The 69,664-nt window shown below is 66.7% G+C and overlaps 1 protein-coding gene across 1 annotated transcript; it reads right to left on the bottom strand.

Annotated features, from left to right (window-relative positions):
• Positions 1–15,154: 15,154 nt before the first annotated feature.
• Positions 15,155–66,376, bottom strand: LOC119095706 (patronin). Its single transcript, XM_037218561.1, has 34 exons — positions 66,085–66,376; positions 43,753–43,851; positions 40,475–40,690; positions 35,625–35,840; positions 34,440–34,684; positions 34,000–34,114; positions 33,498–33,585; positions 33,043–33,141; positions 30,844–30,981; positions 29,782–29,881; positions 28,224–29,221; positions 27,703–27,869; positions 26,073–26,188; positions 25,704–25,812; positions 25,212–25,414; positions 24,708–24,844; positions 23,795–23,934; positions 23,180–23,735; positions 22,674–22,801; positions 21,719–21,832; positions 21,326–21,565; positions 20,985–21,138; positions 20,590–20,739; positions 19,874–19,966; positions 19,680–19,733; positions 19,161–19,283; positions 18,422–18,614; positions 18,124–18,188; positions 17,871–17,999; positions 16,903–16,989; positions 16,506–16,634; positions 15,976–16,171; positions 15,632–15,718; positions 15,155–15,438 (listed from the first exon to the last, which is right to left on the bottom strand). The coding sequence occupies exons 1-34, from the start codon at positions 66,250–66,252 to the stop codon at positions 15,294–15,296; spliced, it is 5,997 nt and encodes a 1,998-aa protein (XP_037074456.1). The 5' UTR covers positions 66,253–66,376; the 3' UTR covers positions 15,155–15,293.
• Positions 66,377–69,664: the final 3,288 nt, after the last annotated feature.

Genomic DNA, 69,664 nt, shown 5'->3' with positions numbered 1-69,664 from the left:
GCGTGTCGGCCAGTCTTCCCTCAGCCGTGCGACGACCTCTGTCCTGCTGCACCTGCCGGTCTTCACCTCTCCGTGGGGAGGGGCAGGGGGGGGGGGCGTCCGCCTCGTCACGCTGCAGTCATCAGCGGTGGAAGGGGCGGATGGCGGGGGGGCGGGGGGAGCGGTCCACAAGTCCCTGCTGCCGACCGCGGTGCCCTCTGGTGGTGACGGGCCGACATCCGACCCTCGTGTCTGTACGCCGCTACTGTACACCGGCCGTGCTGCCGTGCCACCACCGGCAGCCGACCACTGGCAGACGGGCGAAAGATCTGTGGACCTGACGGTCAGATCCACCAACCAAGAGCATTATGTATGTCTTCCTGAGCAGGTTATCCCATTGGGAACACTGACGCAAATCCGAAAGGAACACACTTTTCGACTTCCCTGGAGAATCTAGCGAGCCTGAGAGTGATAAACTCAACAAAAATGTAAATTATCAATGTGTCACAGGGATAGCACATGTCACTGAGATAAATGATTCTGTGATGGCTTCTTTAGAACTGTCAGACATGTGCTCCGCATGCCAAGTAATTTGTGAGCGCTAAAACTGGAACCTATTCTAGCAAAGGCTGTGCTGACAGTCCAGACGCCGTCCGCGGCCTCTGTGGTCTCTGGGGTCAGCTCGCTTCCAGTGGCCTGTACCGCCGTGTTCAGCTCAGTGATCTCCCGCTCCTCTGAGCTGTTGCCCTCCCTGGCATGCGTTCCGCCCGGTAACCCAGCCCCTGGATCCGCCCCTGCTTCCCTGATCTGCTCCTCTCCCTGACACGCGTCCCGTCCGATGACCCAGTCCCCCTGGATCCGCCCCTGCTCTTCTGAGCTGCTGCCCCCCCCCCTTGGCACGTGTCCAGCTGGTGACCCAGTCCCCCTGGATCCGCCCCTGCTCCTCCGGGCTGCTGCCCTCCCTGGCACGCGTCCGATGACCCAGTTCCCCTGGATCCGCCCCTGCCCCCCTGAGCTGCTGCTCTCCCTCGCACGCGTCCCGTCCGGTGGCTCAGCCGCACGGGCGACTCTGAGCTCGGACGGAAGCATGTCCCGAGATACGGCCGTCGATGAGGATCGATAGCAGCCGATGGCGTGCTGACAGTAACGATCACTAACGTACCGAACCACGACGTAGTCGTATCGACGAAGCGCCCAGTTCTTGTCTTGACTGACCTATGTCATATGTCACTGACCTGACATAACTCCTAACGCGGTGAGAACTCCGCATTGGGTGTCAGAAAAGACAACCTGTGAGCCTATTGAATTGATTGGCCACTTGTGGACTTATTAAGTAGAGTCGACGTTGTTGTTCCGTGGTGGACGGCTATAAAAGTCCGCTCCGTCCGCTGCAGCCAAACAGGCTGGTCCGCCCGTTAACAGTCCGATTCGCCCGTTAACATTACGGCCCGGCCGTTAGCAATTTATTCTACCTGTTAACAGTAGGTTTCGCCAGTTAACACCCCGTTCCGCCGTTAGCAGTATCTTCGCGCGTTAATAGCCGTCCTCCCGTTAACAGTAGGTTCCGCCTGTTACCAGTCCGGTCTGCCCGTTAACAGTCTGTTCCACTTGTTAACAGTTATTTCCGCCCTTTAGCAGCTTGCTCCATCCGTTAGCGGTATGGCTTTTAATGTCTGTGCATTTGTACGCTAGCCAACCGAACGTCCAGTGCTTCCTGGCATCAGTCGCAGCTCGCCGGCTGCTCCCGCCCAGCCGCTGTCCCGCTGGGAGCTCTCCTCTCCGTCGCCCGCCGAAAGCCCGGCGGTACGGCCAGCCGCCGCGGGGAAAGCCCCTGCCGCTCGCCGGCTGCTCTTGCCCAGCCGCTGTCCCGCTGGGAGCTCTCTTCTACGTCGCCTGCCGGAAGCCCGGCAGCACGGCCGGCCGCCGCGGGGGAAGCCCCTGCCGCTCGCCGGCTGCTCCTGCCCAGCCGCTGTCCCGCTGGGAGCTCTCCTCTCCGTCGCCTGCCGGAAGCCCGGCAGCACGGCCGGCCGCCGCGGGCAGGGCCACTGCCGCTCGCCGGCTGCTCCTGCCCAGCTGCTGTCCCGCTGGGAGCCCTCCTCTCCGTCGCCTGCCGGAAGCCCGGCAGCACGGCCGGCCGCCGCGGGGGAAGCCCCTGCCGCTCGCCGGCTGCTCCTGCCCAGCCGCTGTCCCGCTGGGAGCTCTCCTCTCCGTCGCCTGCCGGAATCCCGGCAGCACGGCCGGCCGCCGCGGGCAGGGCCCCTGCCGACAGTCGCCACACGCCGCTGACCGCTGATTGCCGCGAATCTGGCGCCATTAGTCGTCGGCGACGACGCTGCGTCGGCTGGCCACGTCGCCGGCGGCGCTCCCGGAGTCCGGACGGATAGCTGCGCGTGACGGGACGTGGTCAGGCTGTGGCGCTGAGGCGTGACGAGACGCGGTCAGGCTGTGACGCTGAGGCGTGCCGGGACGTGGTCAGGCTGTGACGCTGAGGCGTGCCGGGACGTGGTCAGGCTGTGACGCTGAGGCGTGCCGAGACGTGGTCAGGCTGTGATGTGACTGAGGCGTGCCGAGACGTGGTCAGGCTGTGACGCTGAGGCGTGCCGAGACGTGGTCAGGCTGTGACGCTGAGGCGTGCCGGGACGTGGTCAGGCTGTGACGCTGAGGCGTGCCGGGACGTGGTCAGGCTGTGACGCTGAGGCGTGACGGGACGTGGTCAGGCTGTGACGCTGAGGCGTGACGGGACGTGGTCAGGCTGTGACGCTGAGGCGTGACGGGACGTGGTCAGGCTGTGACGCTGAGGCGTGACGGACAGTTGTGGCGGTAATGTTTGGGGGCAAAGACTGATGGTGGAGTCGCTACGGTGACGTGTGACGATTAATTTGTGACGGTGGGGCATGCTATGAAGATGTGACAGGTAAGTTGTAAGAGTGGGGTGTGACGGTGGCAATGGGACAGCGGAGTTTTGGTAGTCAAGAGTGATTGCTCTGACAGCGGAGATCTGTCGATACACGTGAGGCGGCGAAGATGTGATTCACTTTGGTGTCACAACGCAGTTTAAAAGCGCAAGATCGCCTTTGGAGAAAAACGTTGGTACCGTCCCCATACCAATAAAAAGACAGCATGAGCACCATTGCAGCGCCGGCAAGATTTGATCGATGCCTGTCCTGATCCCAGCTTTCTGTGTTTCTAAAACACAAACAAACTTGTCCTGGTGGTGGCGAAGCGTCGGCGACATCGGCCCGGCACCGTCCCAGTGCAGCCGGGGCCCACTGATGTGGCGCCGGCCGCCTCTACCGAGCTACCGAGACATTGCATACTGGCCTCTACCGATTTGCCGAAATATGTATCCTTGTGGGCTGTGGCAATTTGGAGTAGCAGCAGAATTATGTCCGTGTGTTGTGAAACGAACGCTAGCAGGTGGTGACGCGTGATAGTGAGCAGTAGCGGTGAGATGTGACGATTAAATGTGACGGTGAGATGTGGCTGTGAGATGTGACTGTGAGATATGACGATTAGATATGATGGTGAGACGTGATGGTAAGGCGCGACGGTGAGATGTCACTGTGAGATGTGACATTAAGACGTGACTGTGAGATGTGACGATTAAATGTGACGGTGAGATGTGACGGCGAGATGTGATAGCAAGACGTGCCGATCAAATGTGACGGTGATATGTTACGGTGAGATGTGACTGTGAGATGTGACTGTGAGATGTGACGGTGTGGTGAATGTGGCTGTGAGATGTGACGTTAAGATGTGACTGTTAGATGTGACGGCGAGATATGACGGCAAGACGTGCCGGTTAAATGACGGTGATATGTGACGGTGAGATGTGACGACGGATGCAAGACGATGGGACTGACAATGAGGCGAGCTGTGATAATGGAGAGGTGGCGGCAGGTCTCTCAGTAGGTCGCATTGTATAACTGTAACCGTGTGACAGCGCCTGCAGTGCGGGAGCTGGGATGGACAGGTCAGGGAGCAATGGCTGACAGATGACAGTGAAGCGTGACAGTACATACCACGGAGCTGATGACAGACCGTCGGGCATGTGCGACATACACGTGGTATGATGATCGTGTTCGGGATCATGGTAACGGACGCTGAATTATTTGGCGTCTGTCCGTAACTGGCCAGTCACGAAAACGAGCAGGCATGGCGCGGCTCAGGTTGTTTTTTTTTTGCGCATTCCAACCCATCGCCTTAATTTTTGCGCACGGACCGTGAGAGAATGCAGCATTGCTGTCGAGCAATAGGAAAACCGCTACCAAGGCATTAATTCTGCCGCTGTTATCGCATGTGCCGGATGAAGCCGTGGCACAATAAATGAGGGTTGTGAGGCTGAGTCCAAGTGCTGAGAAAGAGTGCTGCCCCACGTGCCTTGACTGGAAACGTAATTGCAAATATTATCAGCCCCCCCCCCCGCCAAATCGGGAGAACTTCCGTTGCACTTGCCATGGGCTGAAATCTCAGCAAGGCGAGACAAATAACTAAGGCAGACAGGACAGGCACGGCTATCAAAAAACTAAGGTAGACAGGATAGGCACGGCTATCATATAACTAAGACGGACAGGACAGGCACGGCTATCATATAACTAAGACGGACAGGACATGCACGGCTGTCATATAACTAAGGCAGACAGGACAGGCACGGGTATCATATAACTAAGACAGGTGGGACAGGCACGGCTATCATATAACTAAGGCAGGCGGGACAGACACGGCTATCATCTATCCAAACCTGGAGCGCAACGAGAATTGTAATAGCTGTGGCTTTGGGCTGTACCACACCAGTGGTAATCCGGCACCTCAGTATGCCTGGTCTTAAAATACCAAATCTTCCGTAATGTAGGCAGAAGTCTAGTTTAATTCTGTGCTTTTTCTCTCTGGTTCGCGCCTCCTCCTCTCTGTCATACCCTGTCACTCTCTTTCTCAGTGCCTCTCCCTCCTCATTGCTGTCTCTCTCCCGTTCCCCTTCGTCTCGCCCTTCCTGCCGGGCCGCCTGCCCGCCCGCCTGCATGCTTCCCTCCCTCCATCCCTTGCCTTCTCATCTTACTCTACTCCATCTCCATCCCTTTCCGCTGTCATCAGCTTATTCTTTATCAAACGCAGCCATTGTGCATTCATCCATACGCTTCTCCATATTGTGTGCTATCTTTCCACTAAGCCACATCCAGCCCATCGCGTGGTCTCTGTATCAGACGCCACACAATTTGACGCCAGGAATGGGGGGGGGGGGGGAGGGGGCAAGTCATCAGTGCGGCAGATGCTGTGCAGAACTAGCACATCCGTTGCTCATTTACATCGAGCCCGACTCGTAAGAGCAGGGCGTCACATAACGGTGACATGTGAGCTGTGAGCAGTGCAAATGCAGACTGCGAACAGCGCAGATGTCAGTGGGATGAAGGCTGGTTGCGTTCGCTATCTGCGTGTCATAGACTTCGTACAAATTCAAACAGCTCGTCGAGAAACACACCGCAAAGTTAAGCTTTATAATGTGCGGAAAGTATGGGATATTTGCCTTTGCTGAGAGATAAAAAAATTGTGGGATATACTCCTTGCAGCTCTAAACCCACGCAGATGCGCAAAGCCGTAGATCCGCGCGGAGCCGCGGGCCTGTGCTGAAGCACGGGCCTGCCTGCTGAAGCGTGTTGAAGCACGGGCCCGCCTGCTGAAGCGTGCTGAAGTACGGACCTACCTGCTGAAACGCTGAAGCACGGTCGATGGGTGTCTGCTGCTGGACAGTCGATTTAATGGAGTTTTGTAGTCCTTCCTCTCCGCGTCGTGCACGAAATATGAGGTTGAGTTTGCGGTTGAGGAATAAACTGACCGCGTCCGCACAGCGCCACACGTGCCTATCGACCGTCGTAAATCCCCACCACCCCTCCCACTTCGCCACGTCTCGGGCGATGAATGCCACTCCCGGGAAAGCCGAGTGAAAGCGCGCCATTGCCGGGCGCGCCGGCGGGACCTCCGAGGACGGACATCACCTTCCCGGCGGGACCTCCGAGGACGGACATCACCTTCCCGGCGGGCCTCCCGCTCGCCGAAGAACGCTCTGGCGCCACCCCGGGGTCCATCCATCAGAAGGGGAGCGGCAAGGGTAGCCGACCTCTCAGCACCGCAGCATGGAGCGGAACAGTGCCGGACGCTGCGCCGCCGTGCGAGGGCAGGCAGCGTCACCGGCGCACGAGATGGACGCCTGTGCCTGACATGGTTTCCGAATCACACCATTCATTGCTGGCTGACATCCGGCTGCGTACAACGCTGTATTGTCTGGCCACCGTAGAAACAGCTCCGACCGCTGGGTCACAGGGGACGTCTGCAATCACGGATGGGCGCTGAGCTGCGCGTGGCGGACCTTAACGCGACGGCTGGCCGGTTGGCGACGCCTGGCTCCGGCGCCGTCTGGCCAGGGCTGCTGGCGGCGGCCGTCCGTGGCAGGGATGGTCCGGCGGCGGCGGCGCCGTCTGGCCGGCCAGCGGGCGGCCAGCACCGCCGACGTCCCGACGGCCCGCCGCCGGCGCCGCCGGCTCGTAATGAGGCCGGCTCGGGTGACCCACGGGCACACACCAGCCGGACTCTCACGTGTTGACATTGACCAGGCTCGTCCCCGCCGTCGGGAGTGGCCCGGCCTCAGTTTCCGGGAGCTCGGGCCGCGAAAGGAAGCACCAGCTTCTGTTACAGATCAGATCCCACTTCTGTCCTCTGGCCGCCGGTGGGTTGGTACGCATTTTCACGGTGCTGGCGCCACAGGCCCATAGCCTGGAGCCGGAGTTTTGGGTTGAAAGTGCGTCACAAAAAATCGCCATTTCACTCCAGGCTAGCTAGCATGAAGGGATTCGAAAGCGCGGCGGAAACGGTGACGCCGCAAGCGTCGGCGACCGTCGCGACCCTTGCGAAGTTGTCACGTCCCAGGGTCCGGTCACACCGTGCGGATCCGTGCCACGCGGCAGTGATCAGAGCGGCAGTTGGCTTGAGCCCGCGTTACTCCGCGTGGCGGTGTTATCAGGCGGCGTGACATGACACCCGTACTTGGAGGCCGCTTCACGCCGCGTGGAGCGCGGCTGGTGGCGGTGGGCGGTCGGCTGGCGCCTCCGCGGCGGCTGGGGCGCTGCGGTTGGCCTGTCAGATCCCCTCCCGTCGGCGGTCAGCTCCGGTGACACGGGTCAGAGGTCGCTGCCGCCGGCAGAGCTCTGCTGGCCGGACGGCCGCCTCACTGGCCAGCACCGAGCTGCGAGCTGCCAGCCACGTGACGGGATTCACCGGACGTGTCTGACGTCTACGCCGCCCGCCGACGCCTGGGGGCGGACTGTGCACATGCCTGACTGTCAAACGCGATAAGCCAACGCTGTCAGAACATCGCAGAGCTTGCCAATGCTTCGACGGTGTCCAAGCACTATCTACAAAATGAATCACAGGAATGCACCGCGGCAAAGTGTCGCGGTGACCAAACGCGCAGCGATGAACGTGCATTTGTACATGTATGCATGCTCGTATTTGTATGTATGTGCGCCAAAGCGAGCGGAAAGTTAATGCAGACAAAGTTCACTCCAAAAACGCTCTGTGTACGCGTCGCTTCCCAAGCTTACGTGAGACCTGTGTTTGTCCGCAGAGCGAGCGCGACCTACAGCCGCCTCTGAGGGCGCCGCCTCCCTCACTGAGCCCAGCCCGGTCATGAGTGGCGCCAACATGAGCCCCAAGTTTACGACCCGCATCAAGAACTGGGTGGAGAGTCGGTTCGGCCGCGGCCGGCGACGGCTTGGCCGGGCCGAACTGTGTCGCTGCGGCGGCGCGGCGGCGGCGGCCCGGCCGGCTGCCGGTGCGGGATGCCGGCGCCGGTGCGCGGCCCGCTCCTGGTGGCGAGCGGGCGCGCGGCACTCACGCCCGACTCGCTGCTCTCCTTCTCCAGCCCCGAGTCGGCCTACTTCACCGGCCAGTCGGAGGACTCGGCCACGCCTCTCACGCCAGCCACGCCCCTCACCCCTGCCACGCCCTCCTCCGGCAAGTACTTCCTGCTGCAGAACCGCGACTTCCGGCCGCCGCGCCACCTGGCGGCGGAGGCGCCGGACGCCTCGGACGGTCCCGCTTCTCGCCTGTCCGCCGGCAGTCCGCAGGGCGTCCGCAGCGGAGGCAGTCCGCAGGGACCTCGGCCGAACTCTGGCGGCCTGCCGGCGCGGGCAGCCAGCGGCAGTCCGCACGGGCTGCCCCCTGGCGGCAGTCTGCTCGTCCCTCCGGCCGCCGGCAGTCCACACGGGTCGCTGCTGGCCGGCGGTGGTAGTCCACGCATTACGAGCGCCCGCACCGAGTACGCCGTGGTCGGCGAGTTCGGCGAGATGTGCTACTCGCCGCGAGAACGGCCCAAGATCAAGACGAACCCGTGGGTGGCGGCCAGCGGGCGCGGCCCGGCGTCGGTCTCCGACACCTCTGGACTAGACTGCTCTTTGTCTGGCGAGACCGTGCCGTCGCGCCGTGTCGACTTCCAGCGTTCGTACTCGTCCGGACGCAGCTCGTACGTCAGCGAGGTGTCGAGCGGCAGCTCGCTGGCCAAGCCAGCCGGCCCGCCAGCCGACCGGCGGCCCGACAGCACCTACGACTCGCTGGGCTCGCGGCATCGCTCTTCGGAGGAGGAGGAAGAGGAGGAAGAGGAGCCGCCGCCCCACAGCTCGGCCGGCAGTCTGCGCGCCGACCTGCCGCCGCCGCCGCCGACGCCGCCCACCACCGACGACCGCTACAGCGACGACGTCACCGACGACGAGGACGACTCGTCGGACGATGCGGGCGGCGAGCGGCGCTCTCCAGCCAAGCGGTCCCGCGGCCAGCGCCACCACCAGGAGCGGCGGCGCAGCCTGCGGGACCGGCGCCGGGGCGCGCGCCGCCGCTCCGAGCCCGACTTCAGCCCGCCGCCGGCGCTGCCCGACCCGAGTCCGCTGTTCGCCACCGCCGAGCGCGCGCCTTGGGAGGCGGACGGCGCGCCGACGCCGCTGCTGCGGCGAATGGCGCGCGCTGCGCCGCTCCTGCCGCGCTCCTTCTGTCCGTCCAGCGAGCCGCTGCGCCGCAAGGTGTTCCGCGGCGCCTCGGCGGCGGCGGCGCTGGCGGCCAGCCCTGCGTTCGCCGCAGCCGCGGTTCTCGGCTGCCGCCGACGTGGTGCGGCCGCGCTCATCGCTGGGGGTTCTCGGCTCGCCGAGCGTCCGGCCGCCGCCTGCAGCCTGTCCGCCTGCGCCTGCAGCCCGGCGCACGCCGCCTCGCGCGCCTGCCCGCGAGAGCCTGGAGCAGAAGATCGAGCGGCTGCGCCGGCAGCGGCAGATCGTGGAGGCCAAGATCGAGGAGGCGCAGGCCGAGGAGCAGCAGCGGCGTCAGGAGCGCGTGCGCTACCTGGCCGACACGCTGAAGCAGCGTCACGTGCTGCTACGCTCGCTCAGCCGGTACCCGGCCAGCCCCGAGGCCAGCCCGTTTCGCGAGCCGGCCCGGCCCGTCTCCAAGAGCAGGACCTATTTCGTGTGAGAGGGAAGGGAGAGTGAGCACTGTGGTGTCGCCAGTCATTCCACGCGTCGCCTGGCGCGAGTGAGCCTGCTTTGTGTCGCGCCGTGTGCGACCGCCCAGAGGCAAGGAAGTGGTTTCGAAATGCGCTCACTGCCTCGTCACTGTTCGTTTTGTTTTGCTTTCCGTCGCCGTTTAATTACGGGCGGCGGGCGGGGCAAACAATGCCCGAACCGTGCTGACGACGGCGTGAAATAGACTGTCTGCTCGCGTTATACGCTTCGGTATAGCGTCGACGCTAGACGGCTCCGCGGCCTCCCAGCGCATCTCCTCTCCGTCCCTGCTTCGGCTCGGCGCCGTGAAAGCCGGCCCTCGCCTCAGCGCGGGATTTCTCGGTCTTGGGTGGAGCACTGTTCCCGTCTTGCGGCTTCGTGCGGTGTTGTGTGTATTGCGTGTCGATGATGTGCTGCCGCGTGCAGCGAATACACGGGGCCTGTGGGCGGCCTGTCATGCCCGCATCTGCCGAACGGAGGAGCCCCGCGCCAAGCCAGCACTCACACAACGTCATTCCTGTCCGAAGTTGGTGCACTCACGGCAGGGAAGGCTATGGCGCTCCCGCACCACAGCCCTGCGCGTGGCGGCGGTGATGGTGTGAAACGCCGCTTTTGAGAGCGGGACTGCGACATCTGATGGAATTGGACGACGTGGCGCGGTGTGAGCCGGCCAGGAACGGAGGGGAAGGGCACCTCACCACGTGGCGCGACTGGCCGGACCGGCGACCGGGCTCGTCCGTCACCCGTGATGTACGGGGTCAGGTCGGGCCGCTGCCCGGTCCGGCCAGTGGCTGGGCAGAAGACAGCGCTGAGAAGAAGCGTCAGGAAGATTTTTTTGGTGTGATGCATTGAATGTTTCCGCAATACCCCTTTGGTATTAAGACGCGATTAAAGTGGACTGGGTACATGTATCATTAAGCACATTGCATAGCCAAAATCGGACCATCGCAACAGTTCAAGTAAGACAACAAACAAAACGTACGTAAACCATCTCATCAGCTACATTACTTCGCATGACTTGTGATGTTAAAACCAGTTTACGGTTGAAGCTACAGAGTCCCTGTTACAATAGGTGTCCATCTATCTTTGACCTGCTCTATCGTATCACCCCAAAATGTATCACGCTTCTCAACATCAAACGCCCCTCGAAGACCTTCTCTCGAACCATCGATGTCGATACTCTTGTCGGGTAGTTTGTGACTGATATTTAAACTTTCTAGCGCAATTACCGTATAGAATCACTAAGCAAACAGCATTTCGCCCATGAGTGAACTGAACAAAAAAAAATGATAGCATTGGAATGAGAGTAAACATTGACAAACACATTGAGATCGTTAACAAAAATTGCACTATCAGAAAAGAAGGAACGGAAAAACGACTAATAATGAACAACTGCGAGCGCTTATGGGTAGAGGATGCCAAGCTCGGCTCTGTTGCCTGAGAGACACACGGTGAAGATTGGTCCCGGCTCAGTGGCGACAGCATGACCGACGATAAAGAGGGCCGGCAGATCAGCTCTGCCACCTCCCCGCTCTCTGCCAGCCCGTCACCGTGCCGTCTGAGAGGTCCGGCGGACCAGCTTCTCTACCTCCCCGCTCTCTGCCAGCCCGTCACCGTGCCGTCTGAGAGGGCAGACAGACCAGCTCCTCTACCTCCCCGCTCTCTGCCAGCCTGTCACCGTGCCGTCTGAGAGGGCAGACAGACCAGCTCCTCACCTCCCCGCTCTCTGCCAGCCCGTCACCGTGCCGTCTGAGAGGTCCAGGCGGACCAGCTCTGCCACCTCCCCGCTCTCTGCCAGCCCGTCACCGTGCCGTCTGAGAGGTCCGGCGGACCAGCTCTGCCACCTCCCCGCTCTCTGCCAGCCCGTCACCGTGCCGTCTGAGAGGTCCGGCGGACCAGCTCTGCCACCTCCCCGCTCTCTGCCAGCCTGTCACCGTGCCGTCTGAGAGGGCAGACAGACCAGCTCTGCCACCTCCCCGCTCTCTGCCAGCCTGTCACCGTGCCGTCTGAGAGGGCAGACAGACCAGCTCCTCTACCTCCCCGCTCTCTGCCAGCCTGTCACCGTGCCGCCTGAGAGGGCAGACAGATCAGCTCTGCCACCTCCCCGCCCTCTGCCAGCCCGTCACCGTGCCGTCTGAGAGGTCCGGCAGACCAGCTCTGCCACCTCCCCGCTCTCTGCGAGCCTGTCACCGTGCCGTCTGAGGGGCAGACAGACCAGCTCCTTACCTCCCCGCTCTCTGCCAGCCCGTCACCGTGCCGTCTGAGAGGGCAGACAGACCAGCTCCTCTACCTCCCCGCTCTCTGCCAGCCCGTCACCGTGCCGTCTGAGAGGGCAGACAGACCAGCTCCTCTACCTCCCCGCTCTCTGCCAGCCCGTCACCGTGCCGTCTGAGAGGGCAGACAGACCAGCTCTGCCACCTCCCCGCTCTCTGCCAGCCCGTCACCGTGCCGTCTGAGAGGGCAGACAGACCAGCTCTGCCACCTCCCCGCTCTCTGCCAGCCCGTCACCGTGCCGTCCGGGGGAGGGGGGGGGGGGCAGCGGGGCGCTAGAGGCAGCTGATTCCACCAGGCTTACCGGACCGGACGTGCGCCGGACCCTAACCACGGACCTCACACTGCCGAACGCGGCACTGAAATCCCGTCCATGTTTCTGGGAAGGGGCTCTGATGGGCCTTCAAGGTGACCTTCAAGACAGCTATTGCACTGCATGCCGCTCGTGTTTCCCCTGCACTGATAATGCCGCTCTGTGTTCCCCCTGCACTGATCATGCCGCTCTGTGTTCCCCCTGCACTGATCATGCCGCTCTGTGTTCCCCCTGCACTGATAGGCTGATCCGATCTGAGCCTGTCGGCTCAAAGACTGCTGGCAGACGCGATCAGCCGGTGAGCCTCTGAATGAACGCCAGCCAACACGCCCCGAGTGCTGTGTAACTGCGCGGGCGATGATGCCGCTGCAATTGGGCGGCGGAGAGCCCGTGTGTGTCAACTGTTGGCAAGCTACCGCTTTTTGAGACCTCGCGATGCTGAGAATCCGGTAAAAAAACAAACAGGTCCTGGAAACGGGGCCGAAGTGACTGCGCTTGACTTTGCGTTGTCATCCAGATGTCGCCCCCTGATGGGCGACACGGACGACATCTACAGATGGCGCTGCGCAACAGGTCGTTTGCTGGTCCCCCGTCGGTATTGCTGTGTGGATGCTCGTGTTGCTAGGCATGAAACAATCTATGGGAGTTCGTTCAGCTACGGAAATGTCTTGCTTGAATGACCCAACGACATGGATAGGCTTTTAAAAGGTCTTATTTGCGAGGAGGTGAACTTGAGGCCGGACAGCCGACTGAAATAATCCAACATGCGGATCGTAACGAAAGACTAGCACCAGCGGGGTTTGCAGGGGATCCGCTATACCAATATCGACTCAAGGCCACAAGCTCGTCGGATGACCGTGCTTGTTATACCGCGTATGTTGGAGCAAACGTAGTCCTTGCTAGCTTTCTCATGTTGCGGCTTCGGTCAGGAGGCGTTTTTTTATTTAGGTTGTTTCGTTTAGGGGCTTCTCGTTTCGTTTGCCGCAGCTAGCTTTCAGTGGCCCGGGCTGCTCAGTTCTCGTTTGCCACAATCGACGGCAAGAGTAAGGAAGAGAATGCAGTTGGGCTTCGACACTGACTGGGACTCCCCCAGGCCCGTCCAAATCGGACGATACTGGACGACGACCTAGACAACATACCTAGTCCCCAAGGCGTCTACATTAATGTGCCTTGGGCAGATGCGTCTCAATTATAAAAAACTTTCACTGATTGCCTGAAAGTTACGGTGGCAACCGCCATACAAAGCAGGCGAAAGGAGACACTGAGACAGCCTCAAGCGCACCAAATCAAAATCTCCCCTCAGCCTATCTACATACCCTTTGTTCTGTCTGCCCGCTCAAGTCCACCCGACCCTGAACGGGTTGGCAGAGCAAACTCCCCGCGAGCCTTCTCGCAACCCCTCCGACAGATGGATTCGTCAACTGTAAGATGACCGTCGGGAACTGCTTTGAGAAAAACACCTGTACCTTCGTGCGTGTGAAGTTAGCAACACTTCGGTGTTCATTTCTAGCAGAAACCGGAAAACCCCTCGATGCTGTTGAGACTTGTATCAACGGAGGCTCGCAGCGGTCTGACTCGTCGCCCAAAGCAGATCAGGGAGCAGCAAGCGGTCACGCCCCCAGGGTTAAACGAGGCCGACCGACACATGTCAACATTGACACGTGCTGTTACTTACCTGATCAGAAATGCTATGTGAATTCCAGAAATGTCCTTAATGTGGTCTTAGAACGAATAAACAAAAGAATCTGATCGGCTTTCTGCTCAGTTTCACTCATGCGCCGCTATACCCATATGCTTTACGCATTGGCCTGAAACACATTATGGCATGGAAGATCCGGAATTCTATACAGAAACCAAGAAACGCTGAAAATCACAAACCATTCAATTCACATCAATCGCTACAGGTGTAAACCACACCAAGATTACGTCGAAAACTCCGGCGTTGTGCCGCCACCGAAAGCTGTGACCTGAGGTCACCAAATCAAAATCCATATTGCACATCGCCTTGAAGATAGGACGATACCATATTATCCCAGGCCAGCAAGATAAATTGGTGCATTGGAACCAGTCTCAACCTATCTTAACTGGCGAATGACTGACCCAGGGACTTGTCAGGGACTTGTCTCGTCAGGTCAAGCGATGACCTTGAACGAGTAAGTACAAGGGACATGTTTCTGGACAGTGGGAAAACGCGAGCCAAGCGGCGTCAACGACGTCATCGGATGGAGACTAGTTCTGGAGCTTTAATCAAATGGGCACTGAGCTAATCAGTCCTTGACCAAACGTCGCTGCCCATTGGCTGCAAGCAAACGTCTTATGGCTTTGGAAATGCCGAACCCCCAGAGGTCCTATAACATCGTTACACGTTAAGGGTATGCGAGATTGCGTCGACAAAGCATGAGTTTTATTAGGTCATCGAAAGCCTGATGGGTTTTCCCTAGTTGACTATTCTTTTTGTTGTCGACAACAAAATGAAGCATAATGACTCTGAAGAATGGCAAAAATACATACGAAAGCTGCTCTTTGGTTATATCTTCCGCTCGGGCCCGCTGCTGGTAACATCAGCTCATTGGAGGAACTCGTATCACGGTACGCCCCACACCCAATCACCACCCGGGCTTAAACACCGGCCGGTCCAGGTTCTTTCGGCTCATTTATTAGGTGTTGGGAAAAGCAACATTTAGTCGACACCAGTACTTCCACGTTAATATTTTACAGTCAGCGTTTGGAATAGATGACGATAAAACAGCTAATGTACAAAACAAAACGCAATAAAAAAGAATGCATCAGACATTAGTAAAGCTAGTTATATACAACACGACCCGACAGTCGCAAATTAGTTCTTATGCGTTTCATAATTGTCTCTGGCTAACACGCCACGGGACGGCCGGGCGGGCCACATCACACGCGCACAAGCAGCATTTTATCACGATTAGTCCGCGCCGGGAACGGCCGCGCGACGGCCGACGGCGCCACATCCAATAGGAACGCCGCCACAGCTTGGCCGCCGTGCCCACAGATGGCAGCACGAGTATTAGTCCTAGCTGCCGGCCCTCGCGGCCGTCCGAGCGCCAGCTGACCAAGCCACTTGCTATATCACATCCACGGGTCTAGAGCTAGCTGAGACGTTGGCGGACGCGAGAGCGGAATGTGTGCGGGGGGAAGGGGGGTGGGGGGACGCGCCGGTCGGTCGGCCGTTACGTCACGAGGGTCATGTCCTTCTTGCTGGGCAGACTGGGCCGTTTGCCCTGCCACAGCGCGTCGTGGATGGTGAAGGCGTCGATCGTCACCGACAGGTGCTTGGTGTGGATCTGGCTGAAGCATTTGCCGCCGGAGTTGTATCTGCGGCACACGCAGGCCAAACAGTGTTGTCAGCCTGGATGGACAGAGTGCACACATTCACTTCACGACAACGCTCACCGAGGCACAGCTCTCTGTCAGGCTGTCTATATCTTCTACACACCACGTACGGTTCACATGCGGGTCAGGCTCTCTCCAGTATGGTATGTGAGCATGCCAGGCCAGCGATACTCACTTGAAGAACTTGTCGAACATTTTGTCGGTGGCCATCTTGGGTCCGGTGCCGTATAGCTTGACCACCTCGTCCGTCTCGGGCTCGTACCTGCGGCACCAGTCAGCGGCCACTCAGCACGGCGACCCCCCGCTCATCCGGGGCCGTCGAGCCGGCCGTGCGCCCGTCGCACCCGTCAGCGGCGCACGCACACGAGCGACAGTCAGCGGCGCAGCACACGAGCGACAGCCAGAGGCGCACGCACACGAGCGACTGTCAGCGGCGCAGCACACGCAGAGGACTGCGCGGCGCCGCGTCCCCGTCGGGACGGCGGCGCCGCGCGCCGGCCACAGACCCCAGACACTGACCAGTAGAGGGCGCGGAACTGGCAGCGGGCGTCCCGGAACAGGATGAGGAAGTGGCGCGCCTCGACGCGCGCTATCTCCTCCAGCACGCGCTGCTTGGCCTCCCGGTTGACGGCGCCCGGGAACACGCAGTACTCGACGGCGTTCAGCAGGATCGACCGGTTCGACTTGGTGGTCGGCTGCTTGAAGAGGCGTGGCCCTGAAGGAGTGCGAAGATCTGGCGTCAGAGCGGGTCACCAGAGGGCGCGGCAGTCTCATCTCACACACGTCACTTCATAACACGGCTGACCCACGCTCAGGGGATTACACCCAGGCCGTTGCAAGCACGTGATACAAGTTCACGCTTGCGTCCACCGCTGTACTTGTTCAGACCTGGGTGTCTCCTGGGGTATGATAATTGCTGGATAAACAGCTTCAGCGCGCTGCTATCGCTGCCGCGCCTGGAGCTGACCAGCAGCAGAGCAGCCGCAGATCGCCGGGAGACCAGCCGTGCGTCAGCGGCAGCCTCGCGCCCGCGCGCCGCCAGACCTCACCGTTGTAGTCGTAGCTGGCCATGGACGAGGTGTCGCTGGCGGCGTCGTCTCCGTAGTTGCGTCGCCGCGACACCAGGCCGGGCGGCAGGGAGCCGGGACCGGACGGCGACGTCACGCCGCGCGAGTACGCTGTCCGACACACAGAGGCGCGCGTCACTCCACGGACCCGTCGCCCGGCAGGCCCCTCACTCGGCCCCGGCGCATCCCGGCGCGGCCGTTCGACAGTCGGCGGCGCCACGACAGAGGCGGCTCGGCCGACCCCGAGAGATCGCCCGCTACAGACACCGCGCTCTGGTGACACGCTGAGTCGGCCACAACATCTGGCGTCATGCAGAGCCGTCACATGGCCCGCTCCTGGCGCGGCGCCGAGCTGACGCCGGCGTCGGCCGTGGCTCACCTCCGGGCGAGACGCCGCGGCGCGTGGGCGTGTCCCGGCCCAGGCCCGAGTCCGTCTCCGAGTAGCGCGGCGTGCCGCCGCCGGTGCCTGTCGACACAGGCCCGCCTGAGGTCAGGTCAGTTCGGTTTTGGTGATGGCACCTCCGCGGCGGCACGGCCGGCCTCCGCAGTCGCCTCGGCCGGATCAGAGCTCGGCCACACACCCTTCCAACTCTCGACTCTCGACCGCCCACGCCACCGCTGGCACGCGGCGGGAGGAGCAGCATGCCTGCCCGCCCAGCGGCGGCAGGCGGCTGCCCGCCAAGACTGCAGCAGACACGGCAAGCAACCAACACAACATGTCAACACGGCGGCGTCACGTCCGCGCCGCGCATCGCCGCCAGGCGGCTGACGCGCTCACGCTTCACACGCGCCGCTGCAGGGCTTCTGCCTGCGCGCTACGTCTAAGGTTAGCGGAAACTCGCAGTGTTATTGGGTAAACACAAGCTCCCAGCCGTACTGGCCGCCGCTGAGCCACCAGCGGGTTTACGCGCGAGATGACGGAACCAGCGCACACAATCTGAACGCTGCTAGCGACGCAGAGTGCCACACATTTACCACGCACCAGCAGCGTTAACGGCTTCACGCGCAGCCACCGACATCACACGCGCTCACAAGCGACTCGTGGCACTCGGTGGCCACCACACAAGGCGAAGCGCTGACGGTGAACAGGCACGCACTCCACCCGGTTAACTGGCGACGAACGCTAGTAGGTTAACAGGCGACTAAACAGACACCACTACAGGGTCACCAAGCAGCCTCCCAACGCGCGCGAGTCCAGCGACTACAGAGCCGCCACACACGGCCGTCCCTGCGACTACAGACCGAAACCTCTGTTAGACAGTCGAGCGGGGGTTACCACAGAGCGGGGCGGCCGGCGCGCCGCGTCCTTGGCGCGCGCGCGGTTAGAGAGGGCGCCGGACGGCTCACCAAACAGGTTGGTCAGGGACTGGTGATGGCGGCGGCCGCCGACGCCGGCCGCCTTCGAGTAGGTACGGTTGACATCGCCGCTGAGGCTGGGCCGCTGGCCGCCGGCGGCGCCGGCGCGCTCCGCGGCCGCTACACGCACGCGCCCCAGTCAGACACGCGGCGCGCGCCCGCAGCGCCAGCCCGGCCACACGGACAGACGACAGCTGACCGGGCAGGGACGCGCCACCCCGCAGCACAGCACAGGGACGCCGACACAGCGGCGGCGACTCATCACAGCGGCGGTGGGACGGACACGGCCTCGGCCGCACCAGCGCCCAGCTGGCCGCCCACCGCAGCTCGCTGACGCCAGGACTCAGGACCGCCCTGCCTGTGTCAGCAGCCTCTCCTCTCGCCGAGCGGCCGGCCACCGGGCCGACGCTCAGATCAGGTCGCCACAGGTGTCAGCTGTTCACCGCTAAGACACGTAGCTGAATCATGTCGCCAACAAAATTCGCACCTCTTCCTACCAGCCCCGCTCCACAACACCCCGCTGTTCAGCAGAGATTGATTACCAAATGGGCCCACCGCCGAGCGGCCACACCGTCGCTGACAGGTCTCGGGGAGGAGCGTGGCCGGGGCGGTCCGCTCCAGTGACCGGGGGGCAGGAGCGTGGCCCAGGGCGGCCCGCTCCAGTGGCCGGGCTCCACTCACCTGACGGTCGTCGGCCCGAGTGGGCGAACTGGGTTCTCCGGTAGCCGCCCGAATCTGGGCCAGACACGAGCAGGTCAGAGACAGCAGGCGGCGCGACAGAGAGCGGCGGCGGCGGCGGCGCAGGCGGAGCAGCGTGCGCAGACACAACGAGACACGGGCCGGGCCCGGCGGCAGCGCACAGCTACACAGACAGAGACAGAACGGCGCCAGCACGGCCGACTACACAGACCAGGCGCGCACGTCACGCCCGACCCAGGCGGCCCGCTCAGGCTGCCGCCGCTGCCGACATGGCGCGCCGATTCAGGGGCGGCACGGGCGGTCGGTCGCACCGGTGAGCACAGCCTACGGGGAGGGGGGGGGGGGGGAGGCGCGCGTGCTGCCGGCGGACCGGAGCGGGCGTCGCCGCCACCTGTGTCGGCGGCGGGCGCCGAGCGCCGGCACCCCGTCAGCCGCCTCTTGGCGCGGTGGGGAAAGTGCACGTCAACTAGCGCCATCCTGACCGATCCGACGTCAGGTGCCGTGCCAGACACGGCCGAGGCCAGCAGCCGAGCACAGCGTACGGGCGCTGGCCGCGCCGGCCCGGGCCGGCGCGCCACTCACCGTCATCGTACAGCGAGCTGGAGCTGCCAGTGCGGGGCCCCATGCGCGAGCGGGGCCGGCCGGCCGTGCCGCTCAAGCTGCCCGTCGACGTGCGGTGGCCGTCCTTGCGCATGCCGCCGCCGTCTGCGCGTGCCGAGGCGGTGCAAGTGAAGCGACGCGGTGCGGCCGTGCCGACAACTACAGCTACGGCCGGCCGCCGCCGCCGCCGCAGACGGGCGACGGCCGACCACAACCAACGCGACGGCTACGCTCTCTGCGCTACTGGGGCGGCAGCGGATCGCGCACAGCGCGGGCCGCGGCCGACGCCCGGCTGGCGGCTCTAACAGCAGGCAGGCGCGGCCGCGCGCCACCCACGGCCAATGAGATACGCGCCCGAGGGCCCAAGCAGACATGGCGTCCAGAAGCGCGTGCGAGCTCGACAGACATTCCAGGACAGCGGCGAGCACAGGGACACGGAGCGCGGGCGCGGGAGAGAGAGTGAGAGAGTGAGAGGCGGCCGGAGCCGGCAGACAGACGTACCGTTGGAGACCTTGCGTCCCGAGTGGCCCGCCACCGGTCTCGAGTACCTCGGCTCTGCAACCGCAGATGAGAGAGAGCGGCGTCAGGCCACGGGCCGCGCGCTGGTGGCGGACGAGCGGGCAGTGCACAGTGCGATCGTGGCCGGCGGGCGGGCGGGTGGCGGCAGTGCGCGGGGCGCGTGCGACAGTACTCACCGTACAGACTGGCGTTGGAGCCCCGCCGCGAGCCGGCCGCCGCCGCCAGGCTGGAGGACGAGCCCCACTGCTCGCTGCCCTCCCGGCCCTTGTCTAGAAACAGAGAGGCCGGGCGACATGCGTTCAGGCGTCTGCCATGCGAGCGTTCAGGGCACACGCAGCACGGCACAGCACGGCGCAGCACGACCAGGCAGCCAGGGCACGCCAAACAAAACGAAACAGGACGGACGGCGGCGGCGGCGGTGGCGGTGGTTGCGGCGCAGAGCAACTGAAAGAGCGAACATGCGTCCGGCAGGAGCGCTGGCATGCGATGGCGGCGGAGCGAGCCGCCAGATGGTGTCCGCGACCCGAGCAGCACTACCTGAAAACGCTACAGCCCCGAGACGACTGACCAGACAGGCGGAGACCGGTGCAGGCGGAGGCGAGACGAGAGCGGCGTGGTGGCGCGCAGTGGTGAAGTGGTGAAGGCGGGGGGATGGGAGGCGTTCAGATTGGGGGACGGAGCACCGGCCACCATGGTGCGTGCCGTGATCACTGCAGGCCGTGTGGTGTCGGCCGGCCCACCCCCGGCCCCGTGCCAGCGGTGCGAGGCAGCGGCAGCGGCAGCAGCAGCAGCAGCAGCGGGGGCGGCGGCGGTCGTCACCGCCCGCCCGCCCGGCTGGCTGGCTGGCTGGCTGCTGGCTGGCTGGCTGGCGGACTGAGAGGCCGACACTGACCGGGGTACATGAGCTGCTCGGGAGTCTGCAGGCGGCGGCTCAGCGACTTGGAGCGCGTCGACACGGCTATGTTAGAGCGCCGCCGCCGGCTCAGGCTGCGGTGCCGCACCAGCGAGCTGCCCAGCGCCGCCTCAGCCGCCGGCTCCACCTCTTCGCATGCGCCGCAGGCCGAGGGTTAGACGGCGCAAGGACACAAGCACAGGCGGCAGGCGGCTCCGGCCGAGGCGAGGCAGTTAGAGCCGGGTCACATCAGGACGCAGGCGACAGGGAAGACCAAGGACGGCGCCGGCGGCCATCCGGCTCCATGCTCGGCCACCGAACGGAAAGCGCCGACCACGCCTGAGGGCACAGACGGCTGACCCGGCTCATCTCCGGCGGCTCACACGTCCACTGACCTGACATGGCCTGCAGGTTGGAGCTGCTGCCGCGGCCGCCTCGGCTCGGCGTCATCGGACCGCCGTCCATCATCGACTTGGGCCGTGGCTTGCTGGGCGTCGACTTGGGCCGGGGCCGCACGGCCGGCTTGCTGGGCATCGGAGGCGGCGCCGTCTGCCGGACCACGGCCGGTGTTCAGCGACCCCACCCGAACCCGGCGGCAGACGGCGCCGACCGCACCACACCCGTCCGACAGCGGCCGACAGCAGCACCGGCGCCACGCTGCCCGCCGCGCAGCACCGGCACGCGGCCGGTGCTTCCCCCGCCGAGCGCGTGCCGTGTCGGGCCACGCCCTACTCACCCCGTTCTTCTCCGCCTCCTCTCGGGCCTTCTTCAGCTTGTACTGCTCGAAGATGCGCTCCTTCTTAGCCTTCTCCTCCTCCTTCTTGCGTTGCTTCTCCTCCTCCTTGCGCGCCTCGTCCTCCTTCCTCGCCAGAGCTTCCTCCTCCTTGCGGCGCCGCGCCGCCTCCGCATCCTGTTTCCTCTTCAGCGACATCATGAGAATGCGCTCTTTCTTCCGCTCCATCTCGTCCATGGCCTCCTGCACAGGGAACAGACAATCAGTGGTGGACACAGACGGCCAGAAGGGACGCAGGCCGACGGATGGGCAGCAGTGGTCACGGGCCGCAGTGCGCCCAGCGCCGGCGCTCGGGCAGCAGCGCGGCGCGTCTCTGGCGGCGGCGGCACCACTCACCGACTGCGGGCTGACCAGCTGGTCGCCGATCACGAGGCCGACGCCGGCCGAGCTCTGGCTGGGCGGCCGCAGCGGGCGCATCGTCTCCGGCGGCAGGTTCGGGTCCACCTCCAGCTGCCGAGCGACACACACGGCCCGGCTCAGCCCGAATCTCGCGCGCACACACACACACACACACACGCACACACACACACACACATGCGCACAATCACGTCTTCGCACCGGTCTGACGCATGCGGCGCAGCCTCGTAAGCGTGGACGGCACCAACAGTGATATCAGCAGCAGTGCGCGTGCAAACTGCCAGCAGACCTGGCGACATCCATGCCCTCTATCCAGACGGCGCACTCAGAGCTCGCTGAGCGCGGCCGGGCGAAGCGCGGAGCGGACCGCTGCGTCAGGCGCACTCCGGCCCCGGCGCACCTTCTCCAGGAGGGGCCGGCTGGCTGGCGAGCCGGCGCCGTCCGGCTGGTCGGGCTCGGCGGGCGCCGTGCGGCGGCGCGGGTCCGACAGCCGGCCCAGCGACAGGCCGCCGCCCGCCGGTGACTCCTCCCGCTCCGGACTCGACTCCGGCTCCGGACTCGGCTCCGGCTCCGGCTCTGGGCTCGGCGCGGGCGGCTCGGCGCGGGCCGCCCGCGGCCACTTGGTGTACGTGGAGAAGGCCGATGGGGCGCCCGACGCCGCACCGCCGCCGCCGTCGCCGCCCAGCGAGAAGGCCGACGGCTTCGGTTTGGGCTGCAGGCGGGTGGGCGCGTCAAAGCGGTGCGGACGGTGACACGGACGCGTGCGGCACACGAGCAGGCAAACGTGCGAGCGTGACAACATGGCGCAAGGCACGTGCTCCGCAACTGACAACCAAAGCAGGCGACCGGTCAGAGCCGGCGGGCGCCGCGACGCGGCGCGGCCGGCGCAGAGCGCACCGAGGGCGGCGGCGGCGGGCGCCGCTCGGCCACGTACCGGGATGGCAGGCCGCGGCTTGTCCACCAGGCCGCCGGAGCTGGCCGTCTTCGCCGGCGTCCGGCGGGCGCCCAGGCGCGGCTTCGGCTTCCGCGGACCGGCGTCGTCGTCAAACGATATCACAAATCCTGCCGCCCAGACCGGCCCGTCACGCGCTGGCCGCGGCGCGTCCCCACGCACAGCACAGCCGCGCGTGCCACGCTGAGGGTCGCTGTTCCGCTTAACACGAACAATGCGGCTTACCAGAACAACTTTAAAACACGACTCAGCTTCTTTCCCATCGCCTTTCCCGTATCTCGCCATCACACATACCGGCATCAAACAGAGATGGTCATGAGCGGAGCTACCAGACGTCCACACCATGACTACGGACGTCTGGTAGCTCCGCTCATCAGCTGATCGGCCCGGCCTGCATCCGACAGCGTGGGAGCGGCGAGGCGGGGCGGGGTGGTAGCAGTGGGCAGGGCAGGGCAGGGCAGGGCGGGATAGGGCGCGCCGCCACTCACCAAGCTCTGGGTCGGCGCTGTCGCGGATCTTGTCGACCTTCATGGCAGCCAGCACCTCTGGCGACGGCTCGTCCTGTTCCTTCTCCGGCGGAGGCGGCGGCTGCTGCTGCTGGCCGCGCGCCGCCGCCAGCGGCGACTGACTGCCGGCGCGGCGCGCCGCCCACGACGGGCTCTGCGGGCTGGGCGAGCGGTGCACCTTGAACGTCTTGCCGGCAGAGGGCGCGCGCGACACCACCCGCGGCGGCGACGGCTCGTGCCGCTCGGCCGGCTCGGCCGGGGAGCGCCGCGGCAGGCGGTAGGTGCGGCCGCCGGCGGTCGGCTCCGGCTCCGGCCGCCGGCGCCGTTCCTCCTCCTCCTCCTGCTGCTGCTGGTCGCCGATGAAGGAGACGTTCTGTGGCGCCATGTCGTCGATGGGCGGCGCCGGCAGCGGCGCGTGCAGGACGGCGGCGCGCGGCGAGGGCGAGCGGCGCCGCGGCGTGCTGCGGCGCACCGTCGGCACGCGCGGCGAGCCCTGCTCCTCGCGGCCGTACTGAAAGTCGCCGTACATGCGCGGACTCTGGCCGGCGCGCAGCTCGCGCGGCTCCTGGCCGCCGCCGCCGCACCGCCGCCGCCCGCGCCGTGCAGACGGAAGCCACCGCCAGGCGCGGCCGCGGCCGGTGGCGGCGGCGCCGGCGGGTACGCCGCGTAGTCCGGGTGGTAGCCGCCGGGCGGCGCCATCGGGCCGGGCATGCCTTGCGGCGCCATCATGCCGCCGTCTGTCGCCGGGAGACGGGGCGGTCAGCGGCCATGGGGTCAGAGGCCCGAGGTCAGGGGCCAGGGGTCAGGCGGACACACAGTGCGCGGGCGCAGCGGCGACATCACGACAGCGGCAGCACCTGGTGCGGAGCCCCAACCGGACCGCAGGTCCGGCACAGCCACCGACTCACCGCGTCATCGCACCATCTACAGAATCCAGAGCCGCAGCAACCTGCACTGAAGCGAAGCACTATCCACCGCACACGGCATCAGCCTGGGCAGAACATACGCAGAGCTACGCCGTTGTATCGTACAGCTCGTACAACGCGCGCCGAACACCCGTGATGCGCATTGTGGCTCTGTCGAGCTCCGTCCGTCGCGAAACAGCTCTTTTTCCGTTAACAGGTCAACAGAGCAGTCCCTTCCGGGCGCGTCCTTTCAAACGCGAGTACCCTCCCTTGCGAGAGAGGGAGACAGACAGCTAGTGGGAGGGAGGGAGGACAACCGTGGGGCGACTGACCGAGTCGGTGGTGCTGCGGTGAGTGGTAGGTGGTGGGAGAGAGGGAGGACAACCGTGGGGGCGACTGACCGAGTCGGTGGTGCTGCGGTGAGTGGTAGGTGGTGGGAGGGAGGGAGGACAGCCGCGGGGCGACTGACCGGGTCGGTGGTGCCGCGGCGAGTGGTAGGTGGTGGGAGGGAGGGAGGACAGCCGCGGGGCGACTGACCGAGTCGGTGGTGCTGCGGTGAGTGGTAGGCGGTGAGAGAGAGGGAGGACAGCCGCGGGGCGACTGACCGAGTCGGTGGTGCTGCGGTGAGTGGTAGGCGCCCGGGTAGCCCGGCTGCTCGTGGTGCAGCAGGAACGGCCGCTGCGGCTGGTAGTAAGGGTCGGCCGGCGGCGCGCCGTACTGCTGCTGCATCGGCATCATGGGCCTGCCGAGCGGCGGCGAACGCCAGGGTTCAGACGGCGGCCGACGACACGAGCGGGGCCGGCTGATCACAACCGCACACAGCTCCAACCCTCGCACACAGCTCCCACCTTCCCACACCCACACCCCCCGGTGGCGGCCCGGCGTTGAGCGCGCCTCCGAGCGAGCCCTGCGGCAGTGTGTGCTGACACCAGACGCGTCACCGCCGTGCGATGCTGCCGCCGTGCGGAGGCCGACTCGATCGCGGCGCAGCACAACCGCCTGCCAGACACCATCGGACCGCCCGGCCGGTCCACAGCGCTGCAGCAGCAGCCTTCTGTCGGCGGGTCGGGCGCCTCGCCATGGACCACGCGTACCCGCGGTGTGCTCACCTGACGGGCTGGCCCCAGCGGGCTCGGCTGGGGGACATGTGCTGGTACACGTCGTCGGGCGCCATGGGCTGTCCCCACTGGCGGCGCTGACCGGCCTGGTCGTGCAGGTAGAACTGGCCGGGCGGCGGCGGCGGCGGCCCGGCCTGGTACTGCGGCGGCCCCGGCTGGTACTGCGGCTGCTGGTACGCCTGCTGGTACGGCGGCTGAAACACGCACAGCCGGCCTTCAGACAGCCCGCATCGGCGATCTTGGAGTGCGTCCAACACGAGCACATTCGCAGCAGCGCTGGTGTGTCCTGGGATGCCCCTGGGGCGCCAATGGGATATCCTGACTCTGGGATGCCCCGCTCCAAGACTACACGGGTTCGGACTTGCCATGCATCTAGCCGCCCACCTGGCTTGTTATTTCGATCTCCCAGTTTTAGGCGTGCGTGATCCGCGAACAGTTCAGACCAGCATGCCTTCTTATGGCCGGGTATCCGTGCCGGTGTACCTGAGTCTGGCCGCCGTTCTGCATGATGTTCTGCATCTGCTGCATCTGCGACTGCTGCTGCGACAGCCGTTGTATGTCGTCCTGCAGCTCCGTCAGCGACTCGTTCATGCTGCCGGCGGCGATGGCACATCATCAGACCGGGGCGCGCGGAGCGGCACCGGGCGAACCCCCCTCCCCTCTCTCAAACACGGGAGACAAGCTCCAACGCCGCCGACCAGCGGCCCCCGACACACAGAAGACACGGCCAGATCGGGCGGCCAGACGAGCTCTGCCGCCGCCGACCAGCGGCCCCCGAACACAGGAGACACGGCCAGACCCGGCAGCCAGACGGGCTCCGCCGCCGCCGGCCAGACGAGCTCTTGCTCTCACCTGTGCAGCGAGCTGGTATATTGGTCGTAGTCCATGTTGTCGAGGTCCGGACTGCCGGCGGCGTCGGGCACCCGAGACCACTTGTCCTTCATGTGGCTCAGATTCTGACTCATCTCCTGCCGGACAGCGCGTGCACGTCGTCATGGTGCGGCCGCCTGACGCCGGCGCCAGAGCCCGCCTCCGTGCCCGCACCGGCAGCCTCTCGCCGCTGTCCATGGCCGGACTGTACGCCGGTCCGCGACGTCCAAACGTCGCTCCCATCTGAGACAGCCAGCCAGCGATGCGGCACAACCAAACAGCTGACTTCAACAGTGCCGTCGACGCTCCGGTGCCGGAGCGACCCCGGCCCGGCAGTCGCGTCCGACCCGCACACCTGCTGCCGCCCGAGCGGCGGCCTCTCGCGCGCAGCTCAGCACTGAACGGACGGGCGGCGGAGCGGACGCCGCGGCTGCCGCGCTTCTGACGCGGCGCTGGACCGCGCGCGGCGGCTGCAGCCCACGCGGCTGCCACGGCGGCATGCTGGCACACGTCAGGCACGACCACACCGAGGGGGAAGGGTGGGAACGCCGCGTGTGGAGACACCACTGAGCCGGCCGGCCAGGCCGACCCGGCTCCGGTGCGGCCTAAACACGCCAGCCTGTTACGGTGGTCCTCCGTCCAGCGACACAGGTGCCCCGGACGCAGTCAGCCGCCGCTGGCGGATGCCTATCTAACCACAGGGTGCTACTGGTGCAGCCTACTGGGCGTCAAACTCAGAGGGGCCGTGCTGCCATGCGGGACAAGATCACGCACACGAGGCGACACAGAGCGGCGACTACACAGCTGCAGCGCAGCGGCTGCCAGCAGCGGCCAGCCGCCGCAGCTGCCGCGCCGGAGGGCAACAGGCACACCATGCAGTCGGGCCTGGCTACGGGACGCGCAGACGGCGGGCCGCGCAGGGGCGTCACCTGCAGGCTGGCCGGCCGGCACTCCACACTGTCCAGCAGCGGCTCGGCGGCGGCGGCCGGCGCCGCGTCGCCGCCCTCACTGCCCGACGCCGAGGTGGCGCTGCTGCTGGCGCCCCCACCGCCGCCGCCGCCGCGGAATTTGCTCTGCACGCGCGCCGACACCGTCACCCAACGACACAGTGACAAGGGGCCCACGCACCCCCAATGCCGTCACCAGGCCATCCCCAATACCGTCACCAGGCCACCCCTAATACCGTCCCCAATACCGTCCCAGGCCACCCCTAATACCGTCACCAGGCCACCCCTCATACCGTCCCAATACCGTCACCAGGCCGCCCCTAATACCGTCCCCAATACCGTCACCAGGCCACCCCCAATACCGTCACCAGGCGACCCCTAATACCGTCACCAGGCCACCCCCAATACCGTCACCAGGCCACCCCTAATACCGGCACCAGGCCACACCCAATACCGTCACCAGGTCACCCCCAATACCGCCACCAGGCCTCCATGCGCCCACAAACCCCGCCACACCTTCACCAGGTCTCTCCCAATACCGCCACCAGATCACCTCTCGACAACATCAAGACACAAACGGTGGCTATGGCGGTGGCCGGCACCGGCCGCCGCCGCCAAACCGGCCGCGCGCCGCGTGTCCCCGACTATCGCCGTGCGTCGCTCACCTGTCCCATGGCCTGCAGGAACGCCTGCTTGCCCACCGTCTGCTTCTGGCGGCTCATGGCCGACTCCATGCGCCGCTTCTCCTTCTCGATGTTGCGCCGCTTCTCCTCGAGGCGCAGTTTGATGCTGTGCAGCTCTGAGGCCATCACGTCCGGCTCGGGGGCGCCCTCTGCCGGGCCGAGCAGCGGGCGTCACAGAGCGCGCCGGCAGCCGCGGGCGGAGCCGGCGGTGGCAGACAGACGGCGCCGGCGGTAGCCTACACCGGGCACCGCGGTCACCACAGCCTTGCACCAGCCTACGCTGCCCACTGCGTTCACCTCCACAACCTTACTCCACCACTGACTGGCTTTCCCAATTTCAAGAGTGTACGACTACAACACGACGTCGCCGGCACGACACCCACGCCTACCGGTCGGCAGCCGGCTGGGGACGCGCGGCCAGAGTCCCCCCTTCCCACCCCTCCCCCGGCAGTCTGCGGTGAGCGTGCCCGGCTGCCCTCCCCTCCCCTCGCGCCGCCACTCACCCGAGGCCGGGAGGCCGGGCCGCTGGCTCTGCTGCTGCTGCACCCAGCTGGTGGTGGCGGCGCCGGCCGCCGAGCCGTTGCTGCGCGCCGGCGCCGCCTTGCCGCGGTCCTCCTTCTCGTGCTGCATGTACACGATGTTGATGCCGCCGGCGTTGTCGCGCGGCTGCACCTTGGACAGCTCGGCGAAGCTGGTCGGCTTCTGCTCGTCGTTGTTGTCGAACATGATGACCAGGTTGCCCTTGGAGGGTGAGTCGCCGCGCGCCTCGCGCTCCAGGGCGTCCAGCACGCGGTTGTCGATGTCGACGCCGCCGTCGTCGGCGTCGCGTCCGATGGGCCGGAAGCCGTCGGCGGGCTCGTCGCCGCCGCGCCGGCCGGTCGGCTTGAAGTGCTCCTTGATAGTGCTCTCCTGGAAGAGATTGCGACTGGGCGGACGCGTCAGCTCCTGCCGGCTGTCGCTGCGCGTCTCGTACAGGCTCTGGCGGCTGGCGCTGCGCGACAGCGCCCGCTCCTGCTCCACGTCCTGGAAGGGGTCGCGGTCGCCGAAGCTGATGGTGCTCTCCTTGAGCAGGTCGCGGTGCGTGCTGCTCTCGCGCCGGCCGCGGTGCACCACCGGCTGCTTGTCCGGGTTGCGGCCCAGCATGTGCAGGTTGTCCTGGCTGCCGCCGAAGTTCTCCACGGTCAGCTGAGACTCCTCCGAGAACGAGTTACGCCGCGAAAGTCGGCCGCCGCCGCCGCCGCGCCCGCTCGGCGACGGCTTGCCGGCCGGCTGGTGGCGCTCGAGGTCGCCGCACTCGGAGACGGCGCCGCGCCGCTCCTCGCCGCGCTCCTCCCACTTGGTGTCGCGGTTGAGCCGCTCCTTGAGGCGGCGCGGCGCCGCCGGCTCGTCCGAGTGCACCGACGACGGCGGGCTCTGCGAGCGGCGCTGGTGCGCCAGCCGCGACAGCGTCAGCGGGCCGGCCGCGCGCTGCACCACGAACTCGCTCTCCTCCGAGTTGGACCTGCAACCAGCCGGCGGCCGCCCCGTCAGCCGACCGACCGACCGAGCGACGCGGCGGGCGGCGCCGGCGCCATCCGCCAGCGCGCTGCACCTGCCGCCACTCCGGGACACCCTCAGGCCAGGCGGCAGACAGGCCGACTCGATGTAACCGCACAGGCTGCTAAGTACGACTGATGCATAAAGGCACATTTGCGCAGTGCTTGTTTCAGTTATGCATCAACATCACCCCCTTTGCTAATCCTGGACGCTTCTCAGTTCTTCCTGTGACAAGATATACCACGTACTTCGTTTGCAGCCTATAACATGCTAACTCTACAATGTGTCATTACACAAAACTCGTTGTCGCTTCACCTGCCTAAGAGTCCACGTCCCCACATGTTTGAAATCCCTTGTCTGGGCCGTTTGCCTATAAGGAAACGTAGCACACCGGCACAGAGCCTGGCACGAGCTGTTGACGAGATCGAGCGAAACGGCTTGTGACAGGCGTGCCGGGGGCAGAGGCCGGCCGGCCAGCCGGGACAGCCGGAGCGGCGGCGGCTCCGGCCGGCTCCGGACGCTTACCTGTCGTCGTCGCGGTAGACGGAGCGGTCGTCGCCGGGGTAGACGGAGCGGGGCCGCCGCGAGCCGCCGCTCGGTGCCGACGGACTCTCCCGTCCCGCTGCTGTCGACACGCGGCCGGCGCCCGTCACACACACACGCACACCCAGACAGAGGGCGAGAGCGCGGCTCGGACGGGAGGGAGGCCGAGATGAGGCGGCGGAGCCGCAGTCTCTCGAAATGGGCCGGGGAGCTCGGAGCGCTGCCCGCCCGCGGAGCAACGGGGCGCCCGGACCCAAACGACCTCCAGCCACGGGACAGTTCCAGTTATGTGCACCGGTGTCAGAATGCAAACATACATACATAACACACATGCATACGCATCACACATACTACATTTTAGCCCTATTAGCCCGTGACTATTAATTCATGGCTTCACAATTAATAACGAATGCATTCAATATGGCGTGTGCATCACGGAAGCTATGAGATGCACATAAAGGAAGAACTTGCGTGCATTGGAGTTCTGTACAGGTCGTCATGCAAGTTTTATGAGCAAGAATGCAATTACATTGTCACATAATACGGAAGGGGGGAGGGGGGTCATCATAGCTGCTATTCGGGTGTCAAAATCAATCAACTCGTTCAACCCGCTTTCTGCTAACAGCATTTGCTGTAACCTAGAATCAAATCAAATGATGCTGAAACAAACGCATACAAACGCCACAACGGTGAAATTAACTGTAACACCAGCAAATGCAAACAAAGCACGCAGCCACACAAACGGACACGAAACTGCAAATTGACATACAACGGTACTCGTAGTTGATGCATGTCTACGAAATCCATGTCAAGAAATCTTCAGACGCCATACAATCCCACCAGTAACAGAGTTCTACCCAAAACACAGCCCGCAAACAAACAAAACTGCATGCCACAGGCGAAAACCGCCCAAATGCCACAGTAAAAAACCAGGCCACAACAAGCGTCGGCCCGGTGATGCCATCTGTCGGCGGCTCCAGGAGTCAGCGTCTCAGGCCGTGCCGGGTTGCGGAGCCACAGAGCTAGGCGGCCGCGCCCTCCTACCGTCGGCCAGATGGTGGAAGCACTGCTGCTCGAACGGCAGGTGGCCGGGCCGCGAGCAGTAGTGGCACCGCTCGGTGGCCGGGTGCGAACAGCGCCACCACCAGTCCGGGTACAGCGACGCCCAGGCGCAGCACCCACCTTCGGTCGGCCCAGCGGCGTCCGTTTACCAACGCCCACTGACACACACGCGCGCCTCACACCGCATCCGCCTCAGCACGCTCCGCGCAGCGCCGCGGCACACCGGGTTGTCATCAAAACACCGGTCACGTGGTGACGTCACTGGACACGCACGGCCCAACCGAGGTCGGGGAGGAGAGGGCGGTGACGTCAGCAGTCTGGATGGGCGTGCCCTGTCGCCGTCGTCGTGTCCGGTTTGCCACGCATGTGTCACCCGAGTCCAGGCCGGCGTGTCTGCCCCGTGCGGAGGCGTCGCCCAGGCCGGCCCCACCCCGCCGTGGCGTCACATGTGTCCCGCCTCGGCGCCACCCACCACCTGGGACCAGCTTCGCTGGTACGAGCGCAGCCGCCCATCGGCACCACCGAAACCCAACCGGTGCGCTGCGCCTCGTCTTATCGACAATGCGTGGAGTGTGCAAAGATGCAGACGGGGTGACAATGCTGTGCAAAGGGGAGCCAATGTTTAGTGCATAAATGATCCGCAAGCAGTTGCCAGAACCGAGACCGCGCCAGTGCGCAGACGTAGGCCGACTGTTTCATAAACATCTCCCGGCATGTCTCCGAGGCCGCCTGCCAAAAGCTCCCGTCCGTCGTGGAGCACTGCACCGGCAACTGTCTCCTGTAAAGCGACGTCTGCCTCCCTGGCCGGAGCTCTACCACTCTTAGCCCTGGACGCCGAGGTCTACGAGAAGACAGGATCGACACTGCTTGGAAAACGAGCAGCGGCCGATAGCGCTCCGCCGTGCGGCGACAGCAGTGGAGCTGATCTGCCAGCGTCACAGACCGGCCACGGCCGACACGAGCGCCAGCGGACGTCAGGACAACGGCCTGGGACCGACCGGCCGGACGTCGGCGGGCCGGTGGGGGCGGTGTCGGCATACGTACGGGCGTGCGTCGGCGGGGGGCGCGGCCGGCCTCCGTCTCCGTCTCCGTCTCCGTCTCGATGTCGGTGTCGGTCGGAAGGCGTCACACACAGTCTCGCGCGTCGGTGGTCGGGGTAGGCGGATACAAGTGCTGGTGCTGGTGTGTCAGGTCGGGGGTCGAGGTCGGGGTCGGGGTCGGGGTCGGGGTCAGGGTCGGGGTCGGGGGTCGGGGTCGGGGTCAGGATCAGGATCAGGATCAGGATCAGGATCAGGATCAGGATCAGGATCAGGATCAGGATCAGGATCAGGATCAGGATCAGGATCAGGGTCAGGGTCAGGATCAGGATCAGGATCAGGGTGGTCAGGTCAGGGACGGGTCCTGGTCTGGGTGAGGACGTGGATCAGGGTCGGGTCTTGGTCTGGGTCTGGGTCGGGGTCAGTCCAGGAGTTGGTTAGTCAAGGTTAGTGACAAGCCCTCTGCGCCAACAGACCTGCAGACACAGACACAGGACCGGCTGCCAGAGACTGGACCGCCCGCGATCAGAGACTGGACCGCCCGCGCCCGGCCACAAACCAAGCCCGCGATGGCAGCCCAGACTGGGACCGATGCATTTATTCACACGCGCTGTGCATTTATTTAACCACCCGTGAATACCATCGCCAAATTGATGCAGTGTTATGATGGCCCAAAATAGCATGGAACTTTTCTATAGATATGATTCATGGGTCTATTATAGCCTCTATGTTACCCAGACACCCCTGCCATTCCACAAAGAACATAACTTCAGGAGATATAAAGCATCCTCCGACACCCTACGCCGTTTGAGTTAGCACGATGAAAATCCTGACAAATCACCTACCCAGAGTCACGTAGTGCTCACAATAACGCTTATGAACGCACCCGGGTTCCGCTGTAGAGGTGGTGAAACTATCCGTCAACTCCTCAGAATGGGACCAGCAACAGTGTAAAAGAGAAGAAAATTAGGCTTTACCCGAGGCCAACCTCCAAACCGGGCGCCAAAATACACTCCCCAGAAGAAAACTATAAAGGACAGCAAGACGGAGCACTTTATGATACGGCAGCCTCGCCGTTGACTTTTCATCCATTGTATGCACTAATGACAATGCTTTGCAAGGAGTCCGGGCGTGTCTAGCATACCTTCAAACATGCTGAAGCGCTGCCTCCCTCTCTCGGCCGAGCGCGAGCCTCTACTTCTCCGCATGACAACAGATGGCTCTGAGTGCGGGTATTTCCCTCCTGCATGCCACCGGTCAGGGGCGTTAGTAGGGGTGCAGTGACAGCGGCAGGGCAGGGCGGGGCGGGGAGCGGCGCCGCACCTCCACCACCGGTTAGTCAAGCGTGCGCCTCGGGCCGCCGCGGGGCCACCGAGTGCGGCGGGGAGGGGGCGCCACCAGCGTCACGACCGGCGCGGCGCCTCCGCCCACACGGACGCGTCCAGCCGCGCAGACAGACAGACAGACAGACAGACAGACAGACAGCCAGAGAGGGAGACAGAGAAGGAGGTCAAGAGGCGGCGGGCCTGAGGCCGGCCGCGGGAGGTCGGCGCAGCGGACAGAAGACGGCCGCGCACCGGCGGCGGCGCGGCGACTGACCTGAGAAGCTGCTCGCCTGGCTGGCTGAGCCGCGCAGGTCAGGCTGAGAGCGCCGCGGACTGCCGCCCAGGCCGCCCTGGCGGCGCATCTGGCCGGCCCGGGGTCAAGTCAGGTCAGCACCGGCGCTCGGCGCGCTCCACACAGCGCAGCTCGGCCGGGAGACGGCCGCTGGCCCGGCAGCACGCACAGCACTTAAACCATTCAAAGCTACACAGCTATGTTTCACGGAGACATCTCTCCCTTTCGTTCGCGCCAAAGAGACACCTTAAAGGTGGTGGAAAAACACCTAAATAAAGGTGGAAAGACCACCTTAAAGACCATTAGGTGGTGGACAGGTCACATAAAAAGTGTCAGTGTAATGCAAACAGTATCAGAGCGAACAGAGCATGGTCACTTCTAGAAGGCACTTTGAGACAATTTACAAGCATATTACTGGCTGAAGTAAGCTTTGGGAGCAGCATTGACTGCACCGAACGTGGCCGGCGCGCGATGGTGAACGCACCTCCTCTATCACCCTCTCCTTGCCCATGACGGGCTGTCTGACACATTTGGCCGGGTTGATCTCGAACAGGTAGAAGAGGTCGGCTAGCAGCACCAGCAGGTTCTGTTTCACCGAGCTGACGACCAGAAGAGCGCCGGTCACGGTACGGCCCGGGTGGCCTCCAGATCGCGTCACTCGAACGCCTCGGCGGCCTCGTCACCACCACGGCCACAGCGTCTGGCGCTCGCCTCTGGCCGGCGCCGGGCAGCGGTACAACAGCATCAACAACGGGCGCAGTCGCAAGCGCCGACGGCCGCCATCACAAGCGAGGCCGCTGATCAGACGCCTCTCCATGTCTGAGCCAATGCGTGCATTTCGCGTGCAACGTCTGCCCGCTTCGAGCAGGCCCCACACCGCTGTCCGGCGCCGCGCACGCCGGCGGCCAGCGGCGGCCGACCCACCTGTGCATGTACAGGATGTCCTCGAGCGTGAGGAAGTGCGGGTTATAGGGCAGCGCGTCGTGGCAGAACTTCTCGAGCAGCTGCAGGTTGTAGAGGCTGTCGGCGATGCGCGGCGGGTCGGAGAAGGCCACCTCCGGCCAGGAGAGCTCGTCCGGGCAGTAGAGCGCCACCAGGCCGGCCAGGCACGTGCCGTCCGACAGGTCCGACATGTCCTGCTGCAGCGGGAAGCTCGGCACGCCGCCCTCCTGTCGGCCGACACCGGCCGCGTCAGGCGGCTCACCCGGCCAGCCGGACCGCACGAGCCGGCCAACACAATAGCAGGAGTGGGGCAGACAAGCGCTAACACTCAACGGCGCCAGCCCAGCCGCCGCTCCCCTCATGGCGCGCTCCACCAGCGGCGGTCTCCGTGCCGCCGGCGGCGCCGAGCCGCGGTGCGTGCCTGCGTGGCGCCGGCGAGGCCTCTCCCGAACAGGCGGCCCCGCCACCGGTCTGACCAGGCGCCGGCGGCGCCGGCGGCCGCAGCAGGCGCTGACCGGAGCCGTCCCCAGCTGACGGTCGCCAGGGGTCGCCAGGGGTCGCCAGGGGTCGCCACGGCCCGACCGGAGCCGCTCCAGTTTCGGCTGGGGTCGCGGCGGCGAGCGGCCGACCTCCGGGTCAGCCCGCCGTGACCCCGCCCCGACCCCGCGCACCACTAACGGCGCCGGCAGTACGGACCGCCGTCCGCAGAGATGGCCGGCGGGCCGCCGCCGAACAACGGGACGGAAACAGGCCCCGGCGTCGGCGGCGTGGTGGGAGTGTGGCGGAACATTCAGCTGCTGCCCCGGGGCTGGCCCAGTACGGTGCTGCTGCCCCTTTGCGGACGTTTCAGCACGCGCCGTTCAAAATCTCAAAGCTGCAGTGCCACACAATATACGCGTATATTGTGTGGCACGATACACGCTCATCTTTTATACTTTGGGACACCCGCAAGGTGTCCATCAAGCTTCGCAAAACACGTTTCATACGACATCAGGTCCCTACGACCCTGGGGTTTCATGGTTACGTTCACGGCTACCCTGGTGCTGGCACAAGATCGGGCCCCAATAACAACGTCGTCCGATTGGTCAGACCGGTCGCCAGCAAGCGCCGCCCCGTCCCAGCACTGAGCCGCGGCCGGCCTAACCGCCGGCCTGACCCGCCACTGACCTCCGGCTGGGCGCGACACTCGGCGGCGATCTGCAGCCGCAGCCGAGCGCACGCCTTGTTGATCCAGAGCAGGAGCGCCTCCTCCTGGTCGGCGGGCAGCTCGGTGGAGGCCTGCAGCTGGGTGAAGCGGCGCACCACGCCCACCACCCGCTCGGCTGTGATCACCTCGCGGATGTAGAGCGCCATGATCGCCTCCATCACGGCCATGTGCGCGCTCTGTCGACACACGGGCCGCAGGTCAGGTCAGGTCAGCACAGCTGTAGGGCAGGGCAGGGCAGGGCAGGGCAGGGCAGGGCAGGGCAGGGCAGGGAAGGGGCAAGGCAAGGCAAGGCAAGGCAAGGCAAGGCAAGGCAAGGCAAGGCAAGGCAAGGCAAGGCAAGGCAAGGCAACCCAAGGCAAGGCAAGGCAACCCAAGGCAGGGCCGGGCAGGGCGGCACGGCTTCAGGTCTGTACACTGCAGGCCGTTTGGAGATCACACCCGGCGATCGCCGTGGAGCGGAAGTCCATATAGGTAGGGAGATGCGACGAGGCTCGGTCAACAGGCGGCTAGGTGCACAGGGGTCAGACGTAGGTCACGCGTGGGTCAGACGAATGTCAATGTCATTCAGCGCCGCCGACAGCACGTGTTCCTAGACACCAGCGATAGGCTCGCACCTGGGGAATCCAACGTCAAACAACCGCAGCAGCCTCTCCCCCCCCCCCCCCAATGACACACCTCTCACCCGGGCCGGACCAGGCGGGCACCGGTGGCGCCCCGACGGCCCGGCCAGCCTCGGAGGAGGGTCCGCCCTGCCCTGGCGAGCTCGGCGCCGCGGGTGCAGGCGCGAGCCCCAGTCGGCGTCCGGTGCCCCCGCACCAGGACACCCGGCGGAGCCGAGCACGCCTGCCGTTCGGGCCGAGCGCACCATCAGCCCATCTCCATTCTCCTCCTTCCCTCTACCTTCAGTATCAGCTGGCGGACACGGACGCGGAAAACACGCCTCAATGGAATAGGCTTTCCCGTAGAGGCCGTACACGTCAGGCATGAAAGCATAGAACAAAGACCCCGCGCCGCACCTGATTCACCAATAATCGCGAGCGCATCGATGGAGAGGAGAGATGGCCCGGCTCCTGCGGCCGCCGCCGCCACCACCAGAGTGCAGCGCCTTTCCGGTCACAGAGAGATCCGCGGCCGCCCACCGCCTGAGTATCCGATGGTCTGGGCCGCTGGCCACCACACCATCCATCCATGGGCGGCTCGGACCGCGGCGCCGCCGGGCAGCGCCAGCCAGCATGGCCGTCATCCGAGCAAAGCAAGGCCGTCATCCGAGCAGCCAAGCCGTCACCCCAGCAGTCAGGCCGTCATCCGAGCAGCCAAGCCGTCGTCCGAGCAATGCCAGCCAGCCAGGTCGTCATCCGAGTAGCCAGGTCGCCATCCGAGCAGCCAGGCTGTCACCCCAGCAGCCAGGCCGTCACCCCAGCAGTCAGGCCGTCATCCGAGCAACGTCAGCCAGTCAGGCCGTCACCCCTGCGGTCAGGCCGTCATCCGAGCAACCAGGCCGTCATCCCAGCAGTCAGGCCGTCATCCGAGCAACGCCAGCCAGCCAGGTCGCCATCCGAGCAGCCAGATATCATCACACCGAATGACCCGTCCGGCCGACCGTCAACCGGTCCAGGCGCCGACGGGCCACTCGACAGCGGACAGCCAGAGGCCGACCGTCAACCGGTCCAGGCGCCGACGGGCCACTCGACAGCGGACAGCCAGAGGGCGACCGCGGCGGTCTGCCGCTCCTGGGCCAGCAGCGCGTCACTTCCGGGCGCTGGCGCCAGGTGAGGCGAGGCGAGGGGAGGGGAGGGGAGGGGGGCTGAGGTCACCTCAGATGACAGTCAGGACGACGACAGGGGGCGGGGAGGGGACAGGGCAGACGACACGGCAGCTGAGCCTGCAACCGACGGCAGGCATCCGAAACGCACCATCTCAAACGGGCCAAGGAACGACCTTGTCGGTACGATCATATTGTTCTTTGGTGATCCTGTGCTGACAGGCTGCGAGCCAAGAACGATGAAAAGACGGACTCGTCCCTATCTAGACTCCCACGCCCACACGCCATGTTTGCTGTTCCATTGAGCATATGAAGAAGGCAGGGGCAGAAACGCAGGGTCTCTCGTGGATTTTTCGACAACAGTGATAACAAAGCGATGTGAAACCCAAGCGGCGCTCGCTGTCGCCGCCCAAACACAGCGCTTCAACCTCTACCGATTCGAGAGTGAGACGCCACTCAGGACCGCCGACGCTCCGCAGGCGCCGAGACCGGCCGGCGAGGGGGTGGCCGAGGCGGCCGGGGCCCGGCGGCGAACGGCCCGGCGCTTCGGTAGCGGCACCATCGTGCCGCGGGCCGGTCGGGGGGCCGAGACCGCCGGCCGGGCCCCGACACCCCGCGCCGCACCACGCCGGCCGCTGATGACACAGCTGCCGCCGGCGCGCACCACTCACCCGCGGCTAACTTTAGAGCGCCGAGTCAACAGAGCCGGCCGACACGCGATGGAGCCCGAGCGGACGCGCGGTGACTGGCCTCACCCGCTGCCGCGCCTCCCTCCTCCCACCTCCGCCACCACGTGTGGCCGCTCTCCCGCGCTCGCCGGCGGTGCTGGCCGCACGTGGCGGACAGCGGCCCCGGTCGCTCGTGCTCCGCGGCCGTCAGCCGGAGCAGGGCTTCTCCAGACCGGCCGGCCATCATCAGCCGCACCACCGTCTCACCAGCCGCGCAGAGCTTCTCACATCTACCCACGGGCCGGCCTCCGACTGTGCGGACTGTACGTGCCACGCATGCAAATCGCACCCGAGAGCCCACTAGAGCCAGCTGCGACCTGGAATGTCCACGCGCCGACGCATCACAAGTCCACGCTGAGCGTGGAAAGCCATTCTGCCGCCGGTCTGAACCAGAAGACAACAAAGCACCCAGATCGCACATTCGGCACCAATGAAGTGTCATTTGAACGGTACAAGCACATTTCGTCCTGCCTCTAAGGTAAGCTACGCCGCTAAATGTACTTGTTCGGGCTTGCTGGTCATTACAATTAGCCGTCACCGAAGCCTGCGTCCGCCCTGCCGCGAAGGGCCGTCCAGTGACGGCTGGGCGGTGCCCCCGCCCGACCGTGGCCATATGGGGGCGGGCGCCTGGGCGGGAGTGTCGCCGAGGCGCCGCCCTGAACAGGTGGCCCGGCTGGCGGCGGCGTCAGGGTGACACGCCGCAGCCGGAACTCCCCCCCCCCCTACCCCCAGCGGCCGTGCACAGCGTGCTCACAGTGTACACACCGCGAGGAGCGAACAGCTGCTGACATGGCCGGCCGCTCAGAGGTGTCGGGGATGTCATGAGCTTCGATCGGACGGCACCAGAGGCGCCCCACACCGACTGCTACTCACACAGGACAGACGGTGTAACGATCTGCAGGTCGAGGTCGGGTCGGACAGCCCTGCATCGCCCCTGACCGGGTCGGATAGCCCTGCATCGCCCCTGACCGGGTCGGACAGCCCTGCACCGCCCTTGACCGGGCCAGACAGCTCTGCATCACCACTGACCGAGTCGGACAGCCCTGCACCGCCCCGACCGGGCCGGACAGTCCTGAGCGCCGTATCTCTCTCCGGCGTGCATTTGCAAGCTGTGTCCGCGGCCTCGAATGTGGGCGGCGCACGGAGCCCGGCACCGCACACACGTCACGGCGGGAGACAGCGCGGCGGGCGCCGCCCTGCCCGCAGCGGCCGCGGCAGAGGCCGGCACCGGGCGCCGGGCGACAGCGGCCCGGGGGCACCGGGTGGTGCGGGGGTCGCCTGCCGCGGCCCGGAGCCGGCCGTGACGCGGGTGGACCGCAGCACGGCCAGGGGCGCCGGGCCGCGCGGCGGCGCCTGCCGCGGCCCGGAGCCAGCCGTGACGCGCGTGGGCCGCAGCACGGCCCGGGGCGCCGGGTGGTGCGGCGGCGCCTGCCGCGGCCCGGAGCCGGCCGTGACGCGGGTGGGCCACAGCCGGGGCCGGAAGCGAGCTCCGGACGCGCCGCCGGCTGACCGCGCCGCCCACCAGCTGACGAGACCGCCGCTGGCCCGCTAACGGCCTGAGTCACACACACCGCCGTGATGACAGGCCGGCTGGCAACAGCCGCCTAAACGCAGGGCACCGGCCACGCCCGGTGACGTCACAGGTGACGTCACCAGCGCACGCCCGGGAGCCGGTACGGATACCGAGTGCACGACTAGCGCGGCGCGGTGACGAGTCCGGGGCCCGACGGAGCGCGCCGGTCCGACACGGTGCTTGCCCACACAGGCGGCGCGTGGGGTGACGCACCGTCTACGAGAAAGCGGCGGCGCGTGCGCGGCTGCCCGCGCCAACCGGAGAAGGCATGTACTCCACTTTCGCTGGCCGCCATACGTTGTGGCCACGTCGCCAGCAGCGCCGCTAGTCCGCCGGGCCGGGCCGGGCCGGGCCGGGCCGGCGGAGGAGGCCGGCCGAGCCTCTCGCACAGCCGCTCGCCCAAACAGCGTACCGCGCGCGACAGGGCGAGGCTGGCGTCTCGACGGCCCGGCGGCGGCAGCGGCGGCGGCGGCGGTCTGCTCTGGCCGGCCGCGATCCGCCGTCGCCGGGTGGACTCACCGCCTCCCCGGCAACACGTGACGGCACAGCGCAAACAGCGACGACAGATGAGCGCCATTTATGGACGCTGCAACAAGCTCGTACCCATCCTCCTGGGGATCGCCAGCATTCGAGCGACACATACACTCCACATCAGCATTCCGTCCTGCATTAGCACATCACATTCCCGTGCTGCGGCGGAGGCGCCGCCGTCGGCGGTGTTACGCGCGCCCGGCGGCCAGCACTGACCATTTTGATGGGTCCCGTCTGGATGAGCACCGTCTCGGTGAGCGCCACGTCGCTCGGCTCGGCCACGTACACGCCCTTCCTGGCCAGCGCCTGGATGATGCCCCAGTGCGACAGGTTGTGGTAGTTGGGGTCGGCGTAGATGTTGGCCAGGCAGGAGCAGTAGAGCTCGGCGCTGGCCAGTGCGTGCACGATCTGTGGCTTGAGTCGCTCGCCGCCCTGCAACACACGTCACAGCAGCCGACCGTCACGGCCCCTGCCAACCCTGCAACACACGCCAGAGCGGCCGACCGTCACGGCCCCTGCCAACCCTGCAACACACGCCACAGCAGCCGACCGTCACGGCCCCTGCCAACCCTGCAACACACGCCAGAGCAGCCGACCGTCACGGCCCCTGCCAACCCTGCAACACACGGCACCCATACCACCACACACGGACCGGGCACAGCGGCGGCCAGAGGGTCGGCTCAGTCGGTTCAGTCGGCACGGCCCCCATCAGCCGTCGGCTCAGCCGAGCACAGGGTCAGGTCAGGCCTCACGGGAGGGCCGGCACAGCACGAGACTGGGAGAGCCGGAGCCCGAGCCCGGCGGCGCGGCGGGGCCGCACCAGGCCAGCGTCCCGCCGCTGCCGGCATGCTGCCCGGCAGCGGCGGGGAGGCAGCCGGGGCGCAAGCTCCGGCACCTCACCACCTCGTCGTAGTCGAGGCCATTGCGGCCGTGTATTTACCACGGTGAACCTGTAATCATATCATCCTCTACAGTTTACCATACTAAATTGCGTAATTACCTGCTTGCATTACCGGGCCTCAGGGTGTCTGGAGGCAACATTTAAAGCAAACCTAGCCTCACTCTACGGCCCCAGCCACTATGAGGTGGCGGTCGCCAACTCCGCACACCTCGTGCGCTCCCCTCCCCCCCTCCCGTTGCTCCCGTGCCGCCCACGCGCGAGACGAGGCGCCCGCCGGCCGCCGGCTGGGAGGCCGACAGGCCGGCCATTACACGTTTTAGCGCCGCTCCGTCGCCTCTGGCACCGCCTATGCTAAACTGCCAGCTGATTTATTCGCTGATTGGCGCTCCGACTGCGGCTGTCGTCTGACGTCACGGCTACACCACACGCGGGCGGGCCGGCCCGGTGAAAGGCGTGCTGACGGCGCAGCGCGGCGCCGAGAGCGTGAGCCGGTCTGCCCTGCCCGGATCAGCCGCAGCGTCCAGGCACGAGACGCGGCACGACGCGATGGCGCACGCGCGCGAGAGACGTACGGCTCCAGCAGGCTCCAGAGTGCAGCCGGCGGACAGACCGAGCCGCACTGGCGCTTTGTGGACACTAATGCACCTGCACGAATATGGCACACCATTCGGGGCCCAGCAAAAAGCGCAAAAAGTCCGTCGCACGTATCAGTTCCACAGACGGCTCCACAGGAGGAGCTGAACTAGGCCAGCCGCTGGCGCCATACACTATCGTAAGTGCGATCGCCGGCGAAATCGAAACCCCACCGTCAGCCGCGTGAGAGGAAACGCAGAGCGCGCTCTGTGTCGGGACCGGGCGGCCGGCGCGGCGGGCCAGCTCTCGGTGCTGGTGCGGCTGCCGACGCCCGCCGAGCCGGAGCAGAGCCCGACAGGCGCCCGCTGGGGACGCCGGCCGCTTTCCCGACCGGCATGGCCGGCGGGCCCGCTCTCACTCTCCCCGGCCGGTCAGCCGGCACAGGGGGGAGCGCGAGACGGCCGCCACAGCGCTGGTGTCAGCCCCGCACAGCAGGCCAGACGGCCGGCGGACTGACACAGCACGGGCGGACCGACACAGCACCAGCACCAGCCCTGCACAGCAGACCAGACGGCCGGGGAACTGAAACAGCGCCGGCGTCAGCCCCGCACAGCAGGCCAGACGGCCGGAGGACTGACACAGCACGGGCGGACCCACACAGCACCAGCACCAGCCCTGCACGGCAGACCAGACGGCCGGGGAACTGACACAGCGCTGGCGTCAGCCCCGCACAGCCAGACGGCCCACTGACACAGCGCCGGCTGTTGTTTCCACATGCCACTCAAAGCTGGTGGGTTGATACGGGTTACAACAGCCTCGTTCAGAGCGTGATTTACACGAGCGCGCGGTTAGCTAGTACGCCAGAGGTGATTGTTTCTGACACGTCACAGTCGACGTAACTGACGACGGCGGCCCTTGTTTACCAGCGCTTTCAAAATGCTAACATGGAGTGGCGACCGAGGCCGGTGTCGGCCCCGAGTCCCTGATGACCTTCACGCTGACCTGACACCCATCTAACCCTACGTGACACATGTGACCCTGCTTCTAGACCCACTGCGATTTGACCGTCTCTGGTCCCCAGCCTACGCGTCCCGTTTGCAGCACTGTGCGCCCAGCGCCGCGGCACGCTCTCTCTCCCACCCGACCCTGCGCCGCCCTCGCGCCGCCCACGGACGCCTCGGAGTGTCAGACGCCCCGCTGCCTGTGGCGCCGCTCCACCGACGGTCCCGCCCGGTCCCGTTTGGGCGGCCCCGCTGTCTGTGGCGCCGCTCCACCGACGGTCCCGCCCGGTCCCGTCTGGGCGGCCCCGCTGTCTGTGGCGCCCCTCCACCGACGGTCCCGCCCGGTCCCGTCTAGGCGGCCCCGCTGTCTGTGGCGCCCCTCCACCGGCGGTCCCGCCCGGTCCCGTCTGGGCGGCCCCGCTGTCTGTGGCGCCGCTCCACCGGCGGTCCCGCCCGGTCCCGTCTGGGCACTGCAGCCGACACCGCTTCACGCCCGCCCGGTACACGCACGCACTTACCACCCTCGAGGATATCAGATAAGGATATCAAGATACCTAGGACATGAAATCCATCACGTCCTATCCTCGGCACAAACTTGCCTGTCACCATGCTCAACTTCCTTTCATCGCCTGCTCCCTCGCCTTAAACACCGCGTTGTTACATATGCTATTACTACGTAAGTTTGAGCGCGCGGGCTGCTTCACTAATGTCAAGGCGTTTAGGTGAGCTGATGCCGCTTCCACTGATCACCAACACAGCCCGTGGATGCGCTGCGATCGCGTCAGTACCGCAGGGACACCACGCATGCGGTGTCGAGTCCGCCACCCACACGCCGCACGCGGCACAGAACGGGCTGCAACCCTGCGGCGGGACGCCCCGACGGCTCTGGCCGCCGCAACTCCTGTGGACCGGGCCGGTACTCACACCGCTCTGGTGACGGTGATCGTGACAGAGTGAGGGGGCGGGGGGAGGCACTCCACACAGCTCCTGGCTCGACGCCAGGCCGGGTCGGTACTCACATCGCTCTGGTCGCGGTAGTACGGGTCGCGCAGGTTACTCGGCACCTGGTAGTTGTAGGCCTTGGCCACCAGCCAGCGGACGGAGGCGCGCTGCTTGGCCTGCAACACACAACACGGCACGTCAGCTGACCGGCCCCGAGCGAAGCCGCTCCGGACGACAGCCGGCCTCGGAGACGGCGGCTCGACGGCGGGCCACGGCGGGCGTCGCCGCGGGCCCACGTGGCGTGTTCACAGAGCGGACTATGCCAGGTCACTCCCTCGAGGCCCACTATTCTTGGGTCAGTTCCACGAGGTCCACTTCTCTTGGACACCGGGGAGACAGCTGGGTAAGCGCAGGGGAGGGGCGGGGGCGGGAAGTGGGCGTTACACGCGGGCCTCACCAGCTGTCCGCGCCTGACGGCTGCCGCTCGCAGCGCCGCTCAGCTCAGGTGGACGGCCAACGGAATGCACGCCTGATAACCACGTCAGCGCGCGCTCAGCCGTCGTACAATCACGCTGATGGATCGATTGGCGCGCTGATGCCGCGGCGCCAGGCTTTTTCACGGCTCTTCGAGCTCGGAGCGCGCGGCACACACGGCTCTACGCGAGGCCACACAATGGCCAACCACGAAAAACCGAATTACGGCGACGAGCAAAAAGAGGCGGCCGCGCCAATCCAACAATGGCCCGCGCCGACGAGTCGGACCCCGGAGAGCCGGCCGGCCCGTGCGACAGACGCCGACCGTCGGACGTCCGACGCGATGATGGGACTCATCTGGCGTCACACGATGTCCGACGCCGAACCACATAAGTGTCCTACTTCTGCTTTAATCGTCTTACAAGTCTGTTGTGACAACTGCAGCTATGCAAATGAGGTAGCAAACACTAGGAGTTCCTTTCATCCACGCATCCGCTTCCATAATTGCAGCGGCGGCGGCTCCACGGCCGCTGACTCCATGGCGCACGGGGAGCCAAGCCGCACCCCGGCACAGGCAGATAATTGAAGCAGGTGTGCCGAAAGTGGGCACGGATTTATGGCGCTTGATCCCAGCACAGACAGCTTGTAATCGAGCCCGGTATTTGTGAGCACCGAGCCCCCGTGTTTCGCTGCACTGGGAGCACCCCTCGACCGGCCTGATCGCCCGCCAGGCCTGATCTTGCGCCGACGACGGCTGGCCCCGGGCGGTGCCGGCCCGGGCCGCGCGGCGTCCGTGGGCGGCGACGGCGGCGGCGGCGCCGGCCTGCGGAGGCGACACGTCGCTGCCGCCCGGCTCGGCCGGTTTCACTCCGATGGCGGGGCGCGGTGCTCCGCCCGGCGCCGCTGGCCGAGCGCGCTGTATAAGGGGCGCGGCTGGCCGGCCGGCCAGGCCGCCGCCGCCAGCACACCCCGCCGGTCGTGTTTCTCCGCTCCATCTCGGCCGACCGCCGCGCCGTCCCGCCACACGCCCGAACCGGACGCCAGCTGGCCGACGGCCGTCCAAGTGTCGATCGCCCACCGTCTGTACGGCGTGAAAACGACGGTCGCCGCCGTAGCGCACCGTCGAACCGAGCCCAGCCGCGCCGATCACACACACATGCACGCACGCACGCACGCACGCACGCACGCACGCACGCACGCACGCACGCACGCACGCACGCACGCACGCACGCACGCACGCACGCACGCACGCACGCACGCACACACACACACACACACACACACACACACACACACACACACACACACACACACACACACACACACACACACACACACACACACACACACACAGCTGCTACCGGCGCCGGCTGCGGCAGCTCCAGGAGGCGGCGCGATTTCCCACCGCCCGCGGGCGCGGCACGCGCGCGGACCGAGCGACCGGCGGCACTTTCACTGGAGATGGCCGGCCCGCATACCGGCGGCGGCGGGAGCGGCGGGAGCGGCGGGAGCTGACCGGCCGGCCGCCGGGCCCGCTGACCGGCCGGCCGCCCGCCAGCGGCCGCTCGCACCGATTGCCGCTGCCGTGGCATGGAGTGTCACCACGGTACAGGCGTGAACAGTACAGTACACGGTACAGGCAACTGTTGCCGGCCGAGTCCCTTGGGAAGCGCCCCAGGTCCCTCCCGCTAGCTGAATTGGTGGCCGGCATTCCTGTCCTGCGATTCACCCACGCGTGGCGGGTTAGGTTCGAGTCGCATTAGGCCCACCTGACCGGGGTGGCTTGCGGCATGCGGCCGCGCTAAAGGTCGGCTGACGTCAGGCAGTGGGATGGGCCGCGCCCAACATAACGACACGTAAGGCTCTCGCCGCAAATATTTTTGCCGTTGACGCGGAACTTGGTGATCGGATTGTGGGGTCAGGGCCCACGCAACAAGCGCTGCTTCACATGGGCACTGATCCTGTAAACTCAGGCAGACACTGCAAACAAGGGCCGTTTTCGTTTACACCGGCGAGTGATGCTACGTCCAGAACTCTGAGCCACAGGCACTGAGTGACCCTGACCAGTGACCCGACGGCTCGCCTCGGCGCAATGCGTGTGTGTCGACCGGAGTGCTCAGGACAGACAAGCGGGCCGCGACTGACCACAGATGTCCACCGCACAGTCATGTCTCCCCACTGTTGCAAGCGCCAGTGTGCGGAGCCAGACCGCTGGTCGGGCGCCACGTGACCTGGAGCGGAGGACACCCTGCCTCCCCGCCTCCAGCCCCCTGGCGGCAGCGCGATGGCTGACCTCTGACCTCGCCGGCCGGCACCCGCCGCGGGCGGCACGGCCCGGTCCCGGGTCGGGTCCGGCGGTACACCTCTCACGTGCCGGGCCGACCCCACGCGGCGGCCGGTGGCGGCCGGAGGACGCGCACTGGCTGGCCGGCGGCCAGACGCTGACACAGGCGGCGCGTCACACAGAATCCCCCGCACGGCCACGGCCAGACGGTCGGTGGCAGCGCCGCCGGAGCCATTAGCAGGGCGGCCAGCGGGTCAACAAACAGGGCGGGGTCGCGTCCGGCAGGACCGGACCGCGCTCTCTCCCGGGCGTCAGCTGGCGGCCGAGCCGAGCCGCCCGCGCGGCTCCCGCGTCGCCGGTGCCGGCAGCGCGGGAGGTCCGTCCGGGCGGGCCGCGCTAATGAAGGGCGCCGGCTGGTGTCGGCAGAGGCGGCGTGCGCTGACCCGCCCCCCACCCGTCCGACTTTCACCGCGTGTGTGCCGGCCACGCGGGATGGCCGACCACGGCTCGGCTGCCGCCCGGCGTCTCCGCAGGAACTCCGCCGACCGGCCGGCCGGCTGCCGGCGCCGGTCCGGAACGGTGACCCCTCGGGCCGCGGCTCGTGGCACCGAGCCGTGAGCAGGGGAGGGGCGGCGCCCGGCCGTGACGCCCCGGCGGCCAAGGTCGGCCGCGGCCGCCGCCGGCCCGCTCTCCCGGCGCCGTTTCTTTCCGGTGCCGACCACGGCTGCGACGTCCGTCGGAAATAGCGGCACACTAATTCTGGTCACGCTCTCGACGCCTGAGGTGAAGCCGGGCCAGGGCTCGGGCTCGGGCTCGGGCTCGGGCTCAGGTCCGTCTCGCCGGCGACACCAGATGGCTGCGCGGGCAGGAAACGCCAGAGCTGGAGCGCGCGCGGCTGCGGGGACCGGATCAGCAGGTGGAGGGAGCGGAGCGTCGCCGGCCGCCGCCGCCGCCGCCGCAGTCCCGTCCGGCGACCAGGGCCGGCCGTCCGGACGCGGCCGACGCCACCTCTCCGGCGCGCAGCTGGGCGGCAGGTGTCAGCCCCGGGGCCGGCTCCGCCCACAGCAGCGTCTCGGCCGCCGCCTGAGTCACGGACAATGACGGGACGCCGCCGCCGTCGCCGCCGCCGCCAATGTCAGCCCGCCATCGGCGGCGGCGCAGGGCCCAGCGATGACGCGGCCAGAGCCGCCCGTCAGCCAGGCCGCCAGCCAGACGGACGGCGACGGCCCGACGCCCGACCGGGCGGACCGTGGCGTCGGGACGGCCAGCTGCTGCGTAGGCCGGCCACTTGATTCCTAAAAAGGCCGACAAGGTCGAGCGGCCGTGCGCCGGATCGCGGCCCGGTCTGATCCGGTCTGTCCCGGTCGACCGGGGCGGGGCCCGCCACTGGCGCTGCCGAATCGCGCCGGCCGCGCGCGCACCGACAAATATGGTGTGGCCCACCAGCATCTGGCGTCACGCGAGATCTGGGCGAGCAGCGTGGCGGCGACGCAGAGGCCTAGCCTGCCGCTTGGCTCGACCGTGCCTCCGATGCCTGGCTGGTGTGGCGGTCCGGGAACGGCCAGCCGGCCGGGTCGGCGCCGGAGCGCGGCCGGGCCGCCGCCGGCCGGCGCTGGGCGGCGGGGTGCGGCGCCGCCGGCCGCCGGCCGTCACAGGTGCGTGGCTCGGCCCCGGCCCCGCTCCAGACCCACGCGGCCCGGACGCCGACGCGGCCAGTGACGTCACACGGCTCCGGCCGGCGGCAGCGGCACGAGCCTGACCGCCCGGACGGCCGCGCGGTGAGGAGAGCACTGACCGCATCATGCAGCTCGTGTTCGTGTGGCGACAGCATATCATGTCCGCACACCATAGAAGAAACGTCAGCACATCACAGCTGAACCCACAGCGGGCGGGACGCCGCTCGTTGCACATGGCCTGCACAGTCGACACGAAGGTCAAGCGGCGATTATCGGCGCGCACCTAGCGCGGCGGCGCCAACAGCAGCCAATGGCCGGGCGCCGGCCGACGCCATTCTGTCGGCGTGTTCAGGGCAGCCAGACGACTTCCGGGCGAAGCCGCCGCGCTCTGGCTCCGCACAAAGCGGGTGTACCGAGCGTGCCGTGTGAAGGGCGTGCGGAGCGCGCCGCGTATCTGGAGCGCGGCGGGCCGACCACAGCCGGCCGACAGAGCCCGGGGCGGGCCCCGCCCTCTGCGGCAGGAGGATGCCCGCCTGAGCTGGCAGGGTCGCGCACGCCATGACAGCATCGCGTGCCGCCGGTGCTCTGGGCGCCCGACACCCAGCCAGGTGGCGGCGCTGTCCGGTCGGAGCGGCGTCCGGCGCGCTGTGGCACCGGCCCCAGCCCCGGCCCGGCCGACATGAGAGCGGCAAGGTCGGCCGACCGCGCATTCCTCGCCCCCGTCCGGCCCCGCGCGCCAACCCACACGCCGCCGCGGCCCCGCATGACGTCATCCATACATAATCAGCTGGTGTGTGTGACGTCAGCGCACGCCCGGTCACGTGACGTCCATGCGTCGATGGAAGGGAGTGGGGTGGGTTGGGCTGGGCGGCGGGCGCTCCTATTGCGGCCCCGTAGAGCCGACTCCGGCAGTGTCGCGCGCCGACGGCCAGCGGTGCGTTCGCCCGGTCCCGCCGGGTCAGCGGCGGCGGCGGGTCGGCGTGTGACCGGCCGGCCGCGGTCTGGCCATCCAGCGGCGTGACCCGGCGTGACCCAGCGTCGGCCCGCTCACACGCGGTCCAACGGTCAGCGACGACCGCACCGGCTGACCTGCCGGTCGACCGGAGCGGCCGGCCCGCTGGTCGACGGCGCGGCCGGCCTGCTGGTCGACCGGAGCGGCGGCCCACTGGTCGACCGGAGCGGCCGGCTGTGGTCGACCGGAGCGGCCGGCCCGCTGGTCGACCGGAGCGGCCGGCTGCTGGTCGACCGGAGCGGCCGGCCCGCTGGTCGACCGGAGCGGCCGGCCCCGTGGTCGACCGGAGCGGCCGGCCCGCTGGTCGACCGGAGCGGCCGGCCCACTGGTCGACCGGAGCGGCCGGCCCGCTGGCCGACTGTGTCACGGCACCTCACACCCCGCGGCGGCGTCTTCGGTGCGGCGCCGCCCGCCGCGCAATAAGCTCCAGCTCCAGCGCCGGCCGGGCCGTGCTCCAACGCCGGCTGGCCGGCGCGTCCGCCGCGTCACTGCGTGCCTCGCTCCGTACCGTACACGGCTCGATCTGGCGGCGCGGCCCGAGCCGCCCAGCCCGGCCGGCCTCCGCCAGTGACGCACTCCATATATGCCGCGGCCGCCGGTCCGGTCCTGACGGCCTTGTCTGCAGGGCCGTGCACGTACGCAGGCGGGCCGGCGCGGAGCGGGCCCCAGCCGGCCGGCCTGACGACGGCGCCACCCGGAGCCGCACGCCGTCTCCTCCAGCGTGGCGGTGAGCGCATTGGTGGTGCGTGCGGAGGGATCGATCGCGGCGACACATCACGGAGACCTGGACGGAGTCGCAATGGGATGGCCGCCGCCGCCGGTGGTGAGCACCGCTCCTGCAGCCCCCTATTCCCCCCCCCCCCCCCCGAGAGGAACGGGCACCGCTGTCGGCGACGCCACGTGCCCAGCGTGTCAGCGCGGCCGTGCCCTTGATGCGCGCCAGTGACGAGCGCTCGCGCGTGCGGGGGGGAGGGGAGGGGTGGCGGGCCGCAGCTGGGGGACCAAGTGGTGCCCCGTCGTCACCGAGACGTCCGTAGACCAACAGTCCGCCGCTGCTGGGCCGCCCAGATACGAACGGATCGGTCGACGGCGACCAAGGCGCGACTTGGCACGGCTTTATCGCATGGCTCTGTCTGCCGCCAGTCAGCACAACGTACATGGCAAACGGCACTTGATACTTGAACCAGGCAGACGGCAGGTTCCGTGCCGGCCAGTCGGCGCCACGTGGCGCTTCCGACGGTCACCTTGCCACCCGGTCCAATCCCACGCCCGACGAACGCTCTCCCGCCCTCGAGCAAACATCCGGTACCGCAGACACACGCTCGACACACCGGCGGAGCCCAAAACCGCACAGTTCGATCTGCCAAACACCGGGCGGCGGCGGCGACGACGGCGCTTGAAATGGGTCCGATCGCAGCCAGTTCGAGCTCGTCTGACCGTGTGACGTCACCGTGACCTTGCGCCGTGTCCCGCCGAGAGGGGGGGGGGGCTAATGTAGGGAGCGCCAGAGGTGCGCTGCCACCCAGCCGCGCTCCTCCGCAAAACGTCCGGTAAAGGGAGGCCGGCGGCCGGCGGTCTAGCCACGGAATGCCAGGCGGGGCTGGCGGCAGTTCGGTTCCCACCATAAACACAGCCCGGGCCCGTTACGGAAGCCCCGGCCGCCGGCCGCCGGCGTGACGTCACTGGCGCTGGGCCGCGCCGACTGAGTCCCGCCCGCACACCCCAGCGCTGCTCCAGCAGCCCGGTCACGATCTCACTGCTGAGCTTGCGGGAGTGGCCGGCGGCTGCTGACGGGCCACCTCATCGCTCCGGAGCTCCGCCGCCGCCGCCGCAGCCGCCCGGTCCACAAACGCGCCGCCGCGGAGCGCGCCGCGGCCGGACGGCCGTGCCTCACCGCAGCCGGCGGCTCACCGCGTCACCTGACCCGGCTGACCCCCGACTTGACGACGACGTAGGCCGCGCCACGCCCCGGCGGCCAGCGACCCCTGACCAGCCCACACCGCACCCGACAGTGCCGAGCCAGCGCTGACCCGCGGCGGCGGCAGACGGCGGCGACCGGCCGTCGTGGGACGTGCGTAGGCCGGCCGGCAGGAGGGCGGGGCCCACCGCCGGCCCATACCGGGCCGGGAGGCTGGGCGGCGCCGCCGACACATGACAGAGCGGGCCGGCCGAGACGCCGCCGAAACACGGCCGCACGCGCCGGCCGGCGCCGCGCCCTGCCGGCCGCGGCCCGGCTCCGGCTGTCGCGGGCTGTGACGGCTCCCGCCTCCGCCGCCGTCTCCGCTCCGCTCCCCGCCGCCATCGCCTCCGCATCAGCAGCCTGTGCCGGTGGGGACGCCGCTCGGGCCAGTCCCAGGCCGGGTCGGTCGGCTCCCAGCCGGCGGCGCCCGGGGTCGACGCCGCTCCCACGGCTCGGCCGGGGTCGCCGCCGCTGCCGCCGCTGCCGCCGCTGCCGCCGCTGCCGCCGCGCCGGCGCCGTTAGCGCCCCGGGCTGGCAGCAGACCACAGACGCGCCGACAAGCGGCACCGGTACGCACGGACGGCAGATACCGGGCCCGGCCGAGCCGGACCGACGCAGAGCTCAGAGTCGCCGGCCAGGTGGCTGGCACCGGCCGGCTAGCCGAGAGCATGACAAAACAAACGGAGACCACAGCCGGCCGCCTGGCCTCCAGCTGCGTAACGGCCCAACACCGAGTGAACGGATCAGCTCACACAGCCAGCTGATTCCTCTATTCAGGTGCCGCGCTGCTGGCGGCGGCTGGGTCGTTACGCCACATCGGACAGAAGTGAGATGAGCGCGCCAACACCGCCACGCGCGGCGCCCAGGGCCAGTCAGGGACACCGTTGGGAGCGGGCGCCTCTGAGGGCGCCGATACACCGCATGACGTGACCCCCTCCGACGGCGGCGACGAACAGCGTCTAGACTAGCCCCAGGTCAGTCCGACCGACCCAGGCAAACGGAGGCCACACTGGCCACAATGTGCAGGGACTACTCTGATATCAGAATGCTAAACAGTTTAGTGTTAGGACGGCACCGAGCCCAGCGGCTATGCGGCCATGCATTGCCCGACTCCCCCAGCGCGCGGCACAGCCGTCACGAGACTGATTCGGTCCACGGGACCGCCTCACCACGTGTCCGGAGCATTGCGAGCACGCCACGCTCCGACGCCTCAGTCGTACTCATCAGACATGCGGCAGCACAGCATACATGGCGGCTGTACAGCGGTCGGTGGGTCCGGGGGCCGGGGGGTCGGGGGGCCGAGGAGTCGGGGGGGTCGGGGGGGGTCGATGGGTCGGCGGGTCGGCGGGTCGGGGGTCGGTGGGTCGGTGGGTCGGGGGGGGTCGGTGGGTCGGTGGGTCGGTTGGTCGGCGGGTCGGCGGGTCTGCGGGTCGGTGGGCCGGCGGGTCGGGGGGGGGCCGGCGGGTCGGGGGGTTGGTAGGGGGGGAGGAGGGTCAGGGGGTCGGGGGGTCGGGGGGTCTACGGGTCTGCGGGGCGGCGATCGGCGCCGGGCCGCCCGGTACGTACCAAGTCCCACTCCTGCTCGGAGCGCTCCCGGATCACCAGGCCCGGCTCGCCGTTGTCGCGCTGCACCATGGCGCCCGGTAGCAGCCGCCGGCCGCCTGGCACACCTCTATCCCAACGCGCGGGGCGCCGATCGCCAGCGCTGAGAGCGGACGGCGGCGTCCGTCAGCAGAGCCGGGCAGCCGACCCCCCGGCGCGCCGTGGCCTCACCAGGCCACACCAGCACCGGCGCCGCCGTCGGCCTCAATTGGTCCAGTTGCTCGGCCGAGCAGAGCGCCGCGCCCGCCGCTCCGGGCTCGCTCGTGCGACCCGCGGGTCAGGCGACGGCCGCCCGGCGCGTGCTGGAAAGGCGGCAGCAGCGGCGGATGGGCCGACCGCGTCCAGCCGCCGGGAAGGTCGAGTTGCGCGAGTCCAGTTCGCCACACCACGGCAGGGGCGGCCGCCTTTCACCGCGACGCACGTGCGAGCTCCACACGAGGCGGCACACCGAGACCAGCGCCGCGGCGGCCACACGACTGGAGCCGACGCGCGGCGACACCCGCACCGCTCACCGCGGACTGACCGTCCGGTGCGACGCTGCGCGATCCGGCTGGGGCGCCACTCCGCTCTGTCTGCCGGGCCGCGGCTGCCAGCCTGTTCTGCCGGCCGGCCCGACCAGCGTCCACCTGCCGGCTGCGGCGGCAAGGACGTACACTCGCTGACACCGCTGACAGCGCCGTCGCCGCCGCCCGCGCCAGAGACTGTACTCCGACGGCGGCCCGTCCATTCATCGGGCCGCCGGGCAGGCTGCCGGCGCCGTGGCCGCGCCCGGAGCCGGTCCGTCAGCTGTCGACGAATTGCCTCGGGGCATCATCAGCTGACTTCAGACTGTGCTCAGCTGACCGCAGACCGTCAACCGGCAGCCCACGCGGGCATCGGAGGCAATGCTGGCCCATTGCCAGCAGAGACGGAGTTGCCAGAACATGGTAGCCGCGACTTGAAAAGGAGCTTAAACTCAACATGTTATGGAGCGAACGGGAAATAACTTCTATATAACTGGTCCCGTTCGCATCTTCCCACCTGCTTCTGTTCCGATTAATTTCCCCACAGTTGTCTCATTCCCACTTGGAAAACTACCTCCGCAGCCCAAACGACTAAACACTACAAGACCTGTCAAATGTGTTTCGAAATAGAAAGTTCTCCTCCAATAAGCGAGCATACGGTGAAACCGACCCGCCAGCCGAAACACACGACTGGACCTTTCAAGACAACTGCCCACTCACGTTGGAGACAATGGGGGCCCTTATTTAAAAAGGCTACTCCCACAGTTAATCACGCGACACAATGGAGCGGGCGAGGCGACTCAATCGGCCAGCTCGCTGACCGGGGCTTGGAGCTGGCGAATGTCCGGAGTTGGCGACTGTCCTGAGCCGGCGACGGTCCGGAGCTGGCGACGGTCCGGAGCTGGCGACTGTCCGGAGCTGGCGACTGTCCGGAGCTGGCGACTGTCCGGGGCCGGCGACTGTCCGGAGCTGACAACTGTCAGGAGCCGGCGACTGCCCGAGCTGAAGACTGTTCAGAGCCGGCGACAGTCCGGAGCTAGCCGTGGCCGGCCGGCTCGTCGTCGCCGCTGAGTCAGCCGCGGCTCTGAGTCACGCGCGGGCCGGGCCAGGCCGACCCGACCCGACCTCGGCCGGCCGCTGCCGGAGACAGCGGCGTCGGGCGCGCGCCAGCCGCATGACGCACCCGCCGCTCTCTCGGCCCACTACACCTGTCCGGCGTGACGCACCGAACACCAGCCGAGTCAGCTCTTCTCCCGGAACACGAGCCGACGGCACGACACGGCGCAGCGCCGAGACGTCACACTGTCACTGATGTTCTGCCGCGGGATGCGCAGAGAGTGACGTCACGTGACCTCCAGCGCCGTCCAATGAGCCGCGACAGCTCCTGCACTGGCGCTGCGCTGGCTTCCGCAGCCCCGGAAGAGCTGGCGTCGACGCTACCGTTGTCCGTTGCAGTCTGTTACAGTCGTCCGTTACAGTGTGACGCGTCCACCGGCCGATGAGTCAGACATTCTGCCTTTCCAGCGTGTATGAAACCTCACTACCCCTTCCCGTCGCCTCCTGGACCTGTCGCCGCCCAGACAGCTTGCCTCCTCTCTGGCATCACTGTACGCGTGGTCCCCGACACATGTTGGCCGATGTCTCCTCGTTTTAACGCCATCAACCGTCGCTCTGGCATACGGACAAATCCTCTGCCATGCCTTCCTTAATTCATAATCCAGTGGTGTCATTCCTCAAATCATCATGCATTCACAGAAAACGCCATCAGACTTGAGGACCACTCGATCATACGAATGCAAACACCCTGATACACTGCCGCCTGTCGCCTCTCAACGAAAAAACAACCTAATGTCTACCGACATCACGTGCTCCCGCCTCCCCGCCGTCATGTCGCCGGAGAGCCACCTGCCACGGCACCGCGGTACGGCCCGACGGTTGTCCCTGTCCGGAGGCGGACCCCAATCCTTATCTACTGACAGCTCAGGGTAGCCGGTCACGCCGCCAAAAAACTCCAATCACTCGATAACGAACAGCGCATCCGTCAGCGTGGAAAGTGCCTTTGACGTCCTAGTTCCGTACGCACGGTTGCCGACATCTAGCGCCCGCTTCAACGACTACTAGTTGGCGTCGCTGGCACGGCGGCGCCACCTGCGCCAGTGGCGTTGGCGGCGTGGCAGCAGCCGGTCCGATCGCCGGCGGTGGCGCGTGTGACGCCGCCGCTGATGGATCGGTGTGGGCGGCGCCGGCCCGAGCAGATGCATCAGCGGCGACCGGCGAGACGGCGCGCCGGCCGGGCCACATACGCCCGGTTCCCACGCGCGGCCGGTCGGCACGGATCGGCAGCGCGTGTTGCACGGCACCGATGGCTCGCCAGCCGTGACCGGGCCGGCCAGCGACGGGCCGCCGACAGCCACCGACGGCAGCCGGCCGCCGGAAGATGTCTCGCCCAGCTCTACAGAGCGGCACGGAGACAGCGACTACACAGACACAGGACACCGAGGCAACACCTCCATAGATGCGGAACACCAAGACAACACCTACACCGATGCGAGGTACCAAGACAGCGGTCCCGCAGGCACAGGGTGCGGAGACGACGGCTCCGCACATACGGAATATGGAGCCAGTGGCTCCTCAGAAACGGCTCGTCGGTAGAGCGGTTTCTGTGCAGACAGATAGCCTCACGGCAGCCTGCACTTTGCCGCGCCAGGGTCCGCGGACCTGTGCCGATGCAAGACGCATGGCCTGGCCGTGTCATCCATAACCGCAATCGACCGAAACGGCCGGCGCCAGGCGGGAGACACCGCCTCAAACAACTCGGAGCGGCAGTCGGCAGGCTCGACAGGGGCAGCACCTGGCGCACGAGACACACACGGCGCGCCCCGGCGGTCCGCTGCGCGTGGGGCGCGTGGGGCTCTGAGGCGCGGCATCGGGTCGTGCTCGTCCGGGGAGCCGGGACGTCCTCTGAGCAGCCGATCCCACGCCGCGGCGTCGGCGAGAGCCGAGGGGCGCGTCCAGCCGGCGCCGCCGCAGCCGCGCCACAGCCGGCGTCCAGTTTCTCCGGCGCCACAACAGCCCTGCTCTAGGTGCGGTGACTAATTGCGCACCGCGAACTTTCCTCCAGCCGCCACCGCACGCGCCCAGTTCTGACGCGTTCCCGCCGCCAGAAGTGTCCGTAAATCGTTAGCCGACACCGTTCGGCGTTTTGCTAATAAACGTGCGAAAGTGTGGGGGAAGAGCGGGCTACCTGCTGCGGTCCAGGTGGTCGGATCGTTTAGCGCCGGAGTGCACTCTGGGGCAGTAACGCTCCGCCGCGGCGGCAGTGACTCCACAGCACCAGGGCAGCCGTGACGGCAGAATGGACGTCCGGGATTATCAACCTAACGGCACGTGGGACCTAAATTCCCTCGTAAATTACGTGACATCGGCAGACAGAAACACGACCTCCAAGTGTTACTGGGAGCTTCGGATTCCAGACCATGAATCGGGTCATCTCAGGGCAGTCAAGCCTGTCAGAAGCCGGCTGCGTCTGCAAGCGCGCCGGGGCCTCCCTCTGACCCCAAAGGCCGTGCGCGAGATTAGCATTAATCACAATTCTAAGTGGGGGTCAATCGCCGGGGTCTAATCACAACACAGAGTAAACGGCAATTACTCAGCCCCCTTGACTTTCCAGTGTCTGCTGGAGTCGAAGTTGGCCATCAGTCACGGACAATCTAAATCTGCCATCAGTGCCGGCCCACTGCGACACAGCGCATCTCAGCTGCCGCTCTGCTGCGGCCTGACATATCCGGACACGCCCCGTCCCACTAAACGCGCACGCACACACGCGCGCGCGCACGTACGCACGCAGCACACACAGGCATAGATCGCCGACCACGGCCCGCCCCCGGCCCTAGCAGTTCGCCGCCACGATCACATGCACGCGCCTGGTCACACTCAGCGGCAACGCCAGGGAGACGCGTCGACAGTGCGGCGCGACTGGAGTGCACAGACTGGCGGCGTGGTTGTCGCATCGGCGTGAATCGCACACGTCAAACCGCAAAGGTGCCATACAGCTTTGGCCAGACGTTTAAGAATGAATACGGCCCACATTCGGCAGGCCCGGTAGCGTAATGGCACGTGTCAAAATCGCTGGCCAGGGTGCAGTCGCTGATATTCTCCACGTAATCTTATCGACTCAATCTCGTCCGTGGCCTTCCAATATTTCACAATACAGCCCACTTCGGTCAGCGGCGTCCTTCTCACGCGCAGCTTCTCATTTCTGGTGGTGAGATTCGTCTGAATGTGAGTCTGTCTGTGCAGGTCTGAGTTCACACCTATGTCTCTGAAAGGTTATCGGTGTTTTCAGAATTCTCACAAAATGAACAAGCATTACAGAGGCCTTGTTCCGTAAGCTGCATCAAGAGCTTCACAACATCGCAACTCACCACACTGAGGTTCTTGACAAGATCAGCTGAGTCAGGTGAAACGACCAGGTGCCAGGCCCAGTCTCACATACCAGTTGAACAAGAAACTGTTCGCGATTGCCGAGACGTGAACCATTATCAGCCGTTCAGGCGTCGTTGGTGGACGCAAAAGCGCCCGCAGACGGTGCCAATGTGCTGCGACAGCACTTCTGGCTGAGTCGTGACCTATTTATCACCACACAAATTAACATACTGCTCTGCTAACCACCAATAACGGAATGGAGACGATGCCTGAGGGGACGCAGATGAGCATCAGCCCAGGTCTGATGTCCTCATTATGGCGTCACAGATTACAAGAGCCACAGCTTATCCCATCAAGTGGGAGGGACGGATGATAGAGACGATTCCATGACAAATGAAGTCTTCATAGGTCCATCTGACATCCGAGATCTGAGCGTGAGGCGACGAGAGCTAGCTGGCCGCAGCCGTCCCCCCACACGGCCAGCGTGAGGCGACGATGGCTCGCTGGCCGCAGCCGTCCCCCCACACGGCCAGCGTGAGGCGACGACAGCTAGCTGGCCGTAGCCGTCCCCCCCCCCCTCCCCCACACGACCAGCGTGAGGCGACGATGGCTCGCTGGCCGCAGCCGTCCCTCCATACGGCCAGCGTGAGGCGACGACAGCTCGCTGGCCGCAGCCGTCCCTCCACACGGCCAGCGTGAGGTGGCGACAGCTCGCTGGCCGTAGCCGTCCCTCCACACGGCCACACAGCCTGCGGCAGCCGCCGCCGGCGCGGCCGGGGCCCTGGCCAGCGTCCGAAGCTGCCCACAGGGGAGCGGCGCGGAGAGAGGCGCCGCCGCCGGCATCCCAACGCCGGCCGCCTCCCCCGCCAGAGCACGCTGAGTGTAGCCGACCCGCCGCTGGTGTCGCGATCCTCAGCGGCCACTGCCATCAATCCACCGAACCATGACTGGCATGATTGGTATTATCGAGCACGTCCACTACTTGGAATATTTTGCACCATCATCGCATTTCGTTTACCCGGCGAGCTTATGGTACTATTGAGTGAGGTTGCTGCGCGTATGGCCTGGTAGTAGCTAAAAAAGTGGAGCGGCATGTAGATCAATCTCGGGATGTTTGCCGTTTGGTGAGATCAGGGCTGCTTCGCGTCCAAAGAATCGCTACCTCTCGATGCCCCGAAGCGCGAGGTCAACAGGTGCGCGCCCCACGGCGGGCCGTGAGTGAGCGGCGTCGTCAGGCGGCGGTGGGGACCGGGCTGCCCTCCAACCAGGTCAGGCGGCTCGTTCCCGGCCAGACTGGTGCGGCCGGGGATCCGAACCAGTACTATCTGGCACTCACGCTGCTGCAGACTGGCCAGCTTCCTCACGATCAGCGGCGCCAGATGGATACATAAGACCGGGCTGAGAACATCAGTAAGAAGTTTATGACGTGAAATGTGGGCTGAAAAGTTCAGGTTGGCCAAAAGCTCAGCAGCAAAAACGGACGCCGACGCCGGCCATCCGGCCCACTCAGAGCCTCGCAACAGCACCAATGCGCATCCGGTACCCAGCTTCGTTGTGAATTCATCCGTGGCGAAGTGTGCCGGCCGTCTGTACGCTATGCACATGAGCTTTTGAGCTTTCTGTCCTAGCTCGGCAGCGCGCGTCGATCCGTAGTGAGTGACGTGTCTCCCGTGGGGGGGGGGGGGGAAAGCCAGCCAACGGATGGCAGCCAGCCTGCATTTGTCGCACGCCTGCACCAATGCCGTGGAGCCAATCACTTACAAAAACACAAAGTAGCCATGTTTTCTCTGCCGCACAATGAGAGAAGAATCTCACCAGACCTGCGGAGAAGATGGTGCCATGCGCTGAGCGCGTGCCAAATTCGTGTATTCTGATCCCGCACCGCATGGCTAAAGAGCGGGGCCTCATATCCGGTGGTGGTTCATTGGCGTCCACCTGCAGGCTTGCCGTGGGTGACGCGCGGAAAACCCCAGCAGCGATACGGATCCCTTCGTGACGGATGCCGTCCAGCATCTCCTGACTGGATTCGCAGGTCGAGTCGTAGGCAGCGCATGCGTGGTCAAGTTCGGACCTAATCAGTCAGCGGCAGACCATGATCGTGACATAGCGGCCAATCGCGTACGTCACACGTGAGCTGACCTTCGGAAAGGCTCGAGCTCCAAAACACCTGGTGCGGAGATGCTTTGAAAAAATCCACGTAGAAAAGACGGCGGTCCAGCACCAGACAAAAAAAAAACGTAAAACTAGCAACGATCAGGATAGTGCTGCCATACACTGTCACCTGTGGGTCACCGCAAGGTTTTCTCTTGTTGCAGGACCGCATGCAAGCCGTCCTAATTGGATTAAAACCGCTCAGCCCACTCCAATGGGTTATGTTACCCACACAGACTTGGACCTGAAGCCCTGCTGAAGTCGTGGTCGATGCTGTAAACTATAGAGCAAAATCGTCCACAAGCAGCGGACGCCCCGAGTCCGCACGCCACGCCGTGCTGGCCACCCTTCACCGCGAGCGCCAACAACGCCCCGCTTCATGGTCGGCCCATCGGAACGCCGCTGAGTGGCGCGAGTATTCCGGAGAGACGCCAGCCACTCGAGTTTTCAATGAGCGGTCACGTAGGCTAGCTATTCCATTCTTGGGGCTTTCGGGCGCTTGGACTGCGCGAACTCGGAAGCACACACGGTCATAGAGCGCCCATAACGTGTGTCCTAATCAAAGCCGCTCAAACATTTCGGGATAGGCTATCACGCGACAAGAATTATGTAAATCATGAAGGTAGCTCGCTAAATGCCAGCCCATATGACATTATGATGACCATGAGGTACCCGCATATCCATGTCACTAGATATTATAGCATATACATATCTATATCACAAGCGGCGAATTTGTCAAGGTTCGAGAGAAGGCCGTGGCGCCAGGTGTTGTTCTTGTTGTTCATTGGTGTTCTCGGGCGCGTCGACTTCAATGGTCATTTTGCGCCCAGTGGCGCCAGGTGCATCATCACTAATGCATCACTATTCAAAAGCGCTTTGAAAGTCAGAGAATGCTGCGAAGGCATATGGTTTGTCTAAAAGCTTTCCCAGCTGCAGTCCTAAAACAACTTGATGGTTCATGGTGCACCGATTTTCCCAAAACTGCAATGCGTGCTGGTCAACTCGGTCTCGAGAAACCGCATCACTTGTCATATTTTCAAAGGCCTTGCACGCGGAAGTCGTGAGCGGCATCGGTCTGTAATGTAGTACCCGTAGCTCGGCTCCAACTGAACGCCTCTGGGACGACAGACGGGCTCTGTGACGACCGAGAGATAGGCTCTTTACCGGCCGAGGTGGGCTCTGTACCGACCGCCGGAAGGGCTCTGTGCCGGCGGAGAGACAGGCTCTGTGTCGGCCAAGAGACGGGCTCTGTACCGGCCAAGAGACGGTCTCTGTGCCGGCCGAGATACGGGCTCTGTACTGGCAGAGAGACGGGCTCTGTATCGGCCGACAGATGGGCCCTGTGCCAGCCCCTCTCCGCTACTAGCGCACCAGCGCGCCAAATGCGATGACGGCCCAAACTTCACTTCAAACACAAACGCTACTCGTCAAGGCGACGGCGGCCCAAACGAGTCCTCCAGTCAGACTACAACGGCCGCCCTCCCACTGTGTTAACCCCATCAGCAGTCTTCTGGGCTGGCCCACGCGGCACGTGAGCGTGTCCCGGTGTCTGCTGATGGTTCCGAGCCGCTGCGGCCGGGCCCCGCTCGGTCAGCAGCCGCCGGTGGCCCAGTAAAGCACGGGCCGTGCTGGCGCCGGTCGAGCCCGGGCGGCGCCACACAGAAGCCGATGACAGGGGTCGGCACAGGGCGCGCGGCGGCCGGGCCCGCCCCCTGTCAGCGGCCGCTCGGATCGGCCGGGACAGCCCTCGATCCGCTCCGGCCGGCCGACACCGTGCGGCTGCCTGCCGGTGTCTCAGCCGCAAAAGCTGACACCTCTCATCACTTCGAAGGCTGGCAAACAAATGTGATCGAGATCAACGCGAGGTCAACCCGCCTTTAACGGGCCAAAGAGTTGCGGGATCGGTCTCGAGAAGCCGACTCGGTATTTCCCCCATTTCGATGGCCCGCGTGGTCCCGACCATGTGAGCTGACCGGCGCGTTTGAAAGCTGCCAAAGCCGCCGACGGTGCACCAGAGCACGTGGCACGCTGCTGCGGCGCTCACCAGCCGTCGGGGCGGCCAGAGGTCAGCACCAGTCAAGATGACCTCAGCGCGCCGCCATAACGGGCCCGCCAATAATGCAACACAGCACGGGCTCACATCTGCCGGGCGGCCGACCGGCCAGCAGGGGCCGGCCCGACCCCGGCACGCGCGGCACCGCAGCCAGCGCCTCAGCAACCGGTCCGTAACAGGCAGTAACGGCCGGACCGCGCACCAGCGTCCCGGACTCAAACGCCGCGGACGCCATTCCAGCACCGTGAACGGCAGTGCCAGACGCTGCCGGGCATGCCGGGCGGTCCTGCCGGCGCCAGCCTGGGCCGGGTCGGGCGTCCGAGGACAGGTCCTGCCGGCGCCAGCCTGAGCCGGGTCGGGCGTCCGAGGACAGGTCCTGCCGGCGCCAGCCTGGACCAGGTCGGGCGTCCGAGGACAGGTCCTGCGAGCGCCAGCCTGGGGTCAGGCCGGCGGTCCTGCCGGCGCCAGCCTGAGCCGGGTCGGGCTTCCGAGGACAGGTCCTACGAGCGCCAGCCTGGGGCCAGGCCGGCGGTCCTGCCGGCGCCAGCCTGGGCCGGGTCGGGCTTCCGAGGACAGGTCCTGCCGGCGCCAGCCTGGACCGGGTCGGGCGTCCGAGGACAGGTCCTGCCGGCGCCAGCCTGAGCCGGGTCGGGCGTCCGAGGACAGGTCCTGCGAGCGCCAGCCTGGGGCCAGGCCGGCGGTCCTGCCGGCGCCAGCCTGGGCCGGGTCGGGCTTCCGAGGACAGGTCCTGCCGGCGCCAGCCTGGACTGGGTCGGGCGTCCGAGGACAGGTCCTGCCGGCGCCAGCCTGAGCCGGGTCGGGCGTCCGAGGACAGGTCCTGCCGGCGCCAGCCTGAGCCGGGTCGGGCGTCCGAGGACAGGTCCTGCCGGCGCCAGCCTGAGCCGGGTCGGGCGTCCGAGGACAGGTCCTGCCGGCGCCAGCCTGAGCCGGGTCGGGCGTCCGAGGACAGGTCCTGCCGGCGCCAGCCTGAGCCGGGTCGGGCGTCCGAGGACAGGTCCTGCCGGCGCCAGCCTGAGCCGGGTCGGGCGTCCGAGGACAGGTCCTGCCGGCGCCAGCCTAAGCCGGGTCGGGCGTCCGAGGACAGGTCCTGCCGGCGCCAGCCTAAGCCGGGTCGGGCGTCCGAGGACAGGTCCTGCGAGCGCCAGCCTGGGGCCAGGCCGGCGGTCCTGCCGGCGCCAGCCTGGGCCGGGTCGGGCTTCCGAGGACAGGTCCTGCCGGCGCCGGCCTGGACCGGGTCGGGCGTCCGAGGACAGGTCCTGCCGGCGCCAGCCTGAGCCGGGTCGGGCGTCCGAGGACAGGTCCTGCCGGCGCCAGCCTGAGCCGGGTCGGGCGTCCGAGGACAGGTCCTGCCGGCGCCAGCCTGAGCCGGGTCGGGCGTCCGAGGACAGGTCCTGCCGGCGCCAGCCTGAGCCGGGTCGGGCGTCCGAGGACAGGTCCTGCCGGCGCCAGCCTGAGCCGGGTCGGGCGTCCGAGGACAGGTCCTGCCGGCGCCAGCCTGAGCCGGGTCGGGCGTCCGAGGACAGGTCCTGCCGGCGCCAGCCTAAGCCGGGTCGGGCGTCCGAGGACAGGTCCTGCCGGCGCCAGCCTGGGCCGGGTCGGGCGTCCGAGGACAGGCCCTGCCGGCGCCAGCCTAAGCCGGGTCGGGCGTCCGAGGACAGGCCCTGCCGGCGCCAGCCTGGGGCCAGGCCGGGCGTCCGAGGACGACATCGCCGCCACCTCTGCCGGCGCGGCGCTGTCGTGCTCCAGACCCGGCTGGAGATGACAGCTATCAGCGTCTCCTGACCACGCACAATCGCTACCGCCATCTGCCGAGCCACCGCTGGTAATAGGTACCATTATTTCCGTCCTGGGCATTGCTGTCTTCCTAGCTTGTGTTAGCGGGCATTACCGTCTCGTTGCAGCTAATGGTTAGCGCTCGCCGACACGCCCAACCGCTGCCACCCTGCACGCCCGGCCCCCATGCCCGCTGCGGCGATTGAGTCTGCGGAATTAGTGCTGCACCAGGGTTGGAGCCCAAAGCTCTTGGTGGTATGTTACAATTGTGCGAGTGGCCGACTCACGTCTGCATTTCCCACGTTTTCTCTCGTAGCGGGCACCTCTCTAACAAAATAGCCTGGCCGTCACAGCCTCCAAACCAGACAACATCAACATCAGACAATTTCAGCATTAGACAGAGCCACCTTCAAAAAGCGTGAGCCGAAACACACGTCAAAGGCATCGACATGCGGCCAGTGCCGCTAAAACGACGGCCCGGCCACCCGAGCGCGGTCTGAGCGCCGTCCAGGGGGCCGCTCGGCCGCCGCCGGTACAGCCGGCCTGTGCGAGCCCAGCCGGGCGGAGGACGGTCGCCGCCGCATGAGCCCCGGCGCCGCGGGCCCGGCCCGGCCTGACGTTCCCGGCTCGCTAGCGCCGGGCGTCGCAGCCACGGCGGAGCTCAACCGGCCGGTCACAGGCAGCCCACACAACACCCCACCAGGCACCGCGCCGCTCCTTTACCCCCTCCCCGCGGATCCCACGGCAATGGATCATATCAGCTCCACACTCGTCGCCCGGCGCCGCCGCTCCTCCCAGCTGTCACCGACTCTCCGTGAGACGGACAGACAGGCTGCCGCGGGACGCTGTGCGCGACTGCCGGCATCATCATCAGTCAACACACCCCCGCCTGCGAGGCCCGACATCGGCGGGCGGAAGGGCGGCTGGCCGCAGTGGGTCACGTCATTTCTGTCCAGATGGCGGCCGGCCGGCGCCGATTGAGATGAGCCCGCCAGTGGGTCAGGCCGCATCACAAGCGGCCGGTGGGCGGCCGCGGAGGCGCGCGGTGGCTCGGTCGGCCGGGGCAGCCGATGTGGGCCGACTCGTCACCAGATGGCAGCCGACCGGGCCAGCCGGGTCTGGTCTGACGTGCTCGAGGCTCGAGTGGGTACGGCACTGGGTAGCTCCCAGCGTCATGGTGATGGGTTCAACGACTTGGATAAGGCCGGAGTGGCCCTGGGCGACCGGTGACCTTTCCTTGCAATGGCCAAAGTACAAACATAATGCCTGACCAGCACGCGGCCTGGTCTGGCTGGTCGGCCGGAGGGTCGCGTGGCGCGACTGGCAACACCGCCGGCTGGCCAGCAGTCCTGCAGCGCAGCCTCTGCCTGGGCTGCCTGGGACCTCCAGCAGCGGGCGGTCGACAGCCGGCGCCGCCTCCTCTCGAGACTAGGCTCGACGGGGAACGCGGAAACGGGGCGGTGGGACGGGACGCGGCCGCCGCTGCCGCGTGGGACATACGCCATCGAGCGGAAACACAGCACGCACAGACGGCGTCGGCCGCAGTTAGCACCTCGTCAGGCACCGCCGCCGGGCCGACGGCCGACGATGGCGGCGGCGGCGGCGGCGCGGACCGTCTCTCTGGCGCTGAACCAGCGGCGCCGCGCGACGCGGGCAGGCCCGGCGACGACAGGTGCCGACCGGCGGCGGCCGTTGAGCGGCGGTCCGCTCTGGCCCGCCTGGGCCGCTCCACCCACTCGTCGTCGCCGCGCCGTCGGCCGCCGCCAGCGGGCATCAGCTGTTGACCGGCGAAATCGCGCCGGCTGCCTGAGCGGCGCACACGAGTGAAACCGCTCCCGTCCGCACGCCGGCCGAAGTGGACCGGCGTCAGGTGCGCGGACGCGGCGCGTGCCCGACGCCAGCGGGCCGCCGCCGAAGGGGTGCCGCCGGCTAACGGCGCGGCGGGAGGTGCGCGGCGCGCCGGAACTGGCGCGCGCCACGGCCGGCGCGCCGTGATTGAATCACGGCTCGTTGGCGGCGCGGCGGCGCCGGTCGCGCCACAATGGGACGAGCGTCGAGCCGCCGCCCGCCTATGACTAATGCCGGTTTGATCGGCGTCGGGGCGGCCGGCCGCGGCGGCCGACAGATTGCCAAAGCGGGCGGCCGGCGGCGTGATCGACGAGCGCGGCGGCGCGCGGAAGAGAAACGGCCCGATCAAGCCGCTGGATCAAGCGGACTAACCAGCCGCGCCGCCGCTGCTTAAGCGCGTGGCATTGTCGGCGGTCGGCGGCCGTGATTAATGACGCCGCGGCCCCGGGGCCCGGCGGCGGCCCGGCAGCCCCGACTGAGCCGTTGCACCAGCGCGAGCCGCCGGACGGACGCCAGACCGGCTGGGACAACGTCCGAGGGTGCTCCACCGTGCCCGAGCCGAGCCCACCACAGCCGCCGTCATCTCACAGCGACACAGCACCACATCGGCTCCGGAGCCCCACCTACCTGCCACCAGGAGCCGTACGGCGCCGCGTCCGCCTGGCTGTGGTGCAGCCAGAGCAGCATGCGCCGCGTCTTCTCCTCCTCCCAGCGCTCGCGGTCCTCCGGCTTGGAGGAGGCGCGTAGCTTCGCCTTCTGGTCCCAATAGAGCCAGTCGTCCTGGTACGTGTCCATGCGCGAGGTGGGCACCGACGGCCGCGGCGCCGCCACACTCGAGCCCAGCGAGCTGCCCTCCGCGAAGATGATGCTCTCCAGGTCGGACCAGCAGTTGACGCGCTGCAGACCGACCGCCGGTGGCGCCTGGTACGGCCGCGGCCCGGCGTAGCGGGGCAGGGCCGCCGACGAGGCCAGCGACGAGCGCGGCTCGACGCGCCACGAGCCGGGCGCCTCCAGCTCGCTGGTCTGGCCGGCGCGCTCGCTCACCGAGTACGACAGCGTCATGGTGCGGAAGGGCACGGCCGAGGAGAGTGTCGGCGGCGGCGGCGGCGGCGCCGGCGGCTCCAGCGAGTCCGGCGGCGGGTGCAGGTGGAAGCTGCGCGGCGGCGACCCGGCGACGGGCCTCGCTCGGACTGGCTGCTCAGCAGAGCCGACGGCCGCAGTCTCAGAGGCTGCCGGGGCCACAGTGTGCGCTCCCGGCCGGCCCTCGGGGCCTTCGATCGCATTGCCGTGGCCTTTGGCGGGGCTTTCGTGGCCTCTGACGGGCCCCTCGCGGCCTTTGACGGGGCTTTCGCGGCCTCTGGCGGGCCCCTCGCGGCCTTTGACGGGGCTTTCGCGGCCTCTGGCGGGTCCCTCGCGGCCTCCATGCGGGACCTCGGAGTCTCTAGCTGGGTGCTGGCCAGCGGCGGCCGGCTCGGGTGAGTTGCCGACGGCCATGGCTCGCTCCAGGTGCTCACTGGGCGCTATCTCGCCCCGCTCGCTAGCCTCTGACTCGTCAAACTCACACTCGCAGTACGAGTCCGAGTCGTAATCGGGTGTGGGCACCTCCACCGGCGTCGCGAGCGGCGCCAACATTGGCTGCTGCGGCGGCGGCGGCGGAGGCGGAGGCGGCGGAGGCGGTGGCGGCGGCGGCACTGGGATCAGCCCGGCGCGCGCCGCCTGGAACATGCGCGAGAACTGACCCTCCATCTGCTGCCGCTTCAGCGCCACTGACCCGCCGGCCGAGAGATTGCCAAGCTCCAGGCCGCCGACGCCGACGCCACCGCCGGCCGGTTCCGGCTCCGAGTCGGACGTGTTGAAGCGCTCCTTCAGCTTGGTCTTGAGCTCGCGCAGCATGGTGTCGCGCTTCTTGAAGCCGATCGGAACGGCGCCCACCTTGGCAAGCCGGTCCAGCTTCTGCTGCATGGTGGCGGCCGGCGACGGCGCCGCCCCGTCCGCGCGCCGCTGCGAGACGGTGTCCTCTTGGCCGTCCGCCGCCAGCTCGGCCGAGTCGGCCGCCGCCGCCGCCACCGCACCGCCGCCCGGCCGACCGCCGCTCTCCAGCGAGATATCCTCGTAGGTGTTATCCTCCGCGGCGCTAGCGGCCGCCGGCCGGTCCGCCTCGCTCGCCTCGTCCGACGAGCGGCGAAACATCTGCTCGGTCAGCTCCACCGGCCGGCCGTTGCGGAAGATGACCGGATTGCCGTCGGAGCCCTCCTCGTCGCTGGTGCGCACGTACGCGCCGTACATGGCCTGCACCAGGCCCTTGTTTTTGGCGCCGTACAGCGGCTCGCCGTGGCGCGAGCCGTACACCTGCAGCTCCACCTCGGCCGACGCCGGCTCGGCCGGCACCGGCGGCGGCGGCGGCGGCGACGGCGAAGCGGCCGCCCGCCGCGCCACCTGCTCGTAGACGCGGCCGGGCGCAGCCGGCGTCGCGATCGAGTCGTACTCGACGCGCTCGTACTGGGCCGGCGCCGGATCGTCCACCAGGGCGTAGTCGGGCTCGTCGGCGGCCAGCTCCGCCGCCTGGCTGACGGGCGGCGCCTCGGGCCGGCTCGGCTCGCCAGCGATGGACGGCTGGCGCCGCAGGTTGCCCACGTAGGTCGGTATGGCGTCCTCGGAGACGCTGCACGGAGGCTGCCGGTGCGCCGAACGCTCGCTCTTGGTGTCCTCGGCGACAGGCGACAGCGGCGGCGGCGGCGGCGGCGCGCCGGCGGCCACCTCAGGCGACGGCTGACTGGAGCTCAACTCCGCCGGCCGACTGATGTTGTTCCCAGACAGGTTCTCCACGCTCGGCTCCTTGAAGATGACGCTCTCGAAGCTGATCGTACTGTCCGGGTCCGAGTCAATGGCCACGCTCAAGATGTGGTCAAAGTCTTTGATTTCCTGAGGGACCTCGTACTCACCATCGACCTTCTTGGGCTTCCGGTTGAACCGGAAGAGCCGCTTGAAGAAGCCGTCCTTCTTCGGCACCTGGATCTGAGTGGTTTTGATGATCCTGTCTGGCATCAGCGAACGCTCCCGGCTCCTCTGTTTGACCTCCACCGAATCGTCGCTCTCCTCCTCCGAGGACTCGCTGTCCTGCTCGGAGGTGGAGCAGTTGCAGGTCGAGTCCTTGGCCTCGGCCGGCTTTTCGCCCTCCTCTTCCTCAATGATGGCCTCGGTGGTCGGCGGCTTGGGCTCGAATATCAGCGAGTCCAGGCTGCCGAACGTGTCCGCGTCGGTGTTCACCTCGCGACTGCTGGACGTCTTGTTGGAGCCCGAGTTGGTCTTGTGGTTCTCCTCCATGGGCACATAGATGAGGCCGAGGTTGACATTGGGCGGTGCGGCGCCGTCGTCGCCGGCCTCGGCGGCACCCAGCAGGGCCCGCTTCAGCTCCTCCACCTGCTGGTCGCCGTCCGGCTGCTGCCGGGTTTCAGACAGCTTGGCACGCAGGTCACGCACGATCTGCTCCTTGCGGCCAGCCCGAATGTCGTCCAGCGTCTCCCAGTCGCCGGTGTAGTCACTCAGCTGGCGACGCAGCTCCTTCACCTGGCGCTGCTTCCGCAGCGTGGCCACGCTCACCGGCTGCACTAAAGCCACCATGTCCACGCCCAGCCTGCGCTTCTTGTCGTCGTCGAGCCGCGACAGCGCCTTGAGACGGTGCTCCTGCTCGACGATGACGTGGTCGGAGGTTTTCTTGGCGGCCGGCTCGTCGCCGGAGTCGGCCGCCGACCACGAGTCGCCGCTCAGCTCGGACTCGACGGCGCCGTTCACCACGTACAGGTCGCGGTGGTGGCCGCGCCGCACGGCCGTGCCGCCGCTGGCCGTAGAGCACGAGTCGCAGCCGCAGCTGGTGCACGAGCACGAGTCCCAGTCGGTGGCCGAGGCGGCGTCGAAGCGCGGTCGCCGCGGCGGCGCGCCCGCCGCCGGCGTCAGCGTCATCTCCAGGCGCGCCACGTACTTGCGGCCGGCGGCGGCGGAGCCCTGCAGGTTGCGTAGCACTTCGGAGCGCGACACGTACTCACTCTCGTCGAAGTCGGTGTCCGAGTGGCCGTCAGGCTCGCGCCGTTCCGGCTGGCGGGCGCGCCGCACCACGCGCACCTCGGCCTCCACGTGCGCCGGCCGCGGCCGCTCGGGCTGCCCGTCGTCGCTGGAGCCGGCGCGGCGCGGCCGGCGGCGCGCCAGCCGC

Source organism: Pollicipes pollicipes, unplaced genomic scaffold (genome assembly GCF_011947565.3).
Source record: "Pollicipes pollicipes isolate AB1234 unplaced genomic scaffold, Ppol_2.1 Scaffold_4219;HRSCAF=4965_pilon_pilon_pilon, whole genome shotgun sequence".
Lineage (NCBI taxonomy): Eukaryota > Metazoa > Arthropoda > Thecostraca > Pollicipedomorpha > Pollicipedidae > Pollicipes > Pollicipes pollicipes.
Note: the sequence above shows the minus strand (reverse complement) of the source record. Positions and strands in the feature narration are given on the sequence as shown.

Bases quoted from the DNA above. Each gene is read 5' to 3' on its own strand.
- LOC119095706 (XM_037218561.1), bottom strand. From the start codon at position 66,252: ATGGACACGTACCAGGACGACTGGCTCTATTGGGACCAGAAGGCGAAG. The intron at 25,813-26,072 runs GTGAGAGCAAGA...CGCCGCCGGCAG, and splicing joins TATACCAGCTCGCTGCACAG to CATGAACGAGTCGCTGACGG. The intron at 23,736-23,794 runs GCGGGCGGCGGC...CGCGCCGGCCAG, and splicing joins GTGGCTTCCGTCTGCACGGC to AGTCCGCGCATGTACGGCGA.